This window comes from Liolophura sinensis, chromosome 9 (assembly GCF_032854445.1).
Source record: "Liolophura sinensis isolate JHLJ2023 chromosome 9, CUHK_Ljap_v2, whole genome shotgun sequence".
NCBI lineage: Eukaryota > Metazoa > Mollusca > Polyplacophora > Chitonida > Chitonidae > Liolophura > Liolophura sinensis.
In genome coordinates, this window is record NC_088303.1 from 3,173,744 (window position 1) to 3,237,433 (window position 63,690).

The 63,690-nt window shown below is 41.5% G+C and overlaps 2 protein-coding genes across 2 annotated transcripts; one reads left to right on the plus strand and one right to left on the minus strand.

Moving 5' to 3' along the window:
- The first annotated feature begins 733 nt into the window (after positions 1 to 733).
- Positions 734 to 12,723, plus strand: LOC135475953 (uncharacterized protein C18orf63-like). The gene is made up of 13 exons (XM_064755929.1): positions 734 to 981; positions 1,654 to 1,732; positions 3,331 to 3,387; positions 3,921 to 4,032; positions 4,820 to 4,861; positions 5,783 to 5,859; positions 6,172 to 6,281; positions 7,646 to 7,742; positions 8,306 to 8,386; positions 8,769 to 8,951; positions 9,307 to 9,969; positions 10,217 to 10,303; positions 10,842 to 12,723. Exons 1-13 carry the CDS (start codon positions 827 to 829, stop codon positions 10,974 to 10,976), a joined length of 1,878 nt encoding a protein of 625 aa, XP_064611999.1. The 5' UTR covers positions 734 to 826; the 3' UTR covers positions 10,977 to 12,723.
- On the minus strand, positions 12,710 to 54,217 carry LOC135475952 (maestro heat-like repeat-containing protein family member 1). Its single transcript, XM_064755928.1, has 41 exons — positions 54,062 to 54,217; positions 52,671 to 52,816; positions 52,120 to 52,251; positions 51,631 to 51,793; positions 50,566 to 50,664; positions 48,888 to 49,039; positions 48,571 to 48,711; positions 48,110 to 48,202; positions 47,356 to 47,434; positions 46,829 to 46,942; positions 44,917 to 44,990; positions 44,137 to 44,259; positions 43,530 to 43,634; positions 43,165 to 43,309; positions 42,507 to 42,547; positions 42,078 to 42,219; positions 40,744 to 40,802; positions 39,947 to 40,054; positions 38,226 to 38,345; positions 32,299 to 32,421; positions 31,714 to 31,866; positions 30,934 to 31,056; positions 28,948 to 29,027; positions 28,409 to 28,646; positions 27,818 to 27,928; positions 25,224 to 25,359; positions 24,783 to 24,895; positions 24,439 to 24,591; positions 23,848 to 24,002; positions 22,858 to 23,017; positions 21,532 to 21,669; positions 18,968 to 19,050; positions 18,312 to 18,449; positions 17,351 to 17,465; positions 16,529 to 16,675; positions 15,859 to 16,047; positions 15,429 to 15,584; positions 14,002 to 14,136; positions 13,497 to 13,599; positions 13,029 to 13,094; positions 12,710 to 12,845 (listed from the first exon to the last, which is right to left on the minus strand). Exons 1-41 carry the CDS (start codon positions 54,117 to 54,119, stop codon positions 12,763 to 12,765), a joined length of 4,992 nt encoding a protein of 1,663 aa, XP_064611998.1. The 5' UTR covers positions 54,120 to 54,217; the 3' UTR covers positions 12,710 to 12,762.
- Positions 54,218 to 63,690: the final 9,473 nt, after the last annotated feature.

The following is a 63,690-nucleotide window of genomic DNA, read 5'->3' on the forward strand; positions in this document are numbered from 1 at the left end:
TTTTATCTTGTGCTGCTTCACTGAAATACCTCACCGAAGGCACGTAAGCCGCCCCGCCCGAGCTATTATACTGATACGGGTCAACCAGTCGTTGCACTATCCCCTTCATGCTGAACGCCAAGCGAGGAAGCTGCAACTTCCTCTTTTAAAGTGTTAGGTGTGACACGACCTATGATTGACCCTGGATCTATCGCTCCCGAAGAGGACGCTCTACCAACTGTGCTAGCTGGCCGGTCTCGTACCAAGAAGGTTACCTGCAGTTTTCCAAAAATCACTTTACAATGACTTTCCACCTTTTAAAATCTGCTTAGGCTATTGTTACTTATAATTTGATCAGAAACAATAGTTGTTGGTCACACAATTCTGACCAGAAGTGAACAATAAGACTATAAAATTGTGGAATTTTATTAACTAGTTTTTGGGGACTAAAGGCCTAGTTAGCCAACATTTCAAGATAAAACTTAATCCCTAAAGTTCATTGAAGCAACATGATCATATGATTTTCTAAAAATTCTGCTCTTATAAAAACACTTCTGTGGAGCAGCAAGGCTGTGTTCTTTAAATAAAATCTGGTGAATTTTGTCCACCAAAAGCAATGTCATTACTCATAGCACCTTCGTCCGGTTGGAGTTATTAACTGACACTTGCAAGATTTATTGTTCTTGAAAATGACTATCCAATGAAATGGAGGGATATTCTTCACTGCCGACTGACAAAACAAGCAGACGACACTTCGCACGTGGGTGTGTCAGTCATAGTTGACGTCGCAAAGAAAAGGTCAAATTTATAGTTGTAAAGGCTAAGAGGGGAGACAAAAACTTCAGATATGATGCTGGGAAAACCTTCTTCAAATAACAAACCGGTGTTGCTGTTTAGTAATCCCCCAAACTTCGAAGAACTATACGCCATAAGCCTATTAGTTACGAATCCTCAACAAGGCGTGCATTCCTCGAGAAACCAAACGCGGATTCTCAAATGCAGGTAACAAAACTATACCTGTGCTGCCATGATGATTATTATTTTCAACATTAATTATCATTCCAAACTTTAATTCAAGGAAAGAAAAGTCCACGTTTAATCGTTTATTAGTTATCATCACCATCAGATTTACCCATAAAATTAAAAGTGTGTGAATTAACTACTGTAATTAACATGTGTTACTGGTATTAAACTTGTATAATGATACGCCCACATACATTGGCATTTAATTAAACCACACCTTACCTGATATTATTATGGTAACAAAATATTGAAATATTGTATACCATACTAAATTTAAATACATTTCTTGTGCAAGTGATAATTAACCCAGCTGTTTTGTTGTATCAGAGATCTAATGGTTTATTGTGATAGGATGCTTTTCCTTACTGTCACAAGTCTTTGATTCTTGCAACAATAATTATGTGTAATTTTTGTAGGCTTTGTGACATACACTGTAACAATTTGTCGTAAAATAGTGTTGGAGAGCACATGAGAAAACAGTGCCAGAATGAGGATGAAAAGTTTGGTTATATAAGAAGAAAAAGGTCTCAAAGTAAGGATGTGCAACATTAGAAGACGCACAAAAATCAGGTTTAGCTTCCCATGTGAAATTAGTTTGACATAATGAATAACAAGATGGCTACATGTTGTATTTGATTTCACCTTCCGCAGGGAACTGATATTTACCGAACCAGACATCATTGCTACCCCTAGTTTTGGAGATGACTGCAGCATTACTCTTATTTTACAAGCAAGTATAATTTTAATTACTCCAACTTGTATCAGCACATAATTATATAAATGTTGTCCTTGTTACACATCCTCACATAACTAATATTGCTTTTCCATGTGTTCATATTTTGTCCATGCAACTGACCTTCCGAAAGTAATGAACCTATTTTCTTGGAACTAAACGCACACCTTTTCTATAATGTAAAACTTTGCATGCTTAAGTTTAATTACAATTGGGTAATCATTTTCATAATTATCCTGTTCAGGTACTTAGTGCAACCATGGATTTTCATGTACCCTATATTCTCTTCTGATTGCTACATTTCTCGATTCAAGCTGGATGTACTAGTAGCACACCATGAATGGCCACCACAAATGGCTCATGAAACAATTTGTATGAAGCCGAACTAAGCAACATGAAGTCATCATTTCTTTTGTAATGGTTGAGGTATTTTACGACGTGGGTCACACCAGTATTCAAACTCCAGCGCTCTATCAACTAAGCTTAAGAAGAAAATTCCCACAAGCTACTGCTAATATAAACACTAGAAAGCTGCTCCTGTAACACTCCTCCCCACTTAAATCCAACCCATCTCACAAGACACACCCAGGTTCACAGGCTCAGAACTCCATGCATCTTGGAACTTGTAGGGTCATGGTACCAGTGTAATGGTTGAAGGATTTCAATACTGGGTCACACCAAGATCCAGACTGTGGTCTCAGCAGCCAAAGTCCAGCGCTCTATCAACTGACCTAAAGGGAAATTCCCACTATCTACCATAGAGCTGAAGAGCTGCTTCCATTACACCTTTAAGACTTTCTTACTTTTCATTCTTTTATTTTTGAAAATGTTGGGTGTGGAAGGGAGGTATTTTTGACATACATATTCTAGTTGTATACTGGTATACTGGAATAACCTGTCCATTCGTTTGTCTGTCTGTAGACACGGCTTTGTCCATGCATCTCCACGCAAACTACTGTGCCAATTTTGATGAAGCTTACTATGCTTATCTTGCCCATGAACTTAACTTTTCCATGCTTAAGTTTAATGGCAATCCGGTAATTATTTTCATAGTTACCTTCATTTAGGACTTTTCCATGTACCAGTATTCAGATTTTGTCCATACACATGTTTCTTGAGTGCTTAACCTGTCTCCATGAAACTTAGCATACATCTTCCCTATCATTTAAACTTGTGAATGCTTAATCTGCCACTCCAGCTAAAGTATTGCACCAATTTCCCTGAAATTTTGTTTATATCTTTTATGTCATCTAAACATCTACATGCTTATTAATAACGGCAATCTGATTATTGTTTATATTGCATTTTCTTTCTTTGTTCTTGGAAATGTTAGGGGATGATAGAGGGGTACTTTGGACAGTCGGATTCTAGTTATAACTGCATGTTTCCAAAAACTGGTGTTAATGGTGATAGGCTTAATCTGTAGCAGAAGAAATTCGCACTCCTGCTGGCGGTATATATTTAAGGCCTCTTGGAGATTCTGTGTAGACGCTGTTAGCATAGGTATTGGAGATACTTCTCCTTTTGACTCAGTTGAAATTTAAATTTCCATCTGATTTCAATGAAAACATAACATGATTAATTTCACTTGACAGCATTCCGTGTATGTAACTGGTAGACTCCAGGCAAGGTTCCAAAGAATTGGTCTGAAGGTATGGATCTATAATATCTAAGTAATACCAACTCAAGTGTGTTAGAAAAACTATTGCAGAGCTGTTTAATAAATGACAGACTTGAAAAAAAATAATGCTTGTTGCATACCTTACCTAGTCACAAAGTTTATACATGTAAGCACTGAAAGTTTAAAACGGCATATGCTTTGATGTGTAATACAGAAATAAATTGTAGCATGACAGTGAAAAGCCCAAATTCAACTCTGACAACTATACTGTAATAAAGTATATGTATGTATGTATACTTAGGGTTTTGCGGTATACTTAACAATTTTTTAGTCATAAGATGATCTGGAGTCATTATGTGGGTGTACATATACTGTATCTTCTTGTGGCAATGTGAGTCCATGATGCCAAAGTGCTGAAGTATTATGCTGAAGTCACCAGACATGATGTCCCCAGGGCCCACCCAATAATATTATACCTGAATACACTGTGTGTCCCAGTAGAAATGGCAATTTAACAAATGCGTCTGTTGAACTGTTTAAGTGACCATCTTTAATTTTTCACAGGCAAGTAAGCCAAGCAGTGTGACTCAGGCATTGTTCCAAGCTTGTATGATGTATACCTTACATGCTAAGTTAGCACCAAGTTGGAATAAAGCTGGGCAGTGGCTGCTCCAAGGTAATCTGAATAGTTAAAATGAAACCTCTACACATATACTGTTAATGAATTATTATAACTACGCCACTTCGACAATATTTCTGGAGTTCTGCACTCAATGATGTGCTGCATCCAACCACGATTTGTTATTTATTTACATATTACTGTTATTCTCCAACCTTTTCACACATTTACAGCATGTTTATGTAAACATATTCAGAGGGCATTATTCTGTGTAGACTGCTAAAATTATACACTTTGTGAAGCCCTGAAAATGACCGACCCAACCATTGTATTTTTGTTTCCAAAATCAACTTGAATGATGCATAATTTGCACTGAAGGTTGCTATTTTACGTCCAAAAAGGTTGAAGAATGAGGGTATATACATGTATATGTATGGTGTTCAAGTTCAGTTTATGCCATGAAACAAAAATACTTCACTTAGATGTAATATGTATGGCTGTGTTAAGGGTTCATAGGCAGAAGAAACCAATCAGAAAAGACATTCTACAATGTATCTTAAACACCACTGTGCATGAGACAAAGCAGTAGTCCTTCCAGAAGGAGATGAAGTTCAGTGTAGCTTGACTGGTAACTAGCTGCATCTTGTACACCCATTGATTATGTCCTTGTCTAATCAGTGACATAAAATTGGACTTGAAACCATTTTTCAGTCTTTTTTTGGGGAGTGAAGCGCTCCAGATTGCTTTGCCAGGAGGAGCCACTAGTGAATTAATAATTTAATGGCTAGTCATTCAACTTATTTAATGGTGATATTAATTAAAGTTTGATATTTTTGCTTTCAAGGGAGAGACTTTTTAACCAGGACATCCTGTTTGAATGCAGTGAGTAAGTATGTTTTGAAATGAGCTTTATTATGAATTTTCTCCGAAATTTGTTATCTAGCAACACTTTTTGACCAATACATCCTGTTTGGGAGCAGTTGTTTGTATATGAATAATATGTGACTTCAAAACTCCTATCACTTAGGCTCGCACCTATAAAAGCACCTGTCAAACACACCACACTTTAATACACATGTTTACTGAATACATTCATGGTGATAATAATTCCGTACATAAAAAAGCTGTGTGTCTTCATCACTGTTATTCTGTGTATTTATAATGAATAGATCAGTGATTAGCATGCTAGCACAGCAAAGTGACCCACAAGCCTTTCACCAGTGCGAGCTTTTAGTTCAAGTCCAGTTCATTCTGGTTACCTCTCCAGTTGTACGTGGGAAAGTACTGCCTGTACATAAAATGTACTGTAACTTTCAACTGATGCTTTGAAGATGTAAGTGCTACATGTGGACGGTCGTGGGTTTCCACCAGGCTCTTCTTAGTTTCCTCCCACCATAAAGCTGCCAGCTTTCATGGAAGTGAAATATTCTTGAGTACTGCGAAAACACCATGCGATCAAATAAATAAAACAAATGAATATAATGAATAGATCTACAATAACTTCCAGTTAAATATATCAAAACAGTGCATGCATTTCAACTTAGAGGTGTCATATACAGGCATCTTGATGTAATATTGTGAAGAAATACCTGTTGTACCTTCTGATCTTGCATGCCTCATATTATTCCAGTGGTAAGCATTGATATCATTTTTTTTTTTTTTTCCCAATTCTGCAGATGGTCGTGGGTTTCCCCTGGGTTCTGCCCAATTTCGTCCCACCATAATGCTGGCCGCCGTCATATATTCTTGAATACGGCATAAAACTCCAACCAGACAAATAAATAAATAAATAAATATTTTTTTCCAGAGATGTCCCTAACAGTAACAGCAAATGATGTCAGTATGGCTCTTCAAGCTACAGCTCTAAGAACATCCCCATATCAGGTAATGATAACCTTAAGGGATGTTAATTATCTATTCATTTTATTTGAATGGTATTTTTCTCTTATGATCAAGTCATTTTAAAAAATCTCTGGCCCAGGTTGGATGAAATGGAAGTATAGAGTATTGATTTGCCATTTTCCCACCAAAATTTATAGAATATTTACATATTCATTACCACAGAGCCATTTTTTTGGTGACATCGAACATGAATCTGACATGAATGAAAATTGTCTTAAAATATTTTTTGCCGACAACAAAAACAAAGGGAAGAGGGTGGTATTTTTATATAAAACTGTTTTGTTTGTATTCCAGCTGAATGACCTAAATTTACCCACATCTGTACAGAAAGAATTCCTGAATGAGCCACAGCCTGTTATCCCTGAGACCTTTTTGATGAACAGTTGGTGCCATGTCTTGCCCAGGTATTGTGTTCCATAGATATGTAGCTACTTTAATAGTATGATGAACTGTCAGACTCTGTGTTATATGTAGCTTGACTGGTAACTAGCTGCATCTTGTACACCCATTGATTATGTCCTTGTCTAATCAGTGACATAAAATTGGACTTGGAACCATGCCAGTGCCTGGAGCAAACCTGATACTGATGGCACATGTAGATATATTCTACCAGGGAAAAACTAAAAACAATATACAGTGCTTCACTGAAATATAATGATGATTTGCAGTAATCCTGTATACAGATAAAAAGTGAACTGTAACACTTCAGTTTTTGTGCAGAAATTGTTGTCAGACAGCTTCTCCTGTTATAAAGTTTTGGTAGTTTAAATTTCTTTGAGAAATCTTTATATGATTTACATGTATATGTTAACAATTGTCTCTTGTAACATTGTACAGAAAATGTTCATCACATTTGGTAAAATCATTGGTGGTGTCCATCTTTCACCATGCATTCGTGTTTGGAAAAACCTAGCAGTTTTTGTGACGCCATTGATGATCAGATGGACTCCGAACATTCCAAACTCCTAAGAGGAACAAGTCATATCATTTTGTGCAAATAACTGTCCATATTTGTGTAGTTTGTTTCTGGCTAAAGAGAAGTTGAAGAATACATACACACACATAATATCAGGAATATGAAAATTTAAATTTTCAGATCAGAATCGTTTGCAGTCACTTTTAAAGACCACTGTGTATGTACACACAGATGTATAGTGCTATTGTTGACACATTCAGTGGCACAGTCATCACCTCTTGGACAGGTGTTATTGTTGACACTTTCAGTGGCACAGTCATCACCTCTTGGACAGGTGTTATTGTTGACACTTTCAGTGGCACAGTCATCACCTCTTGGACAGGTGTTATTGTTGACACTTTCAGTGGCACAGTCATCACCTCTTGGACAGGTGTTATTGTTGACACTTTCAGTGGCACAGTCATCACCTCTTGGACAGGTGTTATTGTTGACACTTTCAGTGGCACAGTCATCATGTCTTGGACAGGTGTTATTGTTGAAACTTTCAGTGGCACAGTCATCACCTCTTGGACAGGTGTTATCGTTGACACTTTCAGTGGCACAGTCATCACCTCTTGGACAGGTGTTACTGTTGACACTTTCAGTGGCACAGTCATCACGTTTTGGACAGGTGTTATTGTTGACACTTTCAGTGGCACAGTCATCACGTCTTGGACAGGTGTTATCGTTGACACTTTCAGTGGCACAGTCATCAGGAGTTTTTAATATACATGCACTAACATGAATTATATTTAACATGTAACATGTCTTCTCAAAATCTGTTTTACACATGTATGCATTTGCTATGTTCAGTATGAAGAAAGGCAAAATAGTTGGTGTGAGTAGGGTAATTCCGGAGGACAGTCCATTCAAAACCTACAGGGATTTAAAGAGGCACTGGAAAAATACAGTGAGTACTGTGACAAGTATTGACAGATTTATAATTGGCTTTCAGAGGATATATTTGGATGTATGCTATAGATAAGGTGAACATAGTGGCCCAAGTGTCAGGATGATATTGATGAATGATTTCAACGAATCATGTCCCTTGCTTTAATACATGTACCTTATCATGTAAGTCTTCATTTATCAGAATTTAAAAAATGGTACTTGGTGCTGCCTCTTCTTGGTGCTCAGCACTGTGAGCAAGGAAACGGGACTTGTTGGCCAGGTGTCAGTCTAAAAAACTGGGAGGATGTTTTGTGTCTTCGGCATGATACTTCAGTGAAGACATCACAAGAAGACAGTATTTGTACTGTCTAATATGTAGACAGTATATATACAGTGAAATATTCTTCAGTACAGCGTAAAACACCAATCAAATAAATAAATAAATAACAATATATGGTATATATACACCTGCTGACTCCTTCTTGTCAAATGAAAAATTGTTAAGTACAACATTAAACCCCAAACATTCATTTATTCATTCATTCATCAGAAAGATCATGTTCTATCTGTCTCAATTTCCAGTATGGATATCGCCTCCCTGATACAGACGACAACATACTGTATTACCAGATATACTTCGGGCCTGTTGGTCATACGCTGTTCACATATCCTTTTGTATCTCTGTCTCTATAGTTTAACGTCATACTCAGATGGTTGTTAGGTGAAGGAAACTGGAATGCCTGCAATTCGAATTATAGGTAAACTATACTGACTATTGGCATGTAAACTGTACCATGTGTGATGTTCAAACCGCAGAAACTACCCATAAGTGCTTTTAATGACTGCTAATTCTCAACAACATGACCAAGGATCCCACAACCAATGAGATTAACAGAATCCGACTAACAAGTCCGAGTATATATTCATAAAATTGGAACATAAAAATGTGGGTTAAGGGATGTAATGTACAGCACATTCGAATTGCATGGTAGTAAATTTAGAAAGCAGGTGTGTCACTTGACAAGGCCATTCCTTAACAACTCTTACATATCCACATGTATGTCTGAGATCTAGAGAGTTCCATGTATTACCTAGAGTTGATCCCAGATCAATCTATGTCAGCTTTCTTCAAGATGTAACAGCCAAGATGCCAACTGTCTGTGGCCAGTGTCTCAGCTTTAAACCAAAGGTGAAATATGCCAAACCAGGACTGTCTGCTGTGTCTGAGGTATGGAAGCTACCAAATTACCATATCATGTAAGATTATTCATGTCTTGTTCGCAGCATCGATGAACTAGTTCTGGCCAGCATGTACATTCATGTTTGGAGTTCCGCAACTTGTACTTGCACATCAGCGTACATTTAATTGGTGTGGGATGCAATATGCCAGTGTGTGTCACATTTACCTGTCTGAATCTAAGCACTCAATTAAAGCTAGTCTGTGTATGCTGTGACAAACTTTCTGTGTACGTATAAAAGTAAGCTTCATTAACATGTTTTCAGAGTAACATTATAATTAAGTGAAATTAAATAAAAAACTTGAAAGTCTACTTGGCTTTTGTCATGTGCATATGTTTTTTCAGAATTTGAAACAGTCAAACCTAAGTAACAGAATTCTGAAGGCAAATTACACCACCAGGGATCCATCAGAGTTACAGAATATGTATGACAGCAGGAGCCAGAATGGCTATCTGAATATGAAAACAACCACTACATCTGTTTCTGCAGGCAATTTGACCAGCAGCACAAATCAACCAATTGTACAACCAGAACCCATCCCTCAATCTCCAGTGAACAAAGTTGTTAATTCCTCAGGGAAAATTGTTCCCCTCTTTAGGACAAAAGTAGCCCCAGTGTTTAACGTAACACCACAAAAGAGAGCAGTTGAAAAGAAACTTGTACCAGTGTTCAGAGTTGTGAAGACTGCCATGCCTCAGAATATTCCAGGCCCAACTCCAATAGGGGTATCATCTGTTCAAGACCAATACTCAAGGCTAGATTTATTGCGTCACAATATAAACATGTCTGAAAGAAGAAATCCAACTCCCCCCACTCCAGGACTATTTGAAAGGGCAATTGATTGCCCAGTTCCACTGCCTGTTACAAGGCCAAACACAAGTGTACCAGGATTCAATCCATTCCTTGTTCATGACCATTTGGAAGGGGATGACTTCCAGCTTCCCTGTCCAGCCACATGGACAAGCCAGGAGGAATTTGTTGGGAAATCAGCCAAACGAAAGGCCAGAGTAAGTAGAGCAAAAGGCTTCAGTAAAATGTCAATAGTTATCATAATGGTTAGTTTCAAAAAAGTTGTGCAGCAGGCAAGTAGCATTTATCTACAATAGATGAACATAACTATGAGACTGGGAGTTAGAAGTTGTAGAGCTGGAAGACTAATATTGTTGTGTTAATTACAGGCCACAATTTGTCAAAATTGAATTTATTGTTACTTCGTAGCAGTAATAAAGTTCAACATTTTCCTCTTTTGCGCAGCTGGAGTCACCAGTGGTTAAAAAGCCAAGAGGTAAACCTCAAGTCCACGAAAGTGTCAATGTGGAGGTCTTAGCAAAGACTCACCAGGTAGAAACTACTAATATAAGAGCTAGTGAATGTCTTTTAAAACTATAGGGTGCTTAAAATTTCAGGTTTGAAACACCTCAAAACATTTTTTTTGTGAAAAGCACAAAAAAGATCCAGAAAATAGAGTATCTGACTTACAAGGACATCATACTTAACAGTTGCCCTTCTTAACTACGGACTGCTCTAAAAATTGGCATAAACAGTGGTTTAAATGGTTGCACTGGATGCAGGAAAACGACCCAGCAGTGTCAGAAAGCTGTGACTGCTCTTAAGCGTGGGATCCCCAGTTTTTGGTGGGAAAGGGTTGCAGCCAATCACTGTTCAATTTTTTGTCATATTTCACTTCATCAAAATGCTAGTGGCAAAAACCTGAAACAAGAAGTTGCTACTGTTTGTCTACAGCAGAAACTTGTATGCAATTCTCTCTTAAAGTCATACGACATTGGGTGAAGCGGACCAACTCTCTATGAATTTATTTGTGAATATCTTATCCATAAAAATGATGTAAAACCACAGTGGTTTTATTTTCTCCTTTCAGTTATCTAAAGTTAATGCAGCAACACTGGTGGCATGGATGAAAGAACATAACATTCCCTGTAAAGCCAAGGACAAGAAAACAGAGCTGATGGATAAAGTGAACAGCTTCTTGCAAGTTTCAGCTTCAGAACAATAAACGCAGTAAAGCCTAGAAATACTGGTAATGAAGCATTCAGGTCATAAGAAAGACAAATCACAGTGTAAGTTTTGCTTTTAAGACATTATTCTCTATATACTTTATTATCACATTTGCCTTTGGAATTTACAAATGCACATTTACATGTACATGTAATGAGAAAGCACACAAAAGGTTTATTAATGTCCATCCTTAACAAATACTTCTCATTTGATTTGAAAACATTTCAGTGTTTATAACCCAATGATGATCACAAGTATTTTTTCCCATTTCAAGAACATTTAGAAAACGAGTTGCATATATATAATGTATGACATACCAATTCTACCTGCAAGGTAATGGCAAAATATTTATTGCAATTGTAATAGTTAAACTTTCATCTGCCTGTGATAAACTAAACAAAGGTACGTGTGCACAAAGCTTTATGTGTTAAATATTATTAAACTTAAAGTGTGGGAATGATGTTGTGTACTGAATTGTAATGGAATAAACTTACTACATGCACAGCATTAGTGGACAGAATAATTGCATTATAGTTGTTGATATAACAATTTTGCATTTCTAAATAAATCAGTGTGGTATTCCTTATTAATCCAACATGTTTCCATACATTGGAGTATATTATATATTTTATAATGACAACACTTTCACAATGTGATAATCATGACAAAATGTCAGTTTGTTATTAACATATCTCTGATTTATCACTCAGCTACATGTACAAGGTGAGACATTGAAAGACATTCCTTTAATATTTGAATTCATTTAGGTCTTGCATCTCCTGTCCATTAGCGCATCCTGTGAATCTTAGGTCAACATAATTGTACATTTAATACTCATTTTTGTTTGATAATCCCATACTTGGACGCAAAGTCTATAAGAACATTTGTTCTATATGTAACAATTCTACATATACAGGTAGCAAAACTCAAAATGATAAAATGCATATAAAATATACATGTACACATTTTAATTATATATAGATATCTTCAGCATGATGTTAATGTGCACAATAAAATTAATATATTTTTCATTTTTAATTACCTAGCTATATTACAGAGTTTTAACATGAATTATTTGTACATGTAGCACCATTGCACAGCAAATGACAGAGAATATGAGCATTTATCAACGCAGCGACAATACATGTGCAATTTTTATACAAAGTGAAACAGCAAGGACATTGCTATCGTTAGATTATCCTAAATAATAAAGCTATTAATACCTAATAAGACATGAATCTAAATGCACCAACTTCTTCATTACTTTTTGGTAAAATTATAGCTGTTAACACTGATTTCACTCAAATGATCATACCACAACACTCTAAAACTGCCAATTACATTGACATAGCAGGAGTAGTCATGCAGATGTTTGCTGGACGTTATTTTACAGAACAACCTCCTCCTCCCCTCCCATGATATGCAAATATCAGGTTACACAGGTATACCGGTACATGTTTTACGCCATACTCAACAATATTTCACTGATGTTATTGTGGTCAGGTTTAAGGGCTCTAAAAATACGAACATAGAGAAAGGTCACCACACCTCAAAATGTACCTGATCAACCTAATGGCATAATGACGAAGCAAGACTGTAACATTTTAACGTCCAAAATACATCACAGTGTAATAATGAATCTTACATACACATGTATCATTTACCTGGACAAAACAACAACAGAGCGTCGATAACTACATGTCCGACTTAACAAACTTAACAACACATAAAAACATCACAACAAAACAAAGTCTTGACATATATAACAGTCTATTCTGTATTCATCAGTATTCATGGAGCAGGCTTATGGCCTCGGCAGCTTTCACACGAACATTGGCTGACTGGTCCTTCAGCAGCAGTATCAGAGCTGGAAACAGAAATCATTACTGTGAAATATAATTACAAGTTAAGGGAACAGGTAATATTAGTTCAGTATGTACTGTGTCAGCACAAAATTACCTGACAACAAATTGTAAGTGAGCAGACAACATGGCTACACAGCATAAATGAGTCTTCAAGGTGAAAACAGCATTTCAAGGTCCCTACTTACCTGCACAGACATGCTCCTTGGAAATGTTACTGTGCTTGTCTTTTGGTAGATTTCCTAACAAGAATCCTACAAGGTAAATATGATATGCAGACATTATTCAGTGTCTTAGTTCAAAGTAATTACATGGGAATACAAACAATAAACATGAGAAAGGAGCATTCAGTAACTCTGTAGAAACTGAAATCTGTAGAATGAAGTATTTCATTGCTTCTTCCCCTTAAATGGTTAAGACAGAATTTAAGACCGTTTTACGTAAATTTAAGCCATCAAATGTGTCCTGAAATCAAATCTAAAACAGAAGCATTAAATTATACTTTTGTTAATTCAGGCACGTAATTACATGGACTTGAACTCGATACCCTTCTTGAAACATTTTCAAGAAGGGTATCACCAAAGAATATGAAATTGCACCCCTAATGATCTAACATGTACCAGGGGAATTTTTGAGTAAGGAACACTTGAACTCACCTGCAAAGATTGCAGCATTGCTTTTTATTTCTGGCCAAATTGTTTTGAAGAATGAGACACAGCCCATCACATAAAAATTTATTTTCTCTGGAAAATCTTTGATCTGAAAAGAAATATAAAAGTTTAATACATACATTATGATATTACAAATATACAGGCTTTTCACTCATATGCCCACTTATATTCAGAGGGACCTCGGTGGTGTACTTGGTTGTGCTATTCTGTCCTCTTCTGGCTGAAGCCAATTGGCCCCAGGGAAGGTTCTGAAGCAGTTTAAGCCTGGAGGTTTGTGAAGTACTTGACAAAATAGGCTGGTTTACCCCAGGCACTTTAAACGTGACCTCTGACGCCTAAGTGGCAAATTCTTCAGTACAGCATTAAACAGTGAGCGATTGAATAAATAAATTCACGTTCAGACAAAATTGTTGATATAAATACATGCAATATACAGAAAATATCAGACTGATAATCCAGGTCCCAAAGATGTTTGTTGATGATAACCTACCAGAAGCTTGGAGAGATCATTCATGAATTCCCCATAGAAGAGGTTAGCATCCTCCAACAGATGTTTCTGGAACTTGTCATTTATGTCTTCTGATCCCAGTAATGGCCCCAAAAGTCGTAATGAGTACTTGCATGCCTGTGAACACAAACACAGTAAACACATGGTGCGACACAGCAAACACATAGTGAGGCACAAGAAACACATGGCGAGGCACAAGAAACTAATGGCAAGACAGTCAACACACAGTGAAACACAGCAAACACATGGGAACACACAGGAAACTCATGGCAAGACAGTCAACACACAGTGAAACACAGCAAACACATGGGAACACACAGGAAACTCCTGCCAAGACAGTCAACGCACTGTGAAACACGGCAATGGGAACACACAGGAAACTCAAGGCAAGACAGTCAACGCACTGTAAAACACAGCAAACACATGGGAACACACAGGAAGCTCATGCCAAGACAATCAACACACTTAAACACAGAAAAACAAATGGTGACACACAATACCATGTTTTCTGCACCAAACTAATATTTTAAAGTGCACCATGATCTATTTTGTCTTTATTGCTCATATGAAAACAAAAATGTGGATCTATGTGCAGTTTAATTTAGCAAATGCAGATATATGTATGATTTATTTCTTTGCTTGGTATTTAACACCTTACTGAGGAATATTTCACTTTTACAATAGCAGCCAGCATTATGATAGGAGGAAACTGCGGAGAGCCCGGTGGAAACCCACAACCATCCATAACTTGCTGGCAGACCTAAATATACATTGGACTCAAATCACATCTTCAAGGCGTAAGCAGAAAGTTACAGTACATTTAATCTAGTGTTTTACTTCATAAATAACATCAGTATCACATGTATGTTCATGACTGTTCAAGCAGTTGAATGTAACAAATTTCCAGAAAAAAATGAAGTAAGACAATAAATGTAAAACAGTAAGTGTGTTGTAATACCTTTCCAATAGTAACATGATGTAGTTTGCCAATTCATTAGCTTGGGGAGTTTCAAGTTCAAACTCTTTTGTTGTTGAAGGTAAAAACAGCTGTCCTGTATCATGTGACTTATCAAAAATGTTGGGCAACCTTTGTTGACATTAATTTACCAATCACTTGTCTCACTGTGTAGCAGAGGCCCAAATAACATCTTTTTGCTTTGGAAACTTACAAACCTTCAAGCCTTAAATTTTCTCCATTGTTTACCTACTCTTTGAGAACTTTTTGTGAAATTTTTTTCAGATGCCTATGTTATAGTAAATGTTATCCCGCAATAGTTGCTTAACATTTGTGACAGGTCACATGATAAAGTAGGATTTTTTTTACCTTTAGCAATAAAAGGGTTCAAACGTGAAACACCCCTATTGTGGAAGGTCTTTATGTATATCATGTTATGTCATTGTTTTCTTACCTTTCTGACCTCTGGCTCTGGGTCATTAAGATGAAGAAGGAGGCTGACTAGATTGCTATGGATTTGTTCTAAGAATGGAGCTTTGGATGGGCCATCTCCAAATCTCGAGAGGTTACCAAAAAGGATAACGGCTTGGGCCCTTACTGAAGGCTTGTCCTAAGAAACACATGATACATGTTTTAGTTTTAAAATGTGACAAGTTTCAAGCTTAATATTTCTGGTATTTTCAGACATTTCAAGTTTAATGCTACAAGTCAACAAAACCATCCACTCCTTAAGCGACTGAGCCAGATATGGCTTCTGTGAGAACATGTTTTCCTTAATTTACACCCGCATACTTTTCAAAGAGTCCTACTTATTAATTAAACTGAATGGTCATCACTTGTAAAAACTATTTCATGTAGTTCTGAAAATGCAAGTGCACATGTACCTTTTCAAAGCATGGTCTTATTCTGAGAGCAACATTGATCAGTATAGCTCTGATGTGGCTCTCATCAATCTCTGACAGAACCTTGGACAGCCCGCTCATTGCCTCCAGCGTGATGTCATCGTCTGGGTCCTCCTTATCATCCATACCAGCCATCATGGCAGACAAAACTGTTGTGGAATACTTTTGAACCTTCAACATACACAGCTCATAAAATCTCAGTTGTGATCATATCTTAATGTTCTAAATCATTTTAGATGAAGGTGTACAGATGTGATGAACAATTATTTTTAATGTGGATTTCTCAAATCACAGAAGCGAATTTTTTTTGTGTAATCAATCATTATTACAACAGATTATATTGAAGGTCACTAAACTGTGACATGAAGCCAACAGCTTGTTCACCCAAAGGTTACACTAACTTTTGGAAGTGTCAACACATTCTGCATGTCTCAAGCATCTGTAAGTGTTAAACCATTTGACAGGGCTTCCAGAGATCAGAAACTTGGCGATTTGTCGTCCGGTTGACAGAGGTTAATTGGTCAATGCACAATGACTAAAACCTCTGGAAATCCAAGTGTCTCAGCCAACAAACATCGAGCAAAAGGTGAAAAACTAATGAAATAATAGTGTACATATATATATATATATATATATATATATATAGACTTGCCTCTTTGGAACTAATACTGGACACATTGCCTAGACCTCGGATGCAAAGTTTGCGAACTTGTTGTGAGGAATCCACCAACCTCCCAAGAAGACTGTTCATCACCAGTTCTATCAACGTGCTGTCTCCTGCACATTTCTGATTTATCATCTGGTGAAAAAATACAGGGTAACCACGAGGAGAATTTCCAACACATCCAGAATTCCAACACATCCAGAATAGATATCATGTATATCTACATGTGTACTTACCCTAGCTGAAGGCAGGTGCATGTAACTCATTTAACAATACCGGTAGCTATAACACCCATTCACACCAAATTTTATCCACTATTTTTTCACATTCTATATTGACAATACTTAACACAATGTGTTCTTAGTGCTCATGGCACAAACTTTAGGAGACAAGTGGTCTTCATAAATTTCAGTCTGCTCCAATGACCACTCGAGTGTCATTGTGTCACGGACCAACAAACAATGAGGGATGGAAATTTTCAAATTCCCTGTCAAAGGCCAGAATTGACATATTAAAAAGCCTCGTACCTGTTCAACTTCTAGGAGACAATATTAAATTTATTTATTTATTTATTTGATTGGTGTTTTACGCCATACTCAAGAATATTTCACTTATGCGACGGTGGCCAGCATTATGGTGGGAGGAAACCAGAGAGGAAGTCAGCAAGAGCTGGACATGAACTCACCGCAACCGCATTGCTGACAGGCTCCTGAGTCATAACGCTGTGCTACTGCGCTAACCAACTGAACCACGGAGGCCCCATCATATTAAATATAACAGACATTTAATGAGAGCAAGCCACAAGCATACCTCAGAGAAGAAAGCTGCTACAACAGCTCTCTGCGGCTCATAGAGACTGGACAAGGCTGAGGTGAGAGAGGCGATGATTTGGGGCACCTGCTCTGGATGGTGAGTGGCTATGGCTCTGAGAGAGGGTGGAAAAAATGAAGTCAGTGTGATATACATGCAGGTACACTGTAAGCAACAATTCTCAAGAGTTTGACAAGCACTGACTAGTAATTCTACATTTTATGTTCACAAATTTGTGTGTGTTGACAGGCTCTTGGTAAATCAAGTATTTGGAATATGTAGTATTTACCGATACCTTACTCAAGAATTTTGTGCTTTATATTCACCAACATTATAGTTTTATGAGTGGAAGAAACTGGGCAGTTCCCACAGAAAACAGCAGCAAATTTCAAGCTGTAGTAATGCTGGATTTCATGAGAGGAGCTTTTCGGCGTCTAAAAAGGTTGTTGGCACAGCTGCCTATTTTGCAATTATGAAGTCCAGCATTATTATGCTCATTTTATGAGTGCCCTGGTATATCACAAGCAGAAAAGTCAAGAGCTATGACATCACTGAAAAATTTTCACACTACAAAGATATGATCAAAAATTGAGGCCAACTTTTAGTTATTTTTGATTGGACTGAACTGCAATCACTAACGATCGCATGTTACTTTGGAGGCAAACAAACCCTAATACATGACAACGAGATGTCTGTATATGAACATCCTCATGTAGAAAAGTTATATTTTTCCTATTATCTCCCCTAAGAAGGTTATGTTTCAACAGCGTTTACTTTTGTGCAGAAACTTCACAGAAAAAGTTATGCACAGAAATTTTGATAAATCAGATGATATTTGTGTACATCTTGGCCTTGGATCATGCATCAATCCATTAAAGTTTGGCACGGATCCAAATCCAGATCTTGAGAGCCTTCCATTTTTTTTTTTTACTTATTTATTTTTGAGTCGTCTAATACATACCTGGCTAAGATAGACATAGCTTCTGCATATCTGTCTTCGTCTTCAAACATTTGCCACACAGATTCCTTATCCAGCAGCTCTATCATATCTGTGCTCTGTGCCCGGACAAGGAGGGCCCGAAATGATACGACCGCCAGGCTACAATCAGAACACACAAGCAAAATGTAGTACAATGTTGCACAGAACACAAAGTAAACACTACGGAATGGAACTGCGTCTTTTTGGATTAAATACCATGCGCCAAAACAGATACAGATGTAAATCATATACTTGAAAGATTGTGTTCACACCATACTCAAGAATTTTTCACTTTTATGATGGTGGACAGCGTCACAGAAAGACTGTTATGAAGGGGAGAAACAGAACTAGCTGGAGTTAGCCGCTAGTCTTTGGCAAATTACCGATTTCCCACAGGAGCTGACAGATGACCTTTCCCACATGATGCTGATGACCTGCACAGCAAGCTCAATGTATACGCATACAAGAGGACAAGTGACATTACCTAATGTCACCAAGTAAACGTTCCAACAAGGGTAAAGGCTGTGATACGCTTTATACTGCCACTGAGGCCCAGCGAGAGGTATGGGCTGATTGTGATTTGAGAGATTAGGCCTGCTGCCTTAATAAAAGATAAATCTGTACAATGCTCTTCTCACCTGCATGGGGTTGTTTTCTTGCTCTCTCTGACAATGTTGGCAGATTTCTTATCTTTTGTATTCACTTCCTCCTTTTTATCCAGCTGTCAAACAAAAGTTTGTTTTTAATGCTTCAAATATACCTATTTCATTTCATTTATAGAGGTCTCAGACGGGTCAACAAAACAAATCAAACGATGGATTTGTACAATAACATCGGAATGTTCTCACAACATGCTTCCTCACTTTCTTTGTGGGGGTGGAATGAGGAAAAGGGAGTCAGGAGGATTGTCTTACCACTGCTGTATCATTAAAACTCAATTTACTGCATTTGCCCATGAAATTTGCATGAAATAATGCAATTTTAGAGGTAAATATGGTAATAAAGTATTACTTTTGGTGCTGGAGCATTTTTACAGAAGAACATCACCCTATCTTTCCAAGAAACCTTTAAAGTATCGCTCAAGGGCGATGACTGGCTGAATTTGTGGTTGGTTAGAACTTGCCATTATAAAATAAGTTTATGTCATTCTTTGTTATTGTTGCAACTCACTGTAAACCATGTCATACGATGTAGAGAGGACGACAGACAAGAAACGCAGACGATAATCATTGTATGTGACAAGTTCTGTAGAAAGCAATGATTCCAAGAACTAAATTCACTCACGGTAAACTCGAAAGACCAGTTTGAAAAATGGTGGAAATTGGTGAAATGACATGGGTTGACTATTAAAGCGACATTCTTAGTTACAAAATGCCTCAAAAACAGAACTGGCTAGAACATTCATTCACTAGCCTACGTTGTGCACTGCTGCACGTTTTTTCTTATACATCATAATTTATCAAACAACTATTAATTTTCACGTTTGAGTTGATCAAGATATAAACCCTGTGTTGTGGCCGAAAAAATATACAGAATGGTTTATTTTTAACACCTCAGCATTGACCGTCATCATGAACCAAATAACTCAGTGGGCAGCCAAGAAGATTTCTCATCATCACATCAGTGTTTAGTGTCCCATGTTTACACCCGTCTGTCTGACAAAAGGAGAACAGCTTTCTATTGCCTCCAGTCCCACGCCTTATCCTACAGGGGAGCAGAGATGTGTACACCCTGAGGTGGATGACATGGTGAGCTACACCTGTACTCCTTTAGGCGGCTACACCCTGACCTGGCTGGGATGGTGAACCACACCTGTACTCCTTTAGGCAGCTACACCCTGGCCTGGTCGACATGGTAAACCACACCTGTACTCCTTTAGGCGGCAACACCCTGAGCTGGCCGACATGGTGAGCCACACTTGTACTCCTTCAGGCGGCTACACCCTGAGCTGGCTGACATGGTGAGCCACACCTGTACTCCTTTAGGCAGCTACACCCTGGGCTGGTGGACATGGTGAGCCACGCCTGTACTCCTTTAGGTGGCTACACCCTGACCTGGCTGACATACCTGTACTCCTTTAGGCGGCTAAACCCTGACCTGGCTGACATGGTGAGCCACACCTGTACTCCTTTAGGCGGCTACACCCTGACCTGGCCGGCATGGTGAACCACACCTGTACTCCTTTAGGCTGCTACACCCTGACTTGGCTGACATGGTGAACCACACCTGTACTCCTTTAGGTGGCTACACCATGACCTGGCTGACATGGTGAGCCACACCTGTACTCCTTTAGCCAGCTACACCCTGGGCTGGCCGACATGGTGAGCCACAACTGTACTCCTTTGCTACACCCTGACCTGGCTGACATGGTGAACCATACCTGTACTCCTTTAGGTGGCTACACACTGACCTGGCTGACATACCTGTACTCCTTTAGGCGGCTACACCCTGACCTGGCTGACATGGTGAACCACACCTGTTCTCCTTTAGGCGGCTACACCCTGACCTGGCTGACATGGTGAATCATACCAGTACTCCTTTAGGCGGCTACACCCTGACCTGGCTGACATGGTGAGCCACACCTGTACTCCTTTAGCCAGCTACACCCTGGGCTGGCCAACATGGTGAGCCACAACTGTACTCCTTTGCTACACCCTGACCTTGCTGACATGGTGAACCATGCCTGTACTCCTTTAGGTGGCTACACCCTGACCTGGCTGACATACCTGTACTCCTTTAGGCAGCCACACCCTGAGCTGGCCGACATGGTGAGCCACACCTGTACTCCTTTAGGCAGCTACACCCTGAGCTGGCTGACATGGTGAGCCACACCTGTACGCCTTTAGGCGGCTACACCTTGGCCTGGCTGACATGGTGAACCATACCTGTACTCCTTTAGGCGGCTACACCCTGGGCTGGCCGACATGGTGGGCCACACCTGTACTCCTTTAGGCGGCTACACCTGAGCTGGCCGACATGGTGAACCACACCTGTACTCCTTTAGGCGGCTACACCCTGACCTGGCCGACATGGTGAACCATACCTGTACGCCTTTAGGCGGCTACACCCTGACCTGGCCGGCATGGTGAGCCACACCTGTACTCCTTTAGGCGGCTACACCCTGAGCTGGCCGACATGGTGAACCACACCTGTACTCCTTTAGGCGGCTACACCCTGACCTGGCTGACATGGTGAACCATACCTGTACGCCTTTAGGCGGCTTCACGTTGATCATGGAACCGATCCGTAGGATGAGAGCAGCAAACAGACGATGAAAGTTTTTCATCACAACCTCCTCGGTTTCTTCACAATTAAAGATTTCAGTCAAAGCAGATGTGGCCTGTAGGAAGACAAGCAGAAAATATCACAAACTCCATTTTAGCTTCATGCTTTTGGATCTTATTAGAGAAACACAGACAGTTTTCTTCATTGCAACAACAGAGTGACATACCTGTGCAAATGGCATTGACACTTTAAAGCACAAAATGGTTTTATGTTCAATGTCTATCTTTTAACATGGCAGGATTCCCACTAAGGAAGCTACTGGCAGAATATCAGTATTTTTACAATATATGACACCTAGACTCATCACTTCCGAAGAGTAATTCTATTTAAGGCTGGCAGCTTGATCCTTTTGTGTCATTTAAGCATGCGCAATGGGACAATATTTTGTTACATTAATGCTGTAGCTCAAAATATGTTTATATATAAGTACTGTTAACAAATAGCCACACAACGTCCGAACATGTTTTGACACTTAATAAATTACCGCACTGATGCTTACACACTGCTTTCATTTTTATATAATGAACTAATATGCTTTTCACCTCAGTGCTTCCCTGAAACCATTCCAGAAAATTTTTAGCAGAGGGAGTTTGATGTTTCACTGGCAGAATCTGAGGGAGCCACCATGCTTTACACACTAGATAAACTTATTGACTCACATCGCAAACAAGTTACCTGCAAATGGGTTTGAACTCACAGCCACACTGAGATGAAATCACCCAGGTGAGGTGGAAGATTTTATTGTGTGCTAGACTCATAAAAACGAAATGATTTTTTTTTTTTTTTTTTTGATTGGTGTTTTACGCCGTACTCAAGAATATTTCACTTATACGACGGCGGCCAGCATTATGGTGGGTGGAAACCGGGCACAGCCCGGGGGAAACCCACGACCATGTGCAGGTTGCTGGCAGACCTTCTCACGTACAGCCGGAGAGGAAGCCAGCATGAGCTGGACTTGAACTCACATCGACCGCATTGGTGAGAGACTCCTGGGTCATTACGCTGCGCTAGCGCTTTAACCGACTGAGCCACGGAGGCCCCCAAAACGAAATGAAGTACCGTATGCATACTGTATAGCCTAGACTTGGGGGCACTTAACTCAGATAAACAGTCTGCAATGTATTCACGAATATGATTTAAGAGAAGGTACGAGGAAGTGCATCAAGATATAAAAAGTATTTGTATGAGATAATAAACCAGATTCAGGAGTAATGAGCTGACAGGAAGCGCATGGTTTGCTCACAGCGAGTGGGAGAGGCATGGCAGTTCGCTGAGGTCTTTCTTTGTCTCCAGGCTTCTCCTCATACGGCAAACTCCGCTGTAACAGCTCCAGAATATGTTCAATCATTCTTGACACCAGCACTGGGTCCTGAGACAGGATCTTCCAAATCTCCACTACGTTACTGAGGGGCAGAACAAGAAAGTACCCTCAGTAAACACACAAAACACTCTAGCTATTCTTGTAGACTGAGACCATCATCATAAATATGTTTGCTGAGTGTAGCACCACTCCCCCCCATCCCCCCCCCCCCCAAAAAAAGTCAAAAAGTAAAAACCACTTTATAATGTTTAGGTTTTGGTACTGGAAGTTGAAATTTGGACACATTTGTTGTATGGCCTTAAGTGAGAAATGGCATTGCGGAACCCGAAACATATTCTTAAGTTGTTATTGTTATTGCCAAAAACCACGAAATTTTCTTTTACACATGTGTTTCTGTAAAAGCTTTATATTTTTCAGTAGCCTGCAATAAAAAAAAATTTTACATCCAACCTACCGTATTATATTCTGTACAGCAAAATGAAAAGGCCATAATATAACAATGGATTCAGAGAAACCACAATCTTAATCCCATATCTTTGAACCCTTGCAATATTATAAAAGCAGTGTAAGTTTGAATTGCATATAGAAAGGATAAAGTTTTCCTGAAAAACAATGCCAAACCATCACTCAAAAAATGGTTATCTTCATTTTTCAACCTTTTTAACCGCTTTGGAAACCAATACTTTGAAACATTGTGAGAGAGTTATGGAATGCAGGGAAATGATTCAACTAGTTTTATGAAGCTTCCATCTTTAGTGACATTTTCATATCATTTCATAAATCATTTTCATAATAACTGTAATCATAAACTCCACTGAAAAAGGTGCTTTAGTGGTCAAAAAGGTTGAAGATTAACAGTAAAGAGAAAATTACCACAAGCTATATTTGAGCCAATGAAATGACAGAGCTTACTCATCAAAAGGAAGAGGGAAGGTGAGTAGGGAGGTGAGTACAGGTATCAGGTGATGACTGGACATGGTTCTGATAGACCTCAGGGTGCCAGTACGTGTCTGCTGAACTTCTATCACACTCAGCTTCTGGTGCAACGACAACAGTATAGAGGAGACCTAAAACACAGAGAGAACAGGCAAACCGGGATAATGTCTGTAAGGACATTTATTACTGAGGTCAACGTACTACTTGTTGTTGTTTTTCTCCTTTGGCTAACTGAAAAAACAAGTGATATCAAATATATGAGTAACTGACATAGAATTTTGCCAAAAAAATGCTTTTTTGGAGGCAAATATTAAATGACCAATGACCTTCCCAAGTTGCTGATGAACTTCTCGAATGTGATGTACTCACACCTAATTTTAGTGGAAGACAACTGGTTTCCAATGAATGGAAAACTGCACAAACAGATGCACCAAGGCTCCATGAAAAAAGAGAACCCCAGGAGATTGTGCCAGCTGTTGGGAGTCGCACATTTCATGTGGGTCGTGTCCTACTTTCTCATGAGAGAAGAATTACTGGCACACACACACAGACAAACAAGAGGCTCACCTCCTTGACAACCTCTGTTCCTCTGGCCTTAAGGATTCCATTCAGCACAACGCAGGCCCCTGAGGAACTATGGGACTGAGGGTCGATCAGGCCCTCAAACAAACCCTCGAGAAACACCTGTAACTGGTCCGCTGGCAACTTCTTAGACACCACCTGCAAAATATCAAATGGAAATTGACTAATTACATGCCAAGAAATACGGCCAACACTCTTTACCGTCAATTCCAGAAAGAATGCATGAAATAAGAAATCATAAAGAAATTAAAAAAAAATATTTTCCTTCTGATGTGTTCTCTAAGTTCGTCAGATAGAATTAGGGTAATTAATGATGTGATGTTAAAGACCTTTGCCAAATCGTTGACCACCCCAAACAGGACGTTGGGGTCTGTTTTCTTCAGCCGCTCCTTCAGTGTGGGTAAGGCCTCCACCATCTGGTCTTTCTCATCTGGTAGACTGCCTGAATCACACAACAAATACTATGCTTTAGCTACAATTTCACTTCAAATGATTCGGAGAATTCTACTGCTCTCGAGTGTTGTGAAGTTTGCTTGGAAGGTGGTATATTCCATTGGAAAAGCAGAAACATTATTTAAGACCTTAATTTTCTTCTATAAATGCACTTTCTTGTGGTGAATTTTTGGGGCAAATCCAGTATTTATTAATCACAAACTTACCAACAAAATATCGTCGTCATATGACTGAAAAATTGTTGAGTACGACGTTAAACCCCAAGCACTCACCAACAAAATATGTGATAGAACATCAATTTCAGGTATATGCTATACCTTCATATCTGAGGTGGATTCTGAGGACATTCTGTACACAGTCAATGGCCAGCTGTCTAACAGTAACGCAAGGGTCAGTACAACGAGGAATGAGGCGAGCCAAGATGCGACCAAGGTTGTCAAACTTCACAGCATCCTGAAACATTTAGAGTAGACCCAACATTTCATGGAGGAAGAATTCATAATGCTATACTAACATGATATAAACAAATATATTATAAAGTGATGACATCTTTGTTTATTGAAGGTAGCTTGGTCAATTTACAATGAAACTGTTTTTACCCAAGGCCTTCACAGAGAGAGAACAATATATTAGAAATATGTACTTCAGAGTCCAATCAAAAAATACATCAATATATATATAAAACAAGATAAAGTATCAAATCACTGAGCAAATTTATTTGCAGAAAAAGTTGTACTGGAAGTTCCTTACAGATAACTCAGCAGCTAGCCAGCCAATCAGTGGTCTGCCAGTGGTAAAACCTGTGGAAGTTTTTACTCATACCATGGTGGCCAGCATATTGTGCATGGAGGAACTCAGAGTGCCTGGAGTAAACCACCAACCTTTGGCAAGGTGTACCTAACTTGCCCATGTCAGACAGACTATGTGTCATACCAGTGAAAGGCAAGTGGTTTTCAGCAAATCTGAAGTAAGACAACACAAGAAAACGCCGTCAACCACTAAGTGCCCCAAAGTCCCAAAGAACAATGGAGGCAGGAGAGTCTAAGCAAGTGGTTTTCAGCAAATCTGAAGTAAGACAACACAAGAAAGCACCGTCAACCACTAAGTGCCCCAAAGCCCCCAAGAACAATGGAGGCAGGAGAGTCTTAGCAAGTGGTTTTCAGCAAATCTGGAGTAAGACAACACAAGAAAGCGCCGTCAACCACTAAGTGCCCCAAAGTCCCAAAGAACAATAGAGGCAGGAGAGTCTTAGCAAGTGGTTTTCAGCAAATCTGGAGTAAGACAACACAAGAAAGCACCGTCAATGACTAACTGCCCCCAAGTCCCCAAGAACAATGGAGGCAGGAGAGTCTAAGCAAGTGGTTTTCAGCAAATCTGAAGTTAAACAACACAAGAAAGCACTGTCAATGACTAACTGCCCCCAAGTCCCCAAAAACAATGGAGGCAGCAGAGTAAGCAAGTGGTTTTCAGCAAATCTGAAGTAAGACAACACAAGAAAGCACCATCAATGACTAGCTGCCCCCAAGTCCCCAAAAACAATGGAGGCAGGAGAGTCTAAGCAAGTGGTTTTCAGCAAATCTGAAGTAAAACAACACAAGAAAGCACCGTCAATGACTAACTGCTCCCAAGTCCCCAAAAACAATGGAGGCAGGAGAGTAAGCAAGTGGTTTTCAGCAAATCTGAAGTAAGACAACACAAGAAAGCACCGTCAATGACTAACTGCCCGCAAGTCCCCAAGAACAATGGAGGCAGGGGAGTCTTAGCAAGTGGTTTTCAGCAAATCTGAAGTAAGACAACACAAGAAAGCACAGTCAATGACTAACTGCCCCCCAAGTCCTCAAGAACAATTTAGGCAGAAGAGTCTAAGCAAGTGGTTTTCAGCAAATCTGAAGTAAGACAACACAAGAAAGCACCGTCAATGACTAACTGCCCCAAAGCCCCCAAGAACAATGGAGGCAGGAGAGTCTTAGCAAGTGGTTTTCAGCAAATCTGACGTAAGACAACACAAGAAAGCACCGTCAACCACTATGTGCCCTTAAGTTCCCAAGAACAATGGAGGCAGGAGAGTCTTAGCAAGTGGTTTTCTGCAAATCTGATGTAAGACAACACAAGAAAGCACCGTCAACCTCTAAGTGCCCCCAAGCACTCAAGAGGCAGTAGAGTCTTAGCAAGTGGTTTCCAGCCAGCTTCATGTATGACAACACCAGAAAGCAACACTGGCCACTTATTGTCAAGTACAATGGAAGCATGGGATCTAGGAAATGTTCTGCTTGAGAATGATACAGAGTGAATGTGGAACACTGAAAAGTTCTTTGCAGTGCACCATGTTCCCACAGCAGAAGCCAAGCAGTGGAATGCTACCTGTGTGTCAGAAGTGGGCTAGCAGCAAGCCAGTGGCATAACCCACTGAGTACCTTTAGACTGGCTGGCAATACCATTATTTACCAAATCCTTTATTCCTGAACGCTTTTCGCACTAGAAAATGAGTACATGTTCAACTTTTGTAACATTTTGCAATGGCAACAAAGTTAACAAGTGTTATATTTAAGTCAATATTGTTGAAAAAAATTAAAAATATGACTTCAATCACCATTCCTCACTACATGCATGTTCCAGAAATAAATTAAAATGGTTTCAATTAATTAACAAATTATTAAGCAGAGCATATACGTATAATGCATGAGTATTTGGAGTCAATCACAAAAAGCGTCTTCAGTCAGTCAAACAAAGCATCTTCAGTCAATCACACAAAATCATACAAAGCATCTTCAGTCAATCACACAAAGCATCTTCAGTCAATCACACAAAGCATCTTCAGTCAATCACACAAAGCATCTTCAGTCAATCACACAAAGCATCTTCAGTGAATAAGTGCTTTGTAGACTCAACCTCAGTATGAGTCCTGACTCACCCCAATCCCTTGGGTCATGTTTTCCAGGTAAAAATCTGTAATCATCAAACAGGTGTTCAGTGCTCTTTCTCTCTCATGCTCATGTAATGACAGGATCCACGGAACCAATTGCTGCAATAGACCAGGATGAGGCACATTTTTCACTTGTAGTTTTATATTCACATTCTTTCTGGTTTTGAAAATTGAGCTAGGGAAAGGGTGTAACAGGAAAATCGGAGAAACAAATTGGAGGAAAAAGTTGCAAGATAAGTTCTTTATCTTGTCATGTGTAATAAAGACTAATGGTGCCATCATTTCTTTATTTACTTGGTTATTGTTTATGCAGAAGTTGCTCAGGATAAACTAATGACCTTTGGCAGATTATTAGCTAACTTGTGCAGATGTAAAGTACAAATATGCACACCATCTTGGTGGAAGACAAGTAGTCTTGAATAAACACTAGACTGTGACAATAGCTACAAAAGTGCTGCTGACACCAAAGATCCATAAGCAGTAAGAGCAAGAGTAACTGGTGGATATAGTATTTTGACTGGCAGTTATCGTCATTATTTTGACTGACAGTGGTGATAAGTCAATTAGTCCTTCACCTACCTTGTAAATGCTGTCCATTCCGCCAGGAGACACATTCTTAATTAGAAGTTCCTTGATTAAGTCATGAAGTGCCTCCATTGTGGCATTCATCAAAACCTCTGCGTCCAGCATATCTTTATATGCCTCCTCTTTGTTTTTCTTGGCACTAACCCCATCTGGTGGCAGCGGGAACACACAATCCAAAGCTGTTTTCACCAATTCAAAAATTTCAGCTTCAGGAAGACAAGGTTCCAGTTTACTGCACGTGTCAAGGAAATCAGCCATTTGTCGTATTATGAACAAATAAACAGGTAACATCTTAACAGCTTTTGCCTTTTTCTAATTTCCATGAATAAAATATGGAATAAATCACATTCACAAGATCTTGTGGCTCTCAGAAGGTGAACACCACTTATTCCAAATATTCAGCTCATTGCTTTCAACAAGTCTTAATGTTTTAATCATGTTTTAAACAAAATCCTGTTCTAACATTTCATTTATTTGCGAACACTAATTCATATCTCAATTTGACTTTATCTCTCCTTCCAAGGTTAGGATACACAAGTTCAGCACAGGCATTCATTGCCAGAGCCCGAGTCTCATTGTTAATGCTGGACGTGCTCTCCCCTCTCATATAGCTCTGAAAATAAAAACAAAACGATCAAGTGTGTCAGATCACCTCTTTTGGTGAAGGTGTACTGTGTCTGCAGGGGGCTGGGGTGTAAGGCCTTAGCTATCAACTCTTGTCTCACCTGTAGATGGGTAAGGAGATCACCTCTCTTGGTGAAGGTGTACTGTGTCTGTAGGTGGCTGAGGTGTAAGGCCTTAGCTATCAATTCTTGTCTCACATGTAGATGGGTAAGGAGATCACCTCTCTTGGTGAAGGTGTACTGTGTCTGTAGGTGGCTGAGGTGTAAGGCCTTAGCTATCAACTCTTGCCTCACCTGTAGATGGGTAAGGAGATCACCTCTCTTGGTGAAGGTGTACTGTGTCTGTAGGTGGCTGAGGTGTAAGGCCTTAGCTATCAATTCTTTTCTCACCTGTAGATGGGTAAGGAGATCACCTCTCTTGGTGAAGGTGTACTGTGTCTGCAGGGGGCTGGGGTGTAAGGCCTTAGCTATCAATTCTTGTCTCACCTGTAGATGGGTAAGGAGATCACCTCTCTTGGTGAAGGTGTACTGTGTCCGCAGGTGGCTGAGGTGTAAGGCCTTAGCTATCAATTCTTGTCTCACCTGTAGATGGGTAAGGAGATCACCTCTCTTGGTGAAGGTGTACTGTGTCTGTAGGTGGCTGAGGTGTAAGGCCTTAGCTATCAATTCTTGTCTCACCTGTAGATGGGTAAGGAGATCACCTCTCTTGGTGAAGGTGTACTGTGTCTGCAGGGGGCTGGGGTGTAAGGCCTTAGCTATCAATTCTTGTCTCACCTGTAGATGGGTAAGGAGATCACCTCTCTTGGTGAAGGTGTACTGTGTCTGCAGGAGGCTGGGGTGTAAGGTTTTAGCTATCAACTCTTGTCTCACCTGTAGATGGGTAAGGAGATCACCTCTCTTGGTGAAGGTGTACTGTGTCTGTAGGTGGCTGAGGTGTAAGGCCTTAGCTATCAATTCTTGTCTCACCTGTAGATGGGTAAGGAGATCACCTCTATTGGTGAAGGTGTACTGTGGCTGAGGTGTAAGGCCTTAGCTATCAATTCTTGTCTCACCTGTAGATGGGTAAGGAGATCACCTCTCTTGGTGAAGGTGTACTGTGTCTGCAGGAGGCTGGGGTGTAAGGTCTTAGCTATCAATTCTTGTCTCACCTGTAGATGGGTAAGGAGATCACCTCTATTGGTGAAGGTGTACTGTGGCTGAGGTGTAAGGCCTTAGCTATCAATTCTTGTCTCACCTGTAGATGGGTAAGGAGATCACCTCTCTTGGTGAAGGTGTACTGTGTCTGCAGGGGGCTGGGGTGTAAGGCCTTAGCTATCAATTCTTGTCTCACATGTAGATGGGTAAGGAGATCACCTCTCTTGGTGAAGGTGTACTGTGTCTGCAGGGGGCTGAGGTGTAAGGCCTTAGCTATCAATTCTTGTCTCACCTGTAGATGGGTAAGGAGATCACCTCTCTTGGTGAAGGTGTACTGTGTCTGCAGGAGGCTGGGGTGTAAGGTCTTAGCTATCAATTCTTGTCTCACCTGTAGATCGGTAAGGAGATCACCTCTATTGGTGAAGGTGTACTGTGGCTGGGGTGTAAGGCCTTAGCTATCAATTCTTGTCTCACCTGTAGATGGGTAAGGAGATCACCTCTCTTGGTGAAGGTGTACTGTGTCTGCAGGGGGCTGGGGTGTAAGGCCTTAGCTATCAATTCTTGTCTCACATGTAGATGGGTACGGAGATCACCTCTCTTGGTGAAGGTGTACTGTGTCTGCAGGGGGCTGAGGTGTAAGGCCTTAGCTATCAATTTGTGTCTCACTTGTAGATGGGTAAGGAGATCACCTCTCTTGGTGAAGGTGTACTGTGTCTGTAGGTGGCTGAGGTGTAAGGCCTTAGCTATCAATTCTTTTCTCACCTGTAGATGGGTAAGGAGATCACCTCTCTTGGTAAAGGTGTACTGTGTCTGTAGGTGGCTGGGGTGTAAGGCCTTTGCTATCAACTCCATGGTCCGGATTAGGTTCTGCTTCACACTGTAGTCCTTCAGTACAAAAAATACATGTAAAAACTTACTCATGGCGATATTCAGACTTAAATTACAAGTCATAACTAATTCCATTCTTTCTATGACTCTTTCTTTGGTGCATTCTTTAGTCAGGTTTAACAATTATATTATAGAAAAGAGTGAGAGAGTGCTTGGGGTTTAACGTCGTACTCAACAATTTTTCAGTCATATGACGACGAAGGAATCCTTAGGGTGCATATACGTGTAATGTGCCTCCTTGTAGAAGGACAGATTTCCACCGCGCTTTTATCTAATGCTGCTTCACTGAGACGACTTACCGAGGGCAAGTAAGCCGCCCCGCCCGAGTCATTATACTGATACGGGTCAACCAGTTGTTGCACTATCCCCTTCATGCTGAACGCCAAGCGAGGAAGTTACAACTTCCTCTTTTAATATTATAGAAAAGAAGTTATGAAACAATGCATCTTAACAGTCAAGTAATTCTGAAAAATAAAAGTGTGAAATTAGTGCAAGGACATGTGGACACCATTACATGGAGCTTAATTATGGAAAATACTCTCCAGCTCAATTACATATTTCATTTTCAAATGAATGTGGCGTTTTAACCCATAATGATCCATTGGATTGCTTGTTGTCAGGTGAGCCCCCTGAAGGCCTTAATTAAGATCTCACCTTGACATTGACCAGGTAGGGATTAATTGTTCTGAGTATAGTGGCCTCCATCCTTGACACGATCAGAGAGGGCGGCGAGTACAGGGTGACAAATCCATAACACAACATCAGCGTAGCCTTGATCTTTTCTGTGTCACCATCAGACTTGTCTTGCTACAACACCACCATGGAGAACCCCAGTTCACTGCCTATCTCATATAATGATATGTATGTTTGTGATGCCAAAGTTTCAGCAACTACCTGTACAAAATTTACTTTGTTCCCAGTAATGGTTAGAAAGCAAAGGGCATGTACATGTACTAAAGACTGCCAGCATTCGCAAGTGAATAGAAATGATCGCATTTTTTCTTGGGGCCCACTGCACCTTTTTTTTTTTCGTATAATTTTACCACAGCTTTTTTACTACACAGCAATGTTCTATTTAACAACTTAACCAACAAGGACTATCTCAATCCTTATCATTTTGCTTTTAAGACATAAAGTTTGACACTAGTGTGCCTCTTTAAGGTTTCTTCATATAAAGCTGTTACTGATAAAGCGACTGAAAACATATGGGCCCTAAGTTATACGACTGTGTTCACTGACCTTCATAAAGCTGAGGAGTCCACCAGACTTCTTGCTCAGGTCAGTCTTAACCACACTGTCCAGTTTGCTAAGGACAGCATCCAAGTGAGAAGAGGCACAGAATCCTAGAGCTATGGCACAACCCTGGATGAAGGACAATCATATTTATAAGTACTATCATTTTTTGTTTCTATTTGATTGTTGTTTAGCCCCAAACTCCAGAATTTTACACCCATATGTTGGTGGCTATGTTCACAGGTGGGGAGAAGCACAGTGCCTGGGATAAATCCACCATTTATGACATGTGATATTGATGGAAGGCATCCCATATGTGACACGATATTGATGGACGGTATCCCATATGTGACACGACATTGATGGTCGGCATCCCATATGTGACAGGTGATATTGACAGAAGGCATCCCACATGTGACATGTGATATTGATGGAAGGCATCCCATATGTGACATGTGATATTGATGGATGGCATCACATATGTGACATGTGATACTGATGGACGGTATCCCATATGTGACACGTGATATTGATGGATGGCATCCCATATGTGACATGTGATACTGATGGACGGTATCCCATATGTGACGTGATACTGATGGACGGTATCCCATATGTGACGTGTGATATTGATGGATGGCATCCCATATGTGACATGTGATACTGATGGACGGTATCCCACATGTGACGTGATATTGATGGACGGTATCCCATATGTGACATGTGATACTGATGGATGGCATCCCATGTGTGACACGATATTGATGCACAGCATCCCATATGTGACATGTGATACTGATGGACGGTATCCCATATGTGACATGTAATATTGATGGACGGCATCCCATATGTGACACTTGATATTGATGGAAGGCATGATATTGATAGAAGGCATCCCATTAACCATTTTTGACTCCCATGTGTGACACGATATTGATCGACGGCATCCCATATGTGACATGTGATACTGATGGATGGCATCCCATGTGTGACACGATATTGATGCACAGCATCCCATATGTGACACGATATTGATGGACGGCATTCCATATGTGACATGTAATATTGATGGACGGCATCCCTTATGTGACATGTGATATTGATGGAAGGCATCCCATCTCAAGCGGATTTCATGTATGACCACACAAGACTCAAAGTCCGACCTCAATTGGGATTGAACCCATGCCTCTAGGTTACAAATGGAGAGACCCAACACCAGGGTTTCACTACATGTAGGCTTTCAAAAGTGGGAGTCAAGATGACGCAGTGTAAATTTTTAAGGGCATCACAAGGCATTTTGTGGGCACAGTAAAAACTCGGAGAATCATGTTAATTATGATGTTAGACTGTTAGACCAGTTTTACAGCTAATGTTAGACTGTTAGGCCAGTTTCACAGCTAATGTTAGACTGTTAGACCAGTTTCACAGCTAATGTTAGACTGTTAGATCAGTTTCACAGCTAATGTTAGACTGTTAGACCAGTTTCATGTTAGACTGTTAGATCAGTTTCACAGCTAATGTTAGACTGTTAGACCAGTTTCACAGCTAATGTTAGACTGTTAGACCAGTTTCACAGCTAATGTTAGACTGTTAGACCAGTTTCACAGCTAATGTTAGACTGTTAGATCAGTTTCACAGCTAATGTTAGACTGTTAGATCAGTTTCACAGCTAATGTTAGACTGTTAGACCAGTTTCACAGCTAATGTTAGACTGTTAGACCAGTTTCACAGCTAATGTTAGACTGTTAGACCAGTTTCACAGCTAATGTTAGACTGCTAGACCAGTTTCACAGCTAATGTTAGACTGTTAGACCAGTGTCACAGCTAATGTTAGACTGTTAGACCAGTTTCACAGCTAATGTTAGACTGTTAGATCAGTTCCACAGCTAATGTTAGACTGTTAGACCAGTTTCACAGCTCATGTTAGACTGTTAGATCAGTTTCACAGCTCATGTAAGACTGTTAGACCAGTTTCACAGCTCATGTTAGACTGTTAGACCAGTTTCACAGCTCATGTTAGACTGTTAGGCCAGTTTCACAGCTAATGTTAGACTGTTAGACCAGTTTCACAGCTAATGTTAGACTGTTAGACCAGTTTCACAGCTCATGTTAGACTGTTAGACCAGTTTCACAGCTAATGTTAGACTGCTAGACCAGTTTCACAGCTCATGTTAGACTGTTAGACCAGTTTCACAGCTAATGTTAGACTGTTAGATCAGTTTCACAGCTAATGTTAGACTGTTAGACCAGTTTCACAGCTAATGTTAGACTGTTAGACCAGTTTCACAGCTAATGTTAGACTGTTAGACCAGTTTCACAGCTAATGTTAGACTGTTAGACCAGTTTCACAGCTAATGTTAGACTGTTAGACCAGTTTCACAGCTAATGTTAGACTGTTAGACCAGTTTCACAGCTGCAGTCTTTCCATCATTGTTCTATATTTAGACATCGGTAATTGTTGCTTCTATCATTTGTTCTACCGTAATTGGTGGACGTTTTTGACTAGATGAGAAACACTTGTGGTTGGAATGTTCGAGGGAAAGTTGACAAAACAGGGTCAGGGGATGTAGGGGAATTTGATCAGAGAAGTTGAATAGCATGCTGCAAGTGGTTGATTGGTTCTCAGCCATATCACTATAGTCAACACGCAAGGCAAAAATGTAGGCCCCTTTGCACAGATGATTTCCCAAGCCACACTGTCTATTGTGTACCAACATTGTTCAATACCAGCAATGACGGACCGTAAAACACTATAACAGCCTATTACACAACTTTATTTATTGTATAAGCTCCTCTGTAAGAGTCTGTGCAGCGACCCAACAACCCCTGTGCAGGTACAGTTACAGCCAGCATCTTACTGAGACGCTAAATTTCTAGTCAGGCCTTGGTCGTTCTTGACAACATGTGAGCCGACGCAACGTGGAGCAAAATTACTTGTCTGTTGCAGGCAACTTAATCGACCTGCTATAATCGGTCCGACTCAAACTTTTTTTCAGGGTTTCTAGGAATTATAGCCACTATGCTACTCCGCCTTACAGAAATTAGACTCAGCATGACAGGTTTCCTTTCGTAAGAAAAACCCACTTTGTTTGAATCAACACATACATACGTCTTAAAATTACCAATGTACGCTTTCATAATCTAACAATGGCATTCTTTGTGTGGGAATTTGTGGGAGGAAAGGTCAATCTAAAACTGACTGAGTGTGTTCAAATATAAAACGCTGGGTACTACTGATATGGAAATCGCCACTATGCTAAGCTTGGAGTACAGCCTTTGAAGTTCCAACGTTGTTTGTAGGACCCGACAATCACAGCAGAGACCTGATCCAACCTGATCGTTGTTTTGTTAAATGTTGTGTGTTGTGAATATCTTTGCAATACACCTATACTGGCACACGTCTTCATGATGGCTTTACTGAGATGGTTTAGTAACCAAATCAAATCCAAAGTCCAAATTAAAATGCAATAGTAATGGGCACTGTTTTCTCCTACATGTAGTCTGTTACATGCCTATAAATGGGCACTGTTTTCCCTGACATGTGGTCTGTTGGGTGTCGAGCAATGGTCACTGTTTTCTCCTGCATGCAGTCTGTTGGGTGTCTTGAAATGGGCACAGTTTTCCCCTACATGTAATATGTTGGGTGTCTAGCAATGGGCACTGTTTTCTCCTACATGTAGTCTGTTACATGCCTATAAATGGGCACTGTTTTCCCCTACATGTAGTCTGTTAGGTGTCTTCCAATGGGTACTGTTTTCCCTTACATGTAGTCTGTTGGGTGTCGAGCAATGGTCACTGTTTTCTCCTACATGCAGTCTGTTGGGTGTCTTGAAATGGGCACAGTTTTCCCCTACATGTAATATGTTGGGTGTCTAGCAATGGGCACTGTTTTCTCCCACATATCGTCTGTTGGGTGCCCAGCAATGGACAGTGTTTTCCCCTACATGTCATCTGTTGGGTGCCTAAAAATGGGCACTGTTTTTTCCTACATGTAGTCTGTTGGGTGCCAAGCAATGGGCACAGTTTTCTTCTACATGCAGTCTGTTGGGTGCCTAGCAATGGCCACTGTTTTTCCCTACATGTAGTCTGTTGGGTGTCTAGCATTGGGCACAGTTTCTCCTTCATGTCATCTGTTGGGTGCCTAGAAATGGCACTCATGTTTTCTCCTACATGTCGTCTGTTGGGTGTCTAACAATGGGCACTGTTTTCTCCTACATGTCGTCTGTTGGGTGTCTAGAAATGGGCACTGTTTTCTCCTACATGAGGTCTGTTGGGTGTCTAGAAATGAGCACATAAATCTGACTGACACATAATTTCAGCAAATCATCATACAAAGCTCATTTTTTAACGAAAAGGTTCTGTGATGAGGGAGACACAGATATTGTAGTTACAGATCCAAATACTGTAATTCTTCAACCTTTTCGCATGTTTGCAAGGTGTTTATTCAAGTATATTCTGACAGCATTAGTCTGTGTAGACTGATCAAATTATGCTTTTTGTGAAACCCCAAAATCCATCCAATGTAGATATGTCTCCAAAATTAAACTAAAAGTTCTTAACCATATCTATGAACTAGAAAGGCTCAACCCATCTCCTGTTAATTTAGTTTTGGATTGAAGTTAAGCAATCTGTTGGGTGCCTAGCAATGGGTTTTTTTTTTGTCCTACATGTAGTCTGTTGGGTGTCTAGCAATGGGCACAGTTTTCTCCTACATGTCGTCTGTTGGGTGCCTAGCAATGGGCACTGTTTTCTCCTACATGTAGTCTGTTGGGTGCCTAGCAATGGGCACTGTTTTCTCCTACATGTAGTCTGTTGGGTGCCTAGCAATGGGCACTGTTTTCTCCTACATGTAGTCTGTTGGGTGCCTAGCAATGGGCACTGTTTTCTCCTACATGTCGTCTGTTGGGTGCCTAGCAATGGGCACTGTTTTCTCCTACATGTAGTCTGTTGGGTGCCTAGCAATGGGCACTGTTTTCTCCTACATGTCGTCTGTTGGGTGCCTAGCAATGGGCACTGTTTTCTCCTACATGTAGTCTGTTGGGTGCCTAGCAATGGGCACTGTTTTCTCCTACATGTAGTCTGTTGGGTGCCTAGCAATGGGCACTGTTTTCTCCTACATGTCGTCTGTTGGGTGCCTAGCAATGGGCACAGTTTTCTCCTACATGTCGTCTGTTGGGTGCCTAGCAATGGGCACAGTTTTCTCCTACATGTCGTCTGTTGGGTGCCTAGCAATGGGCACAGTTTTCTCCTACATGTCGTCTGTTGGGTGCCTAGCAATGGGCACTGTTTTCTCCTACATGTCGTCTGTTGGGTGCCTAGCAATGGGCACTGTTTTCTCCTACATGTCGTCTGTTGGGTGCCTAGCAATGGGCACTGTTTTCTCCTACATGTTGTCTGTTGGGTGCCTAGCAATGGGCACTGTTTTCTCCTACATGTCGTCTGTTGGGTGCCTAGCAATGGGCACTGTTTTCTCCTACATGTCGTCTGTTGGGTGCCTAGCAATGGGCACTGTTTTCTCCTACATGTAGTCTGTTGGGGGCGACAGATACTTGTCATTCAGGTTTTTATCGCTGAAATACATTTTCATGTTGATTTGTTACATTTATTTATGGGATGAGTGATGACTGAAGAACTAAAAGACAGTTTTACAAAAAAAACTGTGTCAAATGTGCAACATTCCTGCATGATGTAAAATTCTTTGGATGGTGTAATGCAGTCTGCTCAAGTAGACGATATAGCCTTACCCATTACCTAACAATAACCTTCTAGTTATTGTCCTCTTGTAAACATGTTTCCACAGTACAGACTTGTATTACATAACCTGGCATTTAACATTCATCCACACATTGCCCATTTTCCTTTTATTAAAATCAGGGGAAAAAAGGAATATGGCAAACAAGCCAGCATTAAAGTCAGAATCTACATGTATTTACCTCCCTTTCCACTTGACTGTTGTGCCGTACTGAGCTAAATATCAGGTCTAGATGCTTAATCACAAACTCCTTCTTGGTGGATTTTCTGCACACAATTCCTAGGCACTTGAATAGAAAATTCTGAAAACACACATGTACATATATGAATAATATGGCAATTCAGCTAAAAAAGAGCCTCTTGATAAACTCTTCACTTTTGTGAACACAAACTGAAATCTAAAACTTACAGGGATATAATATCAGCCTTCGCTGGCTAACAAATGTACAGAACTTCAAATTCTGCTCAGTTCAAGCTTGCCTATCTTACACAGCAGTCAATCAGTAATCTGTGTGATAAAGTCATACTTATCAATAATAAGGGCATGGCTAAACAGAACTATTTGTAACTGCAGTGGTAGTTCACTGTTATGTCGATGACAAAGCCAAAAGGAGCTACTTGTAACTGCAGTGGTAGTTCACTGTTATGTCGATGACAAAGCCAAAAGGAGCTATTTGTAACTGCAGTGGTAGTTCACTGTTATGTCGATGACAAAGCCAAAAGGAGCTACTTGTAACTGCAGTGGTAGTTCACTGTTATGTCGATGACAAAGCCAAAAGGAGCTATTTGTAACTGCAGTGGTAGTTCACTGTTATGTCGATGACAAAGCCAAAAGAAGCTACTTGTAACTGCAGTGGTGGTTCGCAGTTACATTGATGACATAGCCAAAAGGAGCTATTTGTAACTACAGTGGTAGTTCACTGTTATGTCGATGACAAAGCCAAAAGGAGCTATTTGTAACTGCAGTGGTAGTTCACTGTTATGTCGATGACAAAGCCAAAAGAAGCTACTTGTAACTGCAGTGGTGGTTCGCAGTTACATCGATGACATAGCCAAAAGGAGCTATTTGTAACTACAGTGGTAGTTCACTGTTATGTCGATGACAAAGCCAAAAGGAGCTATTTGTAACTGCAGTGGTAGTTCACTGTTATGTCGATGACAAAGCCAAAAGAAGCTACTTGTAACTGCAGTGGTGGTTCGCAGTTACATCGATGACATAGCCAAAAGGAGCTATTTGTAACTACAGTGGTAGTTCACTGTTATGTCGATGACAAAGCCAAAAGGAGCTATTTGTAACTGCAGTGGTAGTTCACTGTTATGTCGATGACAAAGCCAAAAGAAGCTACTTGTAACTGCAGTGGTGGTTCGCAGTTACATCGATGACATAGCCAAAAGGAGCTATTTGTAACTACAGTGGTAGTTCACTGTTATGTCGATGACAAAGCCAAAAGGAGCTATTTGTAACTGCAGTGGTAGTTCACTGTTATGTCGATGACAAAGCCAAAAGGAGCTATTTGTAAATGCAGTGGTAGTTCGCTGTTACGTCGATGACAAAGCCAAAAGAAGCTACTTGTAACTGCAGTGGTAGTTCGCTGTTACGTCGATGACATAGCCAAAAGGAGCTATTTGTAACTGCAGTGGTAGTTCACTGTTATGTCGATGACAAAGCCAAAAGGAGCTATTTGTAACTGCAGTGGTAGTTCACTGTTATGTCGATGACAAAGCCAAAAGGAGCTACTTGTAAATGCAGTGATAGTTCGCTGTTACGTCGATGACAAAGCCAAAAGGAGCTATTTGTAACTGCAGTGGTAGTTCACTGTTACATCAATAACACAGCAAAAAGGAGCTATTTGTAACTGCAATAGTAGTTCGCAGTTATGTCGATGTTTTTCTGATTACCTACCTTTTCCTCGGGCATGTTGGAATACAGCGGTATTTGTTGGCCGAAAGCTTCTCCTAGCTCTGCTATCCAATCTTCATCTTGCACTTCATCCAAGGATTTGGACAGCATCTGAAGCAATCACAGACAAACAATAAATCATGTGACAAAGTGCGTTCACAAGGCTATTGCCACTTATTGCTTTAGAATTTTTATGCACACTAAAATGCATTTAAAGGGGGATAAAACATGGTGGCCTTTTTGTACCACATTTATATGATCTGAAGTCACATAACTTTCTTCATAAAACTTTCCCAAATTTGTCCAGGGAATATTTTCAAAATAGCTATTTTTAGTAAGATCATCTCTGATCAATAACATTAGTATCATTGTAATCAGTTTCAATGGATTATTGAAAAAAAAAAAGGCTCTTAAAATCCCTCCTTAGAAAATAATTTGGAATTTCTTGATGCAAAAAAAAAACAGATAAAAAGATAATTGAAAGCATTCTCTTCCTTTGAGGCACACATATTTCTGACTTCATGTAAACTTGATGGCTTACACATTTGACATAAATGTCAGATACGTGTGCTTGTTTAACTAGCCAGTGCAATATACATGTAGTTCCAATGTTTTTTCTTCAGGTGTGACAATACCCTGAGAAATAGTTCTAAAGAAATGCGGTTTATATTTGATTCTTGTTTGAGCCAATCAGGACGTGAGCAATGACGTTAACTGCTGGAACGCAGCTCTCAGCTTTTTCATGCAACATTCTTGTGTATGTTGATCAACACCAATCTAAGAAACAGATAAATATACACCTTAAGAATGAGATCTTCCCAATTCTTCTGTGACCAGTCCTTATCACTGTCCACTGCATCTGAAGATAAAAAACAGACTTGTTACACATATTTATGTATTTATTTGATTTGAGTTTCCTCAAGAATAATTCCCTTATGTGATTGCAGCCAGTATTTTGGTGTGAAGAAACTAGAGATGGAGAAACCTAAGACCACTGCTGGCAGACATATCAATGGAGAGGAAGTCATATTTCATGAGAGAGTCATGAACAGGATTTAGGCACCGCTGGACAAATTTGATTACCACAATGCATGAAGGTGCTATACTAACAATGACAGATGAAGCTCGAAATCAATGACTTTCAAATTCATAGTATTATCTTAAGTTTATCCAAGGTATTGATTCACATAAAACTGACTGACACATAATTTCAGCAAATCGTCATACAAAGCTCATTTTTTAATGAAAAGGTTCTGTGATGAGGGAGACACAGATATTGTAGTTACAGATCCAAATACTGTAATTCTTCAACCTGTTTGCATGTTTGCAAGGTGTTTATTCAAGTATATTCTGACGGCATTAGTCTGTGTAGACTGATCAAATTATGCTTTTCGTGAAACCCCAAAATCCATCCAATGTAGATATGTCTCCAAAATTAAACTAAAAGTTCTTAACCATATCTATGAACTAGAAAGGCTCAACCCATCTCCTGTTAATTTAGTATTGGATTGAAGTTAAGCAATCTGTTGGGTGCCTAGCAATGGTTTTTTTTTGTCCTACAGGTAGTCTGTTGGGTGCCCAGCAATGAGCACTGTTTTCTCCTGCAGGTAGTCTGAAGGGTGCCTAGCAATGGGCACTGTTTTCTCCAACATGTAATTTGTTGGGTGCCTAGTAATGGGCACTGTTTTCTTCACAATGTAATCTGTTGGGTGTCTAGCAATGAGCACTGTTTTCTCCTACATGTCGTCTGTTGGGTGCCTAGCATTGGGCACTGTTTTCTCCTACATGTCGTCTGTTATGTGCCTATAAATGGGCATTGTTTTCTCCTACATGTCGTCTGTTGGGTGCCTATAAATGGGCACTGTTTTCTTCTAGCTTGTTTTTCCACACGTAAACCTGACCATCATACAGGTGACTGATTAACTGACTGATCGTTGCTTAAAGCCATACATATTTAAGAATTTAAAGGGTCAATAATGGACATTTATTGTAAGCAAGGCCGAACAACCAGTGAGAACAGCAAATAAAATAAACCAATGGTCAGTGCTTTACTTTACATGTCAGTTGGTGAAAGTAGGGGAAATGGAACAGAAACCTTCCCTCTAACATCCCACCAAACTAATGCTCGACTTACCTTCCAAGAAATGAACAAGCTTTGGGATGACGGTATCCCAAATGGAAACCAAATTCTCATGGAGGTTTGGAGATATGTACTGCATCAAAGTCAGGACGTGGATGCCACGATCATTCCCATTGGTCGGTCTGCCCGCAAGAACCTGCCAATCAGAGCAAAGTCCACTTGTCTCATTTGGTGAATAATTACTTAGGGATATTCACAGCACGGATGACAAAAACATCTGATTTATGAGAGACTGAAAGAAAATGTCAGCGTGAAACCCTTTTTGATGGATTTAGCAAACCAAGTATAAATGACCTTTGCTGGTTCAGTCAACCCTATAGAGACATATCTAACTGCACACAGATATTAATCAGAGAGATCAAGCAAATCTACAAACCTTGTCGCCTTAGCAGAACAGGTAATAGCAAAACACGGAATACTTACCATGAGTCTGGCAATCAAGATTGGTGGCTTTGGAAGGTTTACTGCAAAACAAAATTACGGTGCATTGTCAGAAAAAAACAAAACAAAACAAGAATTCAGATGAACAAAACATACGCTCCAACAAATGCATTTATTTCAAATGTGCACAAGAATACCAGCAGCATTAAGGTGAGGATAACTCCCATGGGGAATCTTCATGGGTGTTGATGATAGGTATGTGGTTACCATGACAATTGCGCAAGTGGACAAATGTAGCCCTGAGACGAATACAGACAGACAGACAGACAAAATCGCTATAACATAATACGTTCCGCCTAATGGCGAGGTCTTATAAAAATGACCACCATGATTACATGCATTCTCATAAATATTTTAACAGATGTGCATGATGTTCTCTTAAGATGTATTGATGTTTTTAATGTTAATTCGGTCCTGGGTATTTCCTTGCAGCAAGCAAAGATAACATATTGTCAGTGCTGCCACACTAAAATGCCATGTCAAAGACACTGGTTACAAATATTCCCCAGTTAAAGAATACTGAAGCCAGACCAATCAACACTTTGCCCTGGGTATCTCAGGATGATACAAATCCGAGGACGATTCCACAAAGCCAGGTTTAACTTAAGTCAGAATTTGAACTGTGATGTAAAATTCTCACCATCCGATTCAAAATCAATCTCAAAGTCATCAGCGTTCTCTTCCCTCTTCTTCTTGGCCAGGTAAGCCAGACTCTTACACAGTGTCCCTGCAGCATCTGTGTAGGTCTCGGGTATGACTAACTCCAACAGGTAAGGCCATAATACCTGCAGTGAGCCAATATTGACTATAAAATCAGGTACAAACTTACATGAATACTTGTATGCTATTCTAGTGTTGTAACCACCAAGATCATTATTGGGGGTTTTATCTCATTCTATATAACTGGATAGATATGGGAAAAAATGTTCAAACATACAATTACTACACAACAGAATTTACTTTTATATTGCTCGCAGTATAAGGGGAGACAAATCTGTAACTTACTGATTCCATGAGCTCTATGGTTGTTGTGATAAGCTGTAAGATATTTGCACACATCTGGCGGAGTTGATCATTACTGACATATTCAGGATCTGCTGACCGCTTACCCTGAATGAAGTAAATACAGAATAAGGTTGGCTAAAGGGCCTTCTCAAAGCAATCCAGTAGTTTGCCATTAGCCGGCTCATAGTCTGCTTATGGTGCAACTGAGGAAAGATTGTGGGACAATGACAGAATGCTCCAACTGGCTGATCTCAATTTCAATACCCAACTGTGATCACTTTACAAGGCAGTGGAAAACTGTGTGTATTATAAATGAACACTGTTTCACATGTATAAATGCTCAACAAATCTATTTGTAAATCAAACATAAATTTTTCTTTGAGGAATGTAATTTCAGTTATTAAGTGCAGACGAAGTTCAACTGATGTGACTCACATATGATATAACACAATGAGAGGACAACATCACACATACATGTACTATTCAACCATAAAGTTAAATTCCAGATAAATTTCAGTTTCTTTAAATGACATGTGCACATACAACATTTCATTCACAGCGATTAGAATTTTCACCAATGAGTTCTGGCTACACAATTTGAACTTACTGGCGGATCTGGCAGTAATGCACATTGTCTGACAATAAATTCCACCATGAGTTGTCCCCCTTCTAACTCCAGGTAACCATGATGTGCCATTGCTATGACAACTTGTGCGAACATCTTTTTGACCTGAACACAAAAATAAATGTATGATTCAAATTTTAAAATCATTTCACTTTTAATACTAAAAGTAACGGGAGCAAAGAACACTTCAATAATGGACATGTTGCACAAGTTATGAATTAATTCCTCAACTTGTCAAGAAAATCACCAGTGTGGAGAACACTGCACAGGGCAGGTGGCCAAAAAAATGATGAGACAGCTGACCAAGAAAAGGATGAGATAGCTGACCAAAAAAGGATGAGATAGCTAGCCAAGAAAATGATGAGATGGGTGACCAAGAAAATGATGCGATAGCTGACCAAGAAAAGGATGAGATGGCTGACCAAGAAAAAGATCAGATAGCTGACCACGAAAAGGATGAGATAGCTGACCAAGAAAAGGATGATATAGCTGAGATAGCTGACCAAGAAAAAAATGAGATAGCTGACCAAGAAAATAATGTGATAGCTGACCGAGAAAACAATGTGATAGCTGGCCAAAAAATGATGAGATAGCTGGCTAAGAAAATGATGAGATAGCTGACCAAGAAAATGATGAGATAGCTGACCAAGAAAATGATGAGACAGATGCCCAAGACAAATTTGACCAACAAAACTTAAAAGAAGAATTAGAAATGACAACATTATCAGGCACCAGAAAAAGAACAATGTTCAGTTTCCATACCTTATTGTTGTTGTCACTGGCAACCATTTTTAAACCAGATACAATCACTTCTTTCTTGTCCTCCATTGATGCTGCTGAAAGAAGAAGAAAACTGAGCATATCACATCATGATAGTGCTTCAGGCAGTCCTGTCCCTACACATCACACCATTGTAGTGTCTGCTTCAGGCAATCCTGTCCCTACACATCACACCATGATAGTGTTTGCTTCAGGCAGTCCTGTCCCTGCACATCACACCATTGTAGTGTCTGCTTCAGGCAGTCCTGTCTCTGCACATCACACCATGATAGTGTCTGCTTCAGGTAGTCCTGTCCCTACACATCACATCATGATAGTGTCTGCTTCAGGCAGTCCTGTCCCTACACATCACACCATGATAGTGTCTGCTTCAGGTAGTCCTGTCTCTGCACATCACATCATGATAGTGTTTGCTTCAGGCAGTCCTGTCCCTGCACATCACACCATTGTAGTGTCTGCTTCAGGCAATCCTGTCCCTACACATCACACCATGATAGTGTCTGCTTCAGGCAGTCCTGTCCCTGTCCATCACACCATGATAGTGTCTGCTTCAGGCAGTCCTGTCCCTGTCCATCACACCATGATGGTGTCTGCTTCAAGCAGTCCTGTCCCTGTCCATCACACCATGATGGTGTCTGCTTCAGGCAGTCCTGTCCCTGTCCATCACACCATGATGGTGTCTGCTTCAAGCAGTCCTGTCCCTGTCCATCACACCATGATAGTGTCTGCTTCAGGCAGTCCTGTCCCTGTCCATCACACCATGATGGTGTCTGCTTCAGGCAGTCTAGTGCCTTTACTGACATATTCAGAACCCTGTTTCTTCAGGTAGTCGTGTCCCTACACATCACACCCTGATAGTGTCTGCTTCAGGCAGTCCTGTCCCTACACATCACATCATGATGGTGTCTGCTTCAGGCAGTCCTGTCCCTGCACACCACACCATTATAGTGTCTGCTTCAGGCAATCCTGTCCCTGCACATCACACCATGATGGTGTTTGCTTCAGGCAGTCCTGTCCCTGTCCATCACACCATGATAGTGTCTGCTTCAGGCAGTCCTGTCCCTGTCCATCACACCATGATAGTGTCTGCTTCAAGCAGTCCTGTCCCTGTTCATCACACCATGATGGTGTCTGCTTCAAGCAGTCCTGTCCCTGTCCATCACACCATGATGGTGTCTGCTTCAGGTAGTCCTGTCCCTGTCCATCACACCATGATAGTGTCTGCTTCAGGCAGTCCTGTCCCTGTCCATCACACCATGATGGTGTTTGCTTCAAGCAGTCCTGTCCCTGTCCATCACACCATGATAGTGTCTGCTTCAGGTAGTCCTGTCCCTGTCCATCACACCATGATGGTGTCTTCTTCAGGCAGTTTCGTCCCTTCACATCACATCATGATGGTGTCTGCTTCAGGCAGTCCTGTCCCTGTCCATCACACCATGATGGTGTCTGCTTCAGGCAGTCCTGTCCCTGTCCATCACACCATGATGGTGTCTGCTTCAGGCAGTCTAGTGCCTGTCCATCACACCATGATAGTGTCTGCTTCAGGCAGTCCTGTCCCTGTCCATCACACCATGATGGTGTCTGCTTCAGGCAGTCTTGTCCCTGTCCATCACACCATGATAGTGTCTGCTTCAGGCAGTCCTGTCCCTGTCCATCACACCATGATGGTGTCTGCTTCAGGCAGTCTAGTGCCTGTACTGACATATTCAGAACCCTGTTTCTCACCTCCATCATAGTACCTGTGCATGTACAGTGACATCGAGCAAACCAATTACTTGACCTTTCCCTCAACACTTACCACCACGAGAAGATTGACAATTACAAAATCATGAGTTTGACAGACTGGGCAGATATTGACTTTGCTTTGTCCAGAGTTATAAATCAGGGCACTTACTGGCAGCGTTTATCAGGTGTCTGAAGACTGACAAAGCACCTAACTTGATCCTTTCATTTCCAGCTTCCAGCTTTTGTAACAGGAACCCAATAATTCTCCCAGAAAAACAGCGTGCTGTAATAAAAATCAAAATAGTCAGCATGATGCTGAGAAGCCCTTGTTCTTCCAGGGTATTTCAGTAACACTGTTTGAACTGTTCCCTATCCTTTAAGTGACAGAATGAGAGTTAACAGTAGCCTCATAATAAATTCACAAAAAACAAAACTTATCTCAAGCTTACAACTATTGAATAACTGACACCTGGCTGTTTCAGTCCAGACATAGATCAGACTTCCACAATTGACATTTTTGCCTTGACCTTGTACGTTACACAGTGAGGGATATCAATACAAATATCAATAATCTATATATTTATGAGAATTTACAAGTTTGTGCCCATCAAAACACACATGACACAACATGTAGAAGTAGCAACAGACAAATATAATCAATTACAGGTGGTCAAAAGGGAGATAGGGCAGACATACCCATGACGGCAAAACACCTCAGGAGCTCATTGTGATTTTTCATTGCCATTGGGTTGGTGTAATCACATGGAACACACACCTGCCCAAAAAGAAGACAAACAAAATTCTAAAATCACACTGCCCTCCTCACACATACAGACACAGCTACAAATGAGTCTTTTACATTGAGTAAATTGAGTAAACAGTACACTGAGGAGGTCCTTCAGATGGGGGGTCTAAAATTACACTGCCAGCCTCGCACACAGATATAGCTACCTGTCAGTCATTCACCTGAGTAAACGGTACATTGAGAAGGTTGTCCAGGTGAGGGTCTAAAACCACATTACGCTTCTCACACACAGATACAGCCACAAGTGAGTCATTTACCTGAGTAAACAGTACATTGAGGAGGTCCTTCAGATGGGGGTCTAAAATTACACTGCCCTCCTCACACATGCAGTTATAGCTACCGGTCAGTCATTTACCTGAGTAAACAGTACATTGAGGAGGTCCTTCAGGTGGGGCTCTAAAATTACACTGCCCTCCTCACACACAGTTATAGCTACCGGTGAGTCATTTGCCTGAGTAAACAGTACACTGAGGAGGTCCTTCAGATTGGGGTCTAAAATCACACTGCCAGCATCGCACACACAGATATAGCTACTGGTGAGTGATTTACCTAAGTAAACAGTACAATGAGGAGGTCCTTCAGGTTGGGGTCTAAAATTACACTGCCCGCCTCACACACAGTTATAGCCACTGGTGAGTGATTTACCTGAGTAAACAGTACGTTGAGGAGAATATCCAGGTGAGGTTCTAAAATCACACTACCCTCCTCACAGACTGCATCTAATATCATGGCCAAACCCTGTGAAAACATACAGGTAAAGGTATATCATTTGGCAAAATGTTTTAAGCAAGAATATGTAATTTGACAGTCTAATTAATCGGAAGAGAATCTTTCACATTATGCCAGTTAATCAACAACTTAAAGACTTAGTTGTCTGATTTGGACCAAGATCCTAAGGTACTGAAGGCTTTATGCATGATCAAGCCAATATTGTGTAAATCATAACCACACAAATATACTGGTGTAGAGAAAAATAAGTGAAGATACAAGTATTTAAATGAATAAAATAATAATGGATTACACAGTAAGGAAGAAAGGATGTACTGATGTACTCTGGATCATTTAACATAAAACAACATAAACCAGAATATAAAAATAAAACAAACCTGTGTGATGTGGTATGGCTCAGGGTGACGTTTATACAATCCCAGAATTCCCTGCAGTAACCGTGGTAACTGTTCCTCTAACTTATCTCTGCCTATTAAATGTGTCATGTGACCCACGGCCTCAATAATGGCCAGGCGAAGCTGAAAAACAATAAAATTTTATTTTCAACTGGGTCCGCTGCAGGACACTGCAACTGCAATTCATGATAGTAAGTAGCAATAGAATCACATGTCAAAAGCTTCAGTCATAACTGTTTAATTGTACCTACTTTGTCCACTGTATTTCTATGAGTGACTAAAAATTATTTTCCCCTTACTTTTGCTTCTTTGGACTGAAGCCAGACGTTGAAAAGTATGTCATAGGCAGAGAAGATTTCTCCAGCAAATACTTCCTTAGTAACAGTGTTGTCTGGGGCCTTGTCAATGTTAGCGATGTAATCCAAGATGGCCTCACTGAACTTAGACAAAGCTGAAATATAGTTGAACAAATATGTGGTAAAAATACAATACATTTTGTATGATGAATTGATCTCATACTGACAATTTTTATTATATAATAACAATGTTATTCCTCAGACTTGTCTCTGGTGTGTGTTTCATGCCATACTCAAGAGTATTTCATTTACATACTCAGGTTGATGGGTAAAAAAACCCTTGCAGAAACTGACAGAAACCCTCCTCAGAAGATATCAGACAAACTGACAAAAAACCCCCGTTAGAAGATATCTGACGTGACAGAAACCCTCCTTAGAAGATATCAGACAAACTGACAAAAACCCCCGTTAGAAGATATCAGACAAAATGACAGAAACCCCCGTTAGTAGATATCTGACAAACTCCTAGAAACCGTCGTTAGAAGGTATCTGACAAACTGAAGGAAGCCCCCGTTAGAAGATATCTGACAAATGGACAGAAACCCCCGTTAGAAGATATCTGACAAATGGACAGAAACTCCCGTTAGAAGATATCTGAAAACCTGACAGAAACAACCATTAGAAGAGATCTGACAAACTGACAGAAACCCCCGTTAGAAGATATCTGACAACCTGACAGAAACAACCATTAGAAGATGTCTGACAAACTGACAGAAACACCCAGTTAGAAGATATGACAACCCCGTTAGAAGATATCTGACAAATTGACAGAAACCCCTGTTAAAAAATATCTGACAAACTGACAGAAACTCCTGTTAGAAGATATCTGACAACCTGACAGAAACCCTCGTTAAAAGATATCTGACAACCTGACAGAAACCCTCCTTAGAAGATATCTGACAACCTGACAGAAACCCTCCTTAGAAGATATCTGACAACCTGACAGAAACCCCCGTTAGAAGATATCTGACAACCTGACAGAAACACCCGTTTAAAGATATCTGACAAACTGACAGTAACCCCCGTTTAAAGATATCTGACAACCTGACAGAAACAACCATTAGAAGATGTCTGACAACCTGACAGAAACCCCCGTTAGAAGATATCTGACAACCTGACAGAAACCCCAGTTAGAAGATATCTGACAACCTGACAGAAACACCCGTTTAAAGATATCTGACAAACTGACAGTAACCCCCGTTTAAAGATATCTGACAGCCTCCCTGATGCAAGGTGTGTGACAAGCAAACTGGACCAGGGTTTGAACTCCATGACATCTTTGGTCAATGTTTTAGCTGTCAGAATTGAGGCAGTATTAACCAATCAGCCAGCTTTAAATCATCCATCCTTTGTCACATTCTCAAATGCAATAATCTAGGAAATTATTGGACCAAAATGTCAGTCTTTACACCAAAACTATGTACCATGCAAAGGCCAGAAAAGAGCCCCATAGGAAGAAACATGGTCAATATGTAAAACTGAATCATCAGTATCTTGGACTCATTTTGGTTCAGGGAGAGAAATATTTAACTACAACTATACAAACAAGTTTCAGTTATATCAATAACATGGTCTTAACATCAAATACTTGTATTCAAAACTGTGCATATTTCTGTGTTACCTGAGGAGAAGACCCATCTGATGTTGTCTTGCTTGGCCATTCCCAACATGGGTAACATTGTCCCCAGCACAGCAGTCAGGTGGGGCACCATCCCATACACTGCAAGGCACCCACAGATACAGGCTAAATAACCCACACTCAGGTGTATCCTCTCTTTATCACAATACAGGTGATTATACACATTTGAATACAGTTGGCTACACAGTGCCAATTATATAATGTTTTTTGCTCAGTAGTGTGTAATGAAGTTTGCAAACACTTTTACAGCCTTTGAGACTAAAACTACTTTTGTAACAGAAGGCGGTAGGGAGGCAACACAATGAGCAATATGGAACATATTCACAGGAAAATAAGAATTACAACACATTTGAAAATTATAAAAATTTTCTTTGAAACTTCAGCATAAAAAGTGCAAATATAAAGGCAAGGTGCTTAGACTTCTAGCAGGACACCATCCTATCTTCCAACCAAACCCCAAAATACATTCTAAGAATTATCTGCTATGTTTACTGTAGATGCTCTAAAATTTCGTCCATAACTAACCTGTCCATTTTTCCTGATTTTAAGAGTTCTACTGATTATATAAAGGTGCTTTAAGGTTTGTTAGGATTGTAAGATATCCTACTGGTAAAAAGTTAGTTTCAGCTAATATTCTATCACATTTATTTGCCTCTAAAAATGCATTTTTGTGGGCAAAATGTTCGGTCATTAAGGGTACTTACCATTATAAGGTATGTTTCGGTGTAGGTACTTAGCAAGATAAGACATTTCTGGTTGTATGTACTTACCATTATAAGGTATGTTTCGGTGTAGGTACTTAGCAAGATAAGACATATCTGGATGTAGGTACTTACCACTATAAGGTATGTTTTGGTGTAGGTACTCAGCAAGATAAGACATATCTGGATCTAGGTACTTACCATCATATTTATTTATTTACTTATTTATTTGATTGGTGTTTTATGCCAAACTCAAGAATATTTAACTTATAAGACAGTGGCCAACATTGTGGTTTAAGGGAACAGGGCTGAACCCTGGTGAAACATAAGAAATATCTGTACTTACCATTAGCAGAGGCTAAATTAGCCATGGTTTGCACGACGAAGAAGTGAGGTAATATGCCTGGCTGGAACTTCTCCAGAAGCACCTCCATCACCTCGTTGCAGTATTTCTTCCCAAGGGCAACTAGAACTCCACTGGCCGCAGTCTGCCACTCGGGTACCACTTCCTACACAAAAGAAAGGAAGATTGAAGTTGGAATTGTCATATTACTGTCCCATCGCCGGCCTGGACCAAATCTGTTCCATTATACATGTTTTATCCCCCATGAATTGTTTTCCATCTTTTGATTCACTTTACGCTGAGTACAATTTTTATTGATTTCTGTTTGTAAAAATTAAGGCAAACCCAGAAGTCTGTTGTACAAACTTTCAAATCCATGAACTCTGAACTCTACAGGTGCAATAATAACCTATGCCCTGTATTACCATATAGGCCTGGCTAAGGCTGTATCTAGTTTGGAACAGGCAGAAAGAGAGGTACTGGTATTTGTACCTTTGACTGAGTCAGTTCCTCAGAGGCCTGTTTGATGAGGTCCACAGACAAAGATGGATCAACAGAGTCCAGATTCTCCTTGATAATACGCTCCATAACTTGCAGGATAACCACACGATGACCCTGTGAGAGCTGAAATTTAGCAAAGGGGTATAACTCTGCAATCAAATGGGAAATGTAGGTTATATCTAGATATCCATTACTTCTGTAAATGACCTAAAATTTGGCCCACAGAAGTGCATGTTTAAAGGCAAATACTTTACTGTAGGACAATTATGCTACCTTTCAAACAAATCTAAAACATCTTTCTTAGATCAAAATGATCAACTTCGCCATGAACACAATAAGAGTTCATTTACCACACTAACCATTTTCAGAGCAACATTTGAAAAAAAAAATGTTTAAACAAATGTATGCACATGTAGGGTGATCATGCCCATGTTGGCAACTACACCTAGATTGAAAACTCAAACAGGTCATATTGTGAGCCTGGTTAACCATTGCTTGTACACTATCTTGAGGTGAATACACTTCTAACACTGCTGACGAACCTTAGAATGCTTTTTCAGGTAGGAGTAGCATGAACTTAGCACCAGAGCGGTCTTCTTCCTGCCTAGGTCAAACAGTGAATTGGCTACACTCTCCTGTACAGTACTGTCCTTATCATAGGCAGCATCGATAAGCGCCAAGGTCATCTCTGAAACATCAAATTCATTATTCATTCATTATGTACGTGTATTGTTGATAAACCTTTTGCACATACTGAAAAGAATATGTTGTGAATAAATAGGAGGCAACTACTAAAGTGAATCAATGGGTGGATGGACTCAATGCTACATCATCACCATTTTAGCTCCTATCAAGGTGTTTTAGATGTAAGTTCAGATGTGCATTTTCAGCCAATCACTGTCACTTATAAATGTGTATTTCCTGGTTTCAAAGTAAATGCAGGCATGTTTAGATCTGATTTACTCTTTGACACAACATTGTACAAAAGCAAAAAGTCATCTTCACATTTCAGATGGATGCCATATTTTTAGCAGGTATGTCGTGAAATCTCACATTACACAGGGGCTGAGTGCATGCTAAAGACATTAACTATCTCTTTCATCGAAATTCGGCATTAAAATCATGTCCCTATTCATAATAAAAACAATGGAGAAACTAAAAATGCCAAGTAGAAAGTGTGACTTTGAAATATTGCATGGCCGTGAAGATCAGCTACAACCTCAAATTTCAAAGGCCACTGCCTGCAACTAGGTGCTAATTTGACTACAGTAGTGGCATATATCCTAAACTGTTAAAAAGCCGAATGTCACTTATAAGCAGTGCTGTGGACAGTGACAGATGCACTTTTATTGAAACAAACAGGCAGCGGAAAGTCACTGGGATAGTGAAAGAGGTCGAACAGCATGCAGCCATGAGGGTAAAACATAGGACATCAAGTGAAAATAAGCATCCATCTCATGTGCACTGCGAGATCCTGCAACATTCTTAAAAAAATGTGGCTTTATGAAATGTGAATGTGGCACGTCGTTATAGAATACGATTCTTAGTCTACACATGATGACAGCGCTTTTGAGGAAATTATGTGCAATTATGCTTCTTGATAGTGCATCTCTTTTTGCATTACGTCTCGTTTTGCACTGAACCCCTCTTAACTGAGCCACAAAAATCAGAGTTACATTTTAGTGATAAATGGTCTACTTTGTTTAGGATGCAAATGCATAAAGTGAAACCATATATATTAAAGACGTGGTAAAAGTGAAACCTGCATTTCAGGTCTTATCTACCCTAATCCTGGGGTTACTCGCTCAGATAAGTGGGACATAATACTGGCAGGAAGAAATCGTTCCAAAGGTTATAAATGAGTGACAGAGTCAGTGTCAACAACAGAGCATCTGCTTCCCTAAGTCTTCGTCAACACGCCCCAAAACCTCACCGTCGACTTGGCCCCCCGAGCTCCGCACAAACTCCCCATCGGGCCCCGGCATGATCATCGATATAAGTTTTCTCTTAATGAACCACTAAAATAAGATGACAACCATTCTCCCTGTCGATATCAGCGTAAATCACAGACACTATCATGTGATTGACTGCATCACAAATGAACTCACGTTACACGAGAATTGTACTCTTCAGAGCTGAAGAGCTCCACAGCAGGGCCAATAACTCTGACAGGTACATCTGTATATTTCACGCTGTACTGAAGGATGTCTAGCTTTAATGCCAAAATGCTATAAGACTTGTTGGTGGAGGAGGCCAGGTGGTGCTTATATTTATTAAATTTGATTAGTGTACGAAACTGTACTCAAGAATTTTTTCATTTTATGAGACGATGAGTAGGTATATGCGTAGTTCTCAGAGTAGGCCTTATAGCCATTGCAGCCTGCTGTTCCCTGCTAAATATCCTGACTTCATGTTAGCCAGGGCCTGAGAATCACTTTAACCAGCAGCGCCACAGTAATGGTTAGAGGAAAACACTGCACCTTGCAAAGGCCTATATGGTTTATGAACTTCAGTCACATATTAATACTAGTCTGCTTCAGAGATTAAGCTGCCTGTCAAATCTAGATGTCACCCGACTTGTGAACATACAGATTTGTCATGAGACAGGGCCGGTTCTAAATTCGACAGTTTGCCATGATGAAGGAAAGGCTCTCGCAGCTAGGGCAGTGTAGCTGTACAGACTGGGCCGGTTCTAAATTTGACAGTTTGCCATGATGAAGAAAAGGCTCTCCCAGCTAGGGCAATGTAGCTGTACAGACTGGGCCAGTCCTAACTTTGACAGTTTGCCATGTTGAAGGAAAACCTCTCCCAGCTAGGGCAATGTAGCTGTACAGATAGGGCCGGTACTAACTTTGACAGTTTGCCATGATGAAGGAAAGCCTCTCCCAGCTAGGGTAATGTAGCTGTACAGATAGGGCCGGTCCTAACTTCTACAGTTTGCCATGATGAAGGAAAGGTTCTCCCAGCTAGGGCAGTGTAGCTGTACAGACTGGGCCGGTCCTAACTTCTGCAGTTTGCCATGATGAAGGAAAGGTTCTCCCAGCGAGGGCAGTGTAGCTGTACAGACTGGGCCGGTTCTAAATTCGACAGTTTGCCATGATGAAGGAAAAGTTCTCCCCACTAGGGCAGTGTAGCTGTACAGACTGGGCCGGTTCTAAATTCGACAGTTTGCCATGATGAAGGAAAGGTTCTCCCAGCGAGGGCAGTGTAGCTATACAGACTGGGCCGGTTCTAAATTTGACAGTTTGCCATGATGAAGGAAAGGTTCTCCCCACTAGAGCAGTGTAGCTGTACAGACAGGGCTGGTTTTAACTTCGACAGTTTGCCATGATGGAAGAAAGGCTATCCCAGCTAGGGCAGTGTAGCTGTACAGATTGGGCCGGCAAGAACTTCTACAGTTTGCCATGATGAAGGAAAGCCTCTCTCAGCTAGGGTAATGTAGCTGTACAGATAGGGCCGGTCCTAACTTCTACAGTTTGCCATGATGAAGGAAAGGCTCTTCCAGCTAGGGCAGTGTAGCTGTACAGATTGGGCCGGTTCTAACTTTGACAGTTTGCCATGATGAAGGAAAGGTTCTCCCCACTAGGGCAATGTAGCTGTACAGACTGGGCCGGTCCTAACTTCTGCAGTTTGCCATGATGAAGGAAAGGTTCTCCCCACTAGGGCAATGTAGCTGTACAGACTGGGCCGGTCCTAACTTCTACAGTTTGCTACCATGAAGGAAAGGCTCTCGCAGCTAGGGCAGTGTAGCTGTACAGACTGGGCCGGTTCTAAATTTGACAGTTTGCCATGATGAAGAAAAGGCTCTCCCAGCTAGGGCAATGTAGCTGTACAGACTGGGCCAGTCCTAACTTTGACAGTTTGCCATGTTGAAGGAAAGCCTCTCCCAGCTAGGGCAATGTAGCTGTACAGATAGGGCCGGTACTAACTTTGACAGTTTGCCATGATGAAGGAAAGCCTCTCCCAGCTAGGGTAATGTAGCTGTACAGATAGGGCCGGTCCTAACTTCTACAGTTTGCCATGATGAAGGAAAGGTTCTCCCAGCTAGGGCAGTGTAGCTGTACAGACTGGGCCGGTCCTAACTTCTGCAGTTTGCCATGATGAAGGAAAGGTTCTCCCAGCTAGGGCAGTGTAGCTGTACAGACTGGGCCGGTTCTAAATTCGACAGTTTGCCATGATGAAGGAAAAGTTCTCCCCACTAGGGCAGTGTAGCTGTACAGACTGGGCCGGTTCTAAATTCGACAGTTTGCCATGATGAAGGAAAGGTTCTCCCAGCGAGGGCAGTGTAGCTATACAGACTGGGCCGGTTCTAAATTTGACAGTTTGCCATGATGAAGGAAAGGTTCTCCCCACTAGAGCAGTGTAGCTGTACAGACAGGGCTGGTTTTAACTTCGACAGTTTGCCATGATGGAAGAAAGGCTATCCCAGCTAGGGCAGTGTAGCTGTACAGATTGGGCCGGCAAGAACTTCTACAGTTTGCCATGATGAAGGAAAGCCTCTCTCAGCTAGGGTAATGTAGCTGTACAGATAGGGCCGGTCCTAACTTCTACAGTTTGCCATGATGAAGGAAAGGCTCTTCCAGTTAGGGCAGTGTAGCTGTACAGATTGGGCCGGTTCTAACTTTGACAGTTTGCCATGATGAAGGAAAGGTTCTCCCCACTAGGGCAATGTAGCTGTACAGACTGGGCCGGTCCTAACTTCTACAGTTTGCCATGATGAAGGAAAGGTTCTCCCCACTAGGGCAATGTAGCTGTACAGATAGGGCCGGTCCTAACTTCTGCAGTTTGCCATGATGAAGGAAAGGTTCTCCCCACTAGGGCAATGTAGCTGTACAGACTGGGCCGGTCCTAACTTTGACAGTTTGCCATGTTGAAGGAAAGCCTCTCCCAGCTAGGGCAATGTAGCTGTACAGATAGGGCCGGTACTAACTTTGACAGTTTGCCATGATGAAGGAAAGCCTCTCCCAGCTAGGGTAATGTAGCTGTACAGATAGGGCCGGTCCTAACTTCTACAGTTTGCCATGATGAAGGAAAGGTTCTCCCAGCTAGGGCAGTGTAGCTGTACAGACTGGGCCGGTCCTAACTTCTGCAGTTTGCCATGATGAAGGAAAGGTTCTCCCAGCTAGGGCAGTGTAGCTGTACAGACTGGGCCGGTTCTAACTTTGACAGTTTGCCATGATGAAGGAAAGGTTCTCCCAGCTAGGGCAGTGTAGCTGTACAGACTGGGCCGGTTCTAACTTTGACAGTTTGCCATGATGAAGGAAAGCCTCTCCCAGCTAGGGTAATGTAGCTGTACAGATAGGGCCGGTCCTAACTTCTACAGTTTGCCATGATGAAGGAAAGCCTCTCCCAGCTAGGGTAATGTAGCTGAACAGATAGGGCCGGTCCTAACTTCTACAGTTTGCCATGATGAAGGAAAGGCTCTTGTAGCTAGGGCAATGTAGCTGTACAGATTGGGCCGGTTCTAATTTCGACAGCTTGCCATGATGAAGGAAAGGCTCTCCCAGCTAGGGCAGTGTAGCTGTACAGACAGGGCTGGTTTTAACTTCGACAGTTTGCCATGATGGAAGAAAGGCTCTCCCAGCTAGGGCAGTGTAGCTGTACAGACTGGGCCAGTTCTAAATCTGACAGTTTGCTACCATGAAAGAAAGGCTCTCCCAGCTAGGGCAGTGCAGCTTGCTATCATGAAGGAAAGCCTCTCCCAGCTAGGGCAATGTAGCTGTACAGACAGGGCCGGTTCTAACTTTTACAGTTTGCCATGATGAAGGAAAGGCTCTCCCAGCTTGGGCAATGTACCTGTACAGACAGGGCCGGTCCTAACTTCTACAGTTTGCCATGATGAAGGAAAGGCTCTCCCAGCTAGGGCAGTGTAGCTGTACAGACAGGGCCGGTTCTAAATTTGACAGTTTGCTACCATGAAAGAAAGGCTCTCCCAGCTAGGGCAGTGCAGCTTGCTATCATGAAGGAAAGCCTCTCCCAGCTAGGGCAGTGTAGCTGTACAGACAGGGCCGGTTCTAACTTCTACAGTTTGCCATGATGAAGGAAAGGTTCTCCCCACTAGGGCAATGTAGCTGTACAGATAGGGCCGGTACTAACTTCTGCAGTTTGCCATGATGAAGGAAAGGTTCTCCCCACTAGGGCAATGTAGCTGTACAGACTGGGCCGGTCCTAACTTCTACAGTTTGCTACCATGAAGGAAAGGCTCTCCCAGCTAGGGCAGTGTAGCTGTACAGACAGGGCTGGTTTTAACTTCGACAGTTTGCTATGATGGAAGAAAGGCTCTCCCAGCTTGGGCAGTGTAGCTGTACAGACTGTGCCGGTTCTAAATTTGACAGTTTGCTACCATGAAAGAAAGGCTCTCCCAGCTAGGGCAGTGCAGCTTGCTATTGTGAAGGAAGCCTCTCCCAGCTAGGGCAGTGTAGCTGTACAGACTGGGCCGGTTCTAACTTTGACAGTTTGCCATTATGAAGGAAAGGTTCTCCCCACTAGGGCAATGTAGCTGTACAGATAGGGCCGGTACTAACTTTGACAGTTTGCCATGATGAAGGAAAGGCTCTCCCAGCTAGGGTAATGTAGCTGTACAGATACGGCCGGTCCTAATTTCGACAGTTTGCCATGATGAAGGAAAGGTTCTCCCCACTAGGGCAATGTAGCTGTACAGACTGGGCCGGTCCTAACTTCTACAGTTTGCTACCATGAAGGAAAGGCTCTCCCAGCTAGGGCAATGTAGCTGTACAGACAGGGCCGGTCCTAACTTCTACAGTTTGCCATGATGAAGGAAAGCCTCTCCCAGCTAGGGTAATGTAGCTGTACAGATAGGGCCGGTCCTAACTTCTACAGTTTGCCATGATGAAGGAAAGGTTCTCCCAGCTAGGGCAGTGTAGCTGTACAGACTGGGCCTGTCCTAACTTCTGCAGTTTGCCATGATGAAGGAAAGGTTCTCCCAGCTAGGGCAGTGTAGCTGTACAGACTGGGCCGGTTCTAACTTTGACAGTTTGCCATGATGAAAGAAAAGTTCTCCCAGCTAGGGCAGTGTAGCTGTACAGATAGGGCCGGTTCTAACTTTGACAGTTTGCCATGATGAAGGAAAGCCTCTCCCAGCTAGGGTAATGTAGCTGTACAGATAGGGCCGGTCCTAACTTCTACAGTTTGCCATGATGAAGGAAATCCTCTCCCAGCTAGGGTAATGTAGCTGTACAGATAGGGCCGGTCCTAACTTCTACAGTTTGCCATGATGAAGGAAAGGCTCTTGCAGCTAGGGCAATGTAGCTGTACAGATTGGGCCGGTTCTAATTTCGACAGCTTGCCATGATGAAGGAAAGGCTCTCCCAGCTAGGGCAGTGTAGCTGTACAGACAGGCCTGGTTTTAACTTCGACAGTTTGCCATGATGGAAGAAAGGCTCTCCCAGCTAGGGCAGTGTAGCTGTACAGACTGGGCCGGTTCTAAATTTGACAGTTTGCTACCATGAAAGAAAGGCTCTCCCAGCTAGGGCAGTGCAGCTTGTTATCATGAAGGAAAGCCTCTCCCAGCTAGGGCAATGTAGCTGTACAGACAGGGCCGGTTCTAACTTCTACAGTTTGCTACCATGAAGGAAAGGCTCTCCCAGCTAGGGCAGTGTAGCTGTACAGACAGGGCCGGTTCTAACTTCTACAGTTTGCCATGATGAAGGAAAGGTTCTCCCCACTAGGGCAATGTAGCTGTACAGATAGGGCCGGTACTAACTTCTGCAGTTTGCCATGATGAAGGAAAGGTTCTCCCCACTAGGGCAATGTAGCTGTACAGACTGGGCCGGTCCTAACTTCTACAGTTTGCTACCATGAAGGAAAGGCTCTCCCAGCTAGGGCAGTGTAGCTGTACAGACAGGGCTGGTTTTAACTTCGACAGTTTGCTATGATGGAAGAAAGGTTCTCCCAGCTTGTGCAGTGTAGCTGTACAGACTGGGCCGGTTCTAAATTTGACAGTTTGCTACCATGAAAGAAAGGCTCTCCCAGCTAGGGCAGTGCAGCTTGCTATTGTGAAGGAAGGCTCTCCCAGCTAGGGCAGTGTAGCTGTACAGACTGGGCCGGTTCTAACTTTGACAGTTTGACATGTTGAAGGAAAGGTTCTCCCAACTAGGGCAATGTAGCTGTACAGATAGGGCCGGTACTAACTTTGACAGTTTGCCATGATGAAGGAAAGGTTCTCCCAGCTAGGGCAGTGTAGCTGTACAGATACGGCCGGTCCTAATTTCGACAGTTTGCCATGATGAAGGAAAGGTTCTCCACACTAGGGCAATGTAGCTGTACAGGCTGGGCCGGTCCTAACTTCTACAGTTTGCTACCATGAAGGAAAGGCTCTCCCAGCTAGGGCAATGTACCTGTACAGACAGGGCCGGTCCTAACTTCTACAGTTTGCCATGATGAAGGAAAGGTTCTCCCCACTAGGGCAATGTAGCTGTACAAACTGGGCCGGTCCTAACTTTGACAGTTTGCCATGTTGAAGGAAAGCCTCTCCCAGCTAGGGCAATGTAGCTGTACAGATAGGGCCGGTACTAACTTTGACAGTTTGCCATGATGAAGGAAAGCCTCTCCCAGCTAGGGTAATGTAGCTGTACAGATAGGGCCGGTCCTAACTTCTACAGTTTGCCATGATGAAGGAAAGGTTCTCCCAGCTAGGGCAGTGTAGCTGTACAGACTGGGCCGGTCCTAACTTCTGCAGTTTGCCATGATGAAGGAAAGGTTCTCCCAGATAGGGCAGTGTAGCTGTACAGACTGGGCCGGTTCTAACTTTGACAGTTTGCCATGATGAAAGAAAAGTTCTCCCAGCTAGGGCAGTGTAGCTGTACAGACTGGGCCGGTTCTAACTTTGACAGTTTGCCATGATGAAGGAAAGCCTCTCCCAGCTAGGGTAATGTAGCTGTACAGATAGGGCCGGTCCTAACTTCTACAGTTTGCCATGATGAAGGAAAGCCTCTCCCAGCTAGGGTAATGTAGCTGTACAGATAGGGCCGGTCCTAACTTCTACAGTTTGCCATGATGAAGGAAAGGCTCTTGCAGCTAGGGCAATGTAGCTGTACAGATTGGGCCGGTTCTAATTTCGACAGCTTGCCATGATGAAGGAAAGGCTCTCCCAGCTAGGGCAGTGTAGCTGTACAGACAGGGCTGGTTTTAACTTCGACAGTTTGCCATGATGGAAGAAAGGCTTTCCCAGCTAGGGCAGTGTAGCTGTACAGACTGGGCCGGTTCTAAATTTGACAGTTTGCTACCATGAAAGAAATGCTCTCCCAGCTAGGCCAGTGCAGCTTGTTATCATGAAGGAAAGCCTCTCCCAGCTAGGGCAATGTAGCTGTACAGACAGGGCCAGTTCTAACTTCTACAGTTTGCTACCATGAAGGAAAGGCTCTCCCAGCTAGGGCAATGTAGCTGTACAGATTGGGCCGGTCCTAACTTTTACAGTTTGCCATGATGAAGGAAAGGCTCTCCCAGCTAGGGCAATGTAGCTGTACAGACAGAGCCGGTCCTAACTTCTACAGTTTGCCATGATGAAGGAAAGGCTCTCCCAGCTAGGGCAGTGTAGCTGTACAGACAGGGCCGGTTCTAAATTTGACAGTTTGCTACCATGAAAGAAAGGCTCTCCCAGCTTGGGCAGTGCAGCTTGCTATCATGAAGGAAAGCCTCTCCCAGCTAGGGCAATGAAGCTGTACAGACAGGGCCGGTCCTAACTTCTACAGTTTGCCATGATGAAGGAAAGGTTCTCCCCACTAGGGCAATGTAGCTGTACAGACTGGGCCGGTCCTAACTTTGACAGTTTGCCATGTTGAAGGAAAGACTCTCCCAGCTAGGGCAATGTAGCTGTACAGATAGGGCCGGTACTAACTTTGACAGTTTGCCATGATGAAGGAAAGCCTCTCCCAGCTAGGGTAATGTAGCTGTACAGATAGGGCCGGTCCTAACTTCTACAGTTTGCCATGATGAAGGAAAGGTTCTCCCAGCTAGGGCAGTGTAGCTGTACAGACTGGGCCGGTCCTACCTTCTGCAGTTTGCCATGATGAAGGAAAGGTTCTCCCAGCTAGGGCAGTGTAGCTGTACAGACTGGGCCGGTTCTAACTTTGACAGTTTGCCATGATGAAAGAAAAGTTCTCCCAGCTAGGGCAGTGTAGCTGTACAGACTGGGCCGGTTCTAACTTTGACAGTTTGCCATGATGAAGGAAAGCCTCTCCCAGCTAGGGTAATGTAGCTGTACAGATAGGGCCGGTCCTAACTCCTACAGTTTGCCATGATGAAGGAAAGCCTCTCCCAGCTAGGGTAATGTAGCTGTACAGATAGGGCCAGTCCTAACTTCTACAGTTTGCCATGATGAAGGAAAGGCTCTTGCAGCTAGGGCAGTGTAGCTGTACAGACAGGGCTGGTTTTAACTTCGACAGTTTGCTATGATGAAAGAAAGGCTCTCCCAGCTAGGGCAGTGTAGCTGTACAGACTGGGCCGGTTTTAAATTTGACAGTTTGCTACCATGAAAGAAAGGCTCTCCCAGCTAGGGAAGTGCAGCTTGCTATCATGAAGGAAAGCCTCTCCCAGCTAGGGCAATGTAGCTGTACAGACAGGGCCGGTTCTAACTTCTACAGTTTGCTACCATGAAGGAAAGGCTCTCCCAGCTAGGGCAATGTAGCTGTACAGACTAGGCCGGTCCTAAATTTCACAGTTTGCCATGATGAAGGAAAGGCTCTCCCAGCTAGGGCAATGTGGCTGTACAGACAGGGCCTGTCCTAACTTCTACAGTTTGCCATGATGAAGGAAAGGCTCTCCCAGCTAGGGCAGTGTAGCTGTACAGACAGGGCCGGTTCTAAATTTGACAGTTTGCTACCATGAAAGAAAGGCTCTCCCAGCTAGGGCAGTGCAGCTTGCTATCATGAAGGAAAGCCTCTCCCAGCTAGGGCAGTGTAGCTGTACAGACTGGGCCGGTTCTAACTTCTACAGTTTGCCATGATGAAGGAAAGGTTCTCCCCACTAGGGTAATGTAGCTGTACAGATAGGGCCGGTACTAACTTCTGCAGTTTGCCATGATGAAGGAAAGGTTCTCCCCACTAGGGCAATGTAGCTCTACAGACTGGGCCGGTCCTAACTTCTACAGTTTGCTACCATGAAGGAAAGGCTCTCCCAGCTAGGGCAGTGTAGCTGTAAAGACAGGGCTGGTTTTAACTTCGGCAGTTTGCTATGATGGAAGAAAGGCTCTCCCAGCTTGGGCAGTGTAGCTGTACAGACTGGGCCGGTTCTAAATTTGACAGTTTGCTACCATGAAAGAAAGGCTCTCCCAGCTAGGGCAGTGCAGCTTGCTATCGTGAAGGAAGCCTCTCCCAGCTAGGGCAGTGTAGCTGTACAGACTGGGCCGGTTCTAACTTTGACAGTTTGCCATGATGAAGGAAAGGTTCTCCCCACTAGGGCAATGTAGCTGTACAGATAGGGCCGGTACTAACTTTGACAGTTTGCCATGATGAAGGAAAGGTTCTCCCAGCTAGGGTAATGTAGCTGTACAGATAGGGCCGGTCCTAATTTCGACAGTTTGCCATGATGAAGGAAAGGTTCTCC

Excerpts from the sequence above, each read along its gene's own strand:
- LOC135475953 (XM_064755929.1), top strand. The coding sequence starts at position 827 with ATGATGCTGGGAAAACCTTCTTCAAATAACAAACCGGTGTTGCTGTTT. Across the intron at positions 982-1,653 it reads ACGCGGATTCTCAAATGCAG|GGAACTGATATTTACCGAAC; the intron begins GTAACAAAACTA and ends CACCTTCCGCAG. Across the intron at positions 4,033-4,819 it reads TGGGCAGTGGCTGCTCCAAG|GGAGAGACTTTTTAACCAGG; the intron begins GTAATCTGAATA and ends TTTGCTTTCAAG.
- LOC135475952 (XM_064755928.1), bottom strand. The coding sequence starts at position 54,119 with ATGATCATGCCGGGGCCCGATGGGGAGTTTGTGCGGAGCTCGGGGGGC. Across the intron at positions 42,548-43,164 it reads GATTGATTTTGAATCGGATG|TAAACCTTCCAAAGCCACCA; the intron begins GTGAGAATTTTA and ends TTTGTTTTGCAG. Across the intron at positions 27,929-28,408 it reads GAATGGACAGCATTTACAAG|CAATTGGTTCCGTGGATCCT; the intron begins GTAGGTGAAGGA and ends GGTCTATTGCAG.